At 36.4% G+C, this 72,089-nt stretch overlaps 1 protein-coding gene and 1 long non-coding RNA gene across 2 annotated transcripts in view; both read right to left on the reverse strand.

Moving 5' to 3' along the window:
• Positions 1-2,495, reverse strand: part of LOC135214120 (uncharacterized) — a 6,380-nt gene extending 3,885 nt beyond the window's left edge. Inside the window, exon 1 of the long non-coding RNA XR_010314274.1 lies at positions 2,398-2,495. This is a non-coding gene — a long non-coding RNA (uncharacterized LOC135214120). The remainder of the gene's footprint in view (positions 1-2,397) is intronic.
• Positions 2,496-29,926: 27,431 nt separating this feature from the next.
• LOC135214121 (uncharacterized) lies at positions 29,927-45,418 on the reverse strand. Its single transcript, XM_064248220.1, has 7 exons — positions 45,230-45,418; positions 43,054-43,273; positions 40,774-40,934; positions 35,157-35,541; positions 34,584-34,933; positions 33,766-34,071; positions 29,927-30,406 (listed from the first exon to the last, which is right to left on the reverse strand). Exons 2-7 carry the CDS (start codon positions 43,160-43,162, stop codon positions 30,329-30,331), a joined length of 1,389 nt encoding a protein of 462 aa, XP_064104290.1. The 5' UTR covers positions 43,163-43,273; positions 45,230-45,418; the 3' UTR covers positions 29,927-30,328.
• Between the last annotated feature and the right edge of the window lie 26,671 nt (positions 45,419-72,089).

Here is a 72,089-nt window from a genome sequence, read left to right on the forward strand (position 1 = left end):
AGCTTTGTATAATATATTATATCTCGATAAACAAGGATATTACTGTGGATCCCTCTATTGATATAAATATATATAAGATATATATATATATATATATATATATATATATATATATAAGTATATATATAAAAAACTTTAGAGAAAGAAGATAACCACTATCGCATTCAACTATTTGTACAGCGGAGATGAGCAATAGAGGCGTCCTCAGCAAAAGGTCCCTCCAGAGGCAGCATCACCATCACCTACTTTGCTTCATTCATCACGCTCTTCATCGTATAGTGGTTAGTGTCGTGGGATGCCACTGACATAGTTGCGGGTTTGCGTCTCCCTGATCAATGAAAAATCACTGGCTCTGTATCATGGTCAGTTACTGCAGCAGTGTGGGGTCTGCGTGGGAGGTGGAAGCCAACATTCTTGGAAGGTTGAATTTGCAATTTCAATGGCGCAGTGTGCTTGTTCCGTGGAGCAGGTTTCATCTACTGAGATGATGATAATTATAACAATGATAATGGTCTGTTTATTCAGGCCTCCTCTTGTAGTCACTGTAAGAACTTTTAAATGATTTATTTAAATCACCATAAGTCGACCGAACACAGTCCTCTACATGTACGTGTACGATCCTTTCCGAAGCCAGAGCCATCTTCTCACACGCAGCAATGGCAAATTGATCTCATCTCTGTTCGGAATCTAACTCTAAATATAATGCAGAGGGAATTCATATTATTATTTTCCTCTGGTTGCTATTCACATTATGCAGCTTTACTTTACTTTTCTATAGAAGGCTAGGTCTTCTTCTTCCTATATATATATATATTATATATATATATATATATATATATATATATATATATATATATATATATATATATACATATATATATATATATGAATAACTTCATCACGAAGTATATAAAACGTGATGCTATGTATAAACAAAGGTTTTTTGCCACGAAGGAAAAAATGAAAATCGAGATAGACAAGTACTGCGATCCTGTTCGGACCCTTTACTGAGGTCCGAACAGGACCGAAAGTACCTGCTATCTCCGCTTTTCATTTTTTCCTTCGTGGCAAAAAACCTTTATATATATATATATATACATATATATATATATATATATATATATATATATATATAAAATGTGTTGTACGTGTACGTGTGTGCAATTACATTGAATTCTATGGCCTTTTGATTGTTCAACTTCTTATTTAGTCTGACAGTATTTCCTGAATCTTCTACATTCTTCCAAATTTAGCTGCTGGACAAAAAAAACCGAAGATTACCTCTTTGTCAGTCGTCGTGACTTCTTCAGAATGTATCATTGTCTAGACATAGCATCCTGTTGTTTAATTATAGTGTGCGGTTGGATGTGTTTTGGACGCTACATATCCGTCACAAACACTGTAAGAGAACAACAGGACGGTATATTCAGATAAACTTAGGGCCGGGCTGGTCTAGTATGAACAAGAGCCCGTGCTGGCATAAGGCCAGCTTCATCAAAAACAACAACAGATAACGCACTTTGAAGAGGTGACGACGAGTGACGAAACAACTGTGGTGTTGTTCTGGTAAATAAAACAGGGAGAGTTTAATCTTCTTTTTTTTCATGAACTAAATCGGGAAGAACCCAAAAGATTCAGAAAAAATCTGTCAGACTAATAAGAAGTGTGTGTATAATATATATATATATATATATATATAATATATATATATATATATATATATATATGTATGTATATATATACATATATATATATATATATATATATATATATATATATATATATATATATATATATATATATGTATATATACATACATATATATATATATATATATATATATATATATATATATATATACGTATATATATTCATCAGTATACTATGACAGGAAATAATAAGTAAAAACCCACAGATATGCATATGAGTTAAAACTGCTATTTCTCAAGACTCGAAAATAATTAAAATGGAAGCTTTCGACCGTTTGCACGCCGGTCTTCTTTAGCTTCCTGAAGAGGCCCGTTTCGATCATTATATATAGGAACGAAAAAGCTTTGCTCTTTACAAAGCGATGAATCTATATGCGGACACACGTATGTAGTATGTACATAGTATGATATATATACATATATATGTATATATATACTCATATATATATACACACATATACGTATATTCATAATCATACATACATGCGTGTGTGTGTGCAATGTAGATTCATCGCTTTTAAAGAGCAAAGCTTTTTCGTTTCTCTAGAACCATAAGGCTATTAAAAAGTTACCCCACAAGGACCATGAAAGTGTCACACTAGTCCCTTCAGTGGTCGGGACATGTACAAGGACCACTGTTGAGATGCCAACATAATTCATTTATGGAATTGAAACATATCATACTTACTTTGCCGCCTACCGTTTCCCCTTCGGACAGATGTCCAAGAAGAACCGCAAAGATCAGAAACACTACCAGAAAAGAGACGCATTTCGCCGGATCATGAGGAAAGGTGAAGGTTGGTTAGTCTGTCTCTATCTTTTATTGATTTTTTTGCCATAATATTATCCCATTTTCAGTCTTCCGGTTTTCCCAGTAAGCCTTTTGAGATGTAACTAAAACCAGGCTCTTTTCTGTGACCTCAGCAGACGCCGGGGTTTGTCTTTTTTTTTTTTTTCAGTTTTGTGTTTGTGCGAGTTTATACAAATTTGTTTTAACTCCATCTTACAATGATGAAATAATTCTTCAATCTTACTTGAGTATTTGTTGAATAACCCAGATAACATCCAATTCAAGTCGATTGAATTCTTTTTAATTAAGGGAATGATTAAAATGCCAACATTCTAGAAGCCAAGAGGTTGAATGTGGCCGATCTCATCAATATGAAACACTCACTCTAACTCTAGGGGCTCTGCCATTTTTGTGTGAAATACCCATAGCATCATTATATTGCTCCTGGAACTGACTTCTCTCTGTCACTGTCTCATCTGTTGGATCTCCCCTCCCCCGTCCTCCGTATCATGCTAGAACAAGCTTGAACAAATCTCAGATAAAAAAAAAAAATTCAAATCAGAAATGTTCTTACGCAAGATCCATCAATCTTTGCTCCTGCAATAACCTCCTGAATTTTTTTTCCTAAAAGAATCCGAGGCTGAATTATGGTGTTGCAATGGTCATAATGTAACAATAATGCTAAACAGCGAGCGAGGTCCATGTCTCCCCGAATATACGCAAACAGAAGATGATTAGCCCAGGCATGAAGTAAACGTAAAAAAACAAAGAACGAGAATGCTAAGGAAGTAAGAGTGGTTTGGCCCAAAAACCAATCAGTAAAACCCACTCACTTACCGAACACATGATTAGACTTGTCGGGATGAAATAATTATTGACTATTCGTAAAACGAGACCAAACAGCATAAAAAAACAATCTTTTTGGACGTTCCATGCAAAAGGCTTTTTACAAAAAGCCTGCCTGTGCCGCCTCTAACAATAGGAGCGACAAATAGAGTCCTCGTATAAAATATGGTAAGATGTTTGGATCAAGGGTGGAACTCTGAACTCTGAAAAACAAACTTAGGCCGCAGGTAACGTCAATGCAAGTCAGTGTAATAACATTGTTCGTACGGCAAAACATATACCACCTGATGAATACTATCTTTTCTATTTCGTCAGCTACTGTATGGATTGCCGATTACCATTTTCTATCGATTATTTAATTTATCTAGATTGTGTAAATTATATCTACTTCGTATATTCCTTGTATATGGCCTTGAGCTGAAGTAAAATTTTATATCATTGTTATTATTTATTTAACACTGAAACTTTCATGACCATGATATACCGAAGCCATCACGTTTTCAGACTTACCACAAGCACACTAAACTTTGACAAGAAACAGTATATAGCTGAGAGGCACGGATCAACTCTGAGGACTCACTTAAGGAATGCCCTGCCTGCAAGCCTATTTATGCGAGAGCATCCACGCCCCCAAGAGCAACAGACCAATGGCAGACGAGCTCTCTGTTGACTCATCAGCATTGTCTTTCAAACAGTTATGGAATTTGTTCGTTATGGAATTTGTTCGTTATGGAATTTGTTTTTTAATCTCTTTATTTTGTTCAAACTGTATTAGTGCTTTTTCTGACTGTTCGGGGCTTTCAAAAAAAGTTAGTTTGAATTCAGAGGCTCTTGATTGCTTTGCCATTCAGGGTTTTGCAAAATATGTCATGAATGATGCCTCTCGTGAATTCTGGCTGTCTTAAAAAAGCAACTAAACATTGAGGCGCAATAGTGAGTTTATCCACAAAAAACTTGTTTTCGATTCTTCTTGGAATGTTGGGATGTTTATCATTTCAGATATATTTTCCAAGCACCTTGCGCTCTATCCCGATTAGCTTGCAACTTATCTTAGATCGAAGAATGGCAAGGATATATTACCCCTCATTAAGAGAGACAGTCAAAGATCTTTATGTAATATACAGCCTAATTTTGTGATATGTAAATAGTTACCTGTAATATACTGTGCTACTCTCGATTTACCTCTCCTCCGCGTTCATTCCATTCGCTGAGTGATCAGCGTTCGATCCCAGAACTGGCAAGGAAAGATTAACATTGGTATGTTCCCAAGAAATCTAATTTGACTTTGTTGCCCTAAAACGATAAAGCATGTATAAATCTGTCGTTTCGACGGGAGTAGAGAGAGAGAGAGAGAGACGATGGAGAGAGACGAGAGAGGAGAGAGAGAGAGAGAATGCATAGACGTTAATGATCAGTAGTCTTGTGAAGTTATGAACCGCTATAAAAACTAACTTCAAACGGGAGGAAGAGGAGAATGAATCCTCACCCCACCAGATAAAACCGTTCATAAAATATATTCTCTCGCTCTCTCTCTCTCTCTCTCTCTCTCTCTCTCTCTCTCTCTCTCTTACCTATATCTTTTAAAACTCTCTCTTACCTGTATCTTTTAAAAAAACCTGAAGTTGGTTAAATTATGTTTATATCTGGTGAAAACATTTGTATTTTTAACTATTTTTAGAAACTGGTACCGAAAACGACAACCCACCATTCCCGGGTGAGTTATTTCATATAAATTTCTTTATCACAGTGAATGACCGCTTCCAATATATGTAAGCAGATTACGAACATATAAATGAGTAAATTTTGTGCCAAAAATCCATCGTAACCTTCTTGTATCCCGCAAAATGAACACCTTAGATGACCCTGTCAAAATCATTTTATAAATGACAGAGCAATAAAAACCCGCTTTAGACAGTAGGATGAAACCTCATAAGCAGTGCATCGTTCCTCTTGACACGTATTGTATCAGTAACGTTTGTCTCAGTACATTCTCCCTTTTCCTGGAATTAAGACCCTTTCGTCCCACTGCCTCTACTCATCTATCGATTCGCTAATTGCTACATCTGCTTTTCTCCACTTTTCACGTAAACTTTTTGAACTAGGAAACCCTTCCGGTGGGGTCTAATGCCTCCCATTCCCTCTACATTACCAAACCATCCAAAACAGCGTTCCATCCTAGTTTCCCTACACTGCTGTATCACCCAAAACCGATTCATCGCTACATTCCCCGCTCTCTCAGGTTCCATTAAAACACGGCTTTCTGTCCTCACACTTTTCACTTCGTTTTTATATCATTCACTTTAAAACAGAAAACTGCTTCCGTGCAAGAGAGAGAGAGAGAGAGAGAGAGAGAGAGAGAGAGAGAGAGAGAGAGAGAGAATTTTGCATGAGACTTCCCTCGTGTATTCCAAACACTCATGTAAACAAACATTTTATTTTCTGAACTTTTCAGGCCTCCTCCTATACTGCTGATTCTTGCCTCTCTCTTCTCAGTTGACCATCTTTTCCTTCTAAATACTTTTCATCAGCCAACCGTTTGCAGTCTTCTATCTATACCATTCTGGCATCCTGGGTTCGATTCGCAGTCCATATCATCAAAGCTTCTGTCAGGAGCTTTGATGATATAGCAGAGATTTAATGCTTTAAAATCTCTACTACAAAATTGTCATCCCACCATCACTATATCGTATAGTATAGTATAGTATACACTCTCTAACTAACGAGAACTGCATGATTGAGTAGCTTAACCATGCAGATACAGTTAAAAAAAAATTTTTTAGAACTGAGTCTGTTCATCGATCAGCCACAAAAACTTGGCTAAAAATTTGCTTTTAAAAAAAGCCCCTGTTGTATACTTTTGATAATCCCATCTTCCTCGGTAGCTTCTCCTCACCAGGAAAATCAGTATCATCCAATAGCTGAAGCCATCTTATATGTCCAGGAAATTGCTATTCCTCTGTCTTGCAAACTCCCACCAGTGGTCCATTTTCTGTCCCCAACTAAAATGAATTTCCTAATATATGCAGCCACGTAGAAATGAAACAAACCACTTTTGAGACTTATAACAGAAAAGATTCAGTTACACATGCCAAAACAGATTCAACTTTCACTTTCCTCTTACATGACATTTTAACGGATCCTAAGCGTCCATCATAACTATTTCCTAACTATTTGCTAAACTACTCTCATCAGATCCAGAACTTAGACTCACTCTGTACTCCACCCCAGGTGAACTTAAGAATATTTTGCTCTGAAAATTCTGTATTCACCTCTATCCAGTTTCCCGTTATCCAAGTGAGGGTTTCTCTCTCTCTCTTTTCATACGTAGTTAGTTTTTTTTTTGTTTTTTTTTTTTTTTTTTACCAGAGCATCGACACACCCTACTTAACATGTTGAGTTCATCGTAAATGAAAATCTTTTGCATTCACTCGAAATTCCAGATGATAATTTAATTTGCTTCTCTCCTCAGCTCTCTCTCCCTCTCCCGAGCCACTTCCGTCGTACAACTGTTGTCAGATCCACAACCACCTATGACTCACATATTTGCCAAATACGTCTCCTTCGCATCATCTACATTTAAGAACCCATAGAAATAATGGATCTTTCCTCGGTAGTGACTAGTGACCCACAAGGGTTTGTAGGGGTCGGTATTTAGGCCTATTATTTCTGGGGTCTTTGCTTTTATTATATTACAGTCTTTTGTATATATCTTTACTGCAATCCCCAACGGACTTTTATATAAACATTCCGCTGAATTACAATCAAGGAAAGATCAGAAATAATTAATGATTTCTCTATAAGCATCACCTTTTAAAAATCAGGATGTAACTTTGCTATGGCAAAGTGGCAGTAATAATTAAATTACGATAAGTATTATCGCTCATCAGTCAGGACAATACATATCGAACTGCATCAAAAATTGCCTCCTCTTCTACGCCTGCTTTCCTCTCCGTCCTCCGAGTCTCAGACGACCAGTTAGAACTAGCTGTCAAATGGGAAATTCCAACTTACGTCATCGAAGATTGTGATGCGCCTTGAAACTCTTGGCCAATAGAAAACGAGTTTCCCGACGACCAATCACAACCGGGTTTCAAACTAGGAAAACGAATGTTTTGTCTACGAGTTTCCCGACGACCAATTACAACCGGGTTTCAAACTAGGAAAACGAATGTTTTGTCTCCCAGAATACGAGTTTACCTCGCGGTCTCAGAATCCGCGAATATGTGTTTATTATTAGTAAAATTGGGACTTTTAAAAGATTAAATGTTTAGTTTATTTTCACATGATATAAATTAAAAGTAACAGACGACATTTAGTCTTGCTGTTGCTAAGTTCTTCAAAGATTTTCGTGTTTTCAAGAATTTGAGACAAGCTAATAAAAGAAAGAGATTTGAAAAGTGAGGCACCTTAAATAACTCCACCACTCTTCTGAGACATAATAAAAAAAACCGGTTTGTAGAGACATTCAAGTGGACTCTCTCTCTCTCTCTCTCTCTCTCTCTCTCTCTCTCTCTCGATCTACTTGAATGTTTCTACAATACGGTTTTCTGATTACTTCTCAGAAGAGCGGTACAGACATGGATAGATTTTCATTTATCCCTCCAATCTCCCATTTATAAGACTTTTAATGTAGACTTATTTCTATATTTCTCATCATTTTCTAGTGAAGGACCGTTGTGTCGAAAGGCATAGCAACCACTACGTTGTTTCACATTCCTTTCGTAGCATTAGCCTTTATTTATATAGTCACCACGTTCAATATCTTCGTGATTCAGTTATGCAAACGAATGATACACGCGTGAAACACGAGCGTACACACACACACACACACACACATATATATATATGTGTGTGTGTGTGTGTGTGTGTGTGTGTGTGTGTACGCTCGTGTTCGCGCGTCTACCATACTATCATATATATATATGTATATATATATATATATATATATATATATATATATGTCATATATTTATGTATACACACACACACACACACACATATATATATATATTGTTACGAAGTGCCCAAGTATCTGGTTACCATGCATCAAATATTACCTCACCAAAAAGCCAGACACCTGAACCCTCATAAAACACATTTAAACGACTGAATACTCTAAAAGGCAACAGTGATCCCTTAACACTTACCAGTATTGCAGAAAATCAGACTAAGTTCATCAAAACAGGTGTGAGGTAATCTTGTAAGTAATTAAATTAATCAAAGGGCATCACTCCATCAACAACTTTCAAAAACTCTAAGTATTTCCTGAATTCAGAAGTCTAAGTACTTCCCTGGTTCTAAGTCACTTCAATTAAATTGAAGGAAAGCAAATCAATTACCACTCTATGTTTCTACCTAACATGAATATAATCATAATTAAATATATTTATACTGGTTGTAAGATAAAGAAAACACTTATAAAAATTTTAAATACAAAAATTTATTATTAAATTCAAAATTATAAGTGAAATTCACAATATCAGGGAAAATTACTGTTACTTGAAAACAAAGTAAAGTTTAATTAATTCTTGAATCAAATTAAGTCAAAATTAAATCAAATTAATTTATCACAAAATTCAAGAAAATTAATTCAATCAAAATCAATTCAAAAGTGTTAGGCAATAATTGAAATTTGAAATTAATTCACAAGTGCTAAACAACAATAAAACTTGAAAAGAATTCTAAGTTAAATGCAAATCAATTCACAAGTGTTTAAATTTAATTAAATGTGCAATGATAAGCAATGAAAATAACTAAGTCAATTAAATTGTGAATGCAAATGAAAATATAAAACAAAAAGGAACACTTCAATAAGAAAATGAATAAGTGCACAAACACAAAAAATATCAGCAATGTGTAAAAGTGTAAATCTTTTTCATAACACTGTAACCAACAGTTTTTTTACCAAACCTTCGTACAGACAACAGTTCCTATCAATTATTAGTTAAACACAATTCCTATCCGTTATTAGTTAAACACCCTCCCTATCCATTATTAGTTATTCACTGTTCCTAACAATTATTAGTTGCAAACTAATAAAAATATACAACACTTTACCTTGGTATACCAGTTTCTTTCTCTTTTGCTGCAGCTTGTATATTACACTTTCACAAAAAACAAGGCGCCGTTACGAAATGTTTGTTCAGATTCCACAAAAGAAACTAAATAACACTAAATAAATTCTAAGAAATATCAAATATAGAATTCTCAAGTTATGAGTGACCAAATTTTACGTTAATATAATCTCGATGTCGAGTGAGAGAGAGAGAGAGAGCGAGAGAGAGAGAGGGAGATCTAACTGCCTCGAGGTCTTAAGATCGAATGAAAATCTCTTCCTTTATGGAAATGACAGAGCAGATGTCTCAAAAACGTTCTAGGCACGAAAGCTTCTCGAAAGTTCTGAAATCTGACGCAATCTTACACACAATAATGTGCAACATCCACGTGGGACTTGGCAAATACATACACGTACAAGACAAGACTGCTCAAACAGATACGTACCTGATTGAAACGGAGGGTAAACGATAATTAAGATTGACATGTTTTTTATGACAACGAGCTCGCTATCAACGCGCTGACAGAGCAGGGAAGCAAAACACGGATCTCGCAGACTCCAATCTTAAAGTGCTGACATAAAAGTTAAACATTTGGAGCTTTGAAAAGACAGGATCTCTCTCTTTACGTTATATATATTCTTTTACAAGACGTTAATGCGAAACCTGAACACACATTTTAAAACATCCTATTCTAAGCTATCTAGGAATCTGAAATGTACACAATCTACAAGACATTTCAAAGAGGGGAAAACATGCATTTTTGAAAGTACATATATAATATACCTCCCCCCAGAAGATTTTTTATCACGGTGTTGAATCCAACGATTCACAACGAGATAAATAATCAGCAACTACATTGTTTTTGCCACTTAATGGTGCTGCAACTCTTAAGTTATTTATACTGTTGCAGGCAGCACAAAGACCCCTGTCAGTCTTTTGATTGTGATTTTCATTTTCTGGATAAATGACAGTGGATTGTGATCAGAACACTAATATTTCTTCATTCTAGGTCTATTCACATACACTTCAAATTTTTTCAATCGGTGATTAAGGCTAAAGTTCCTTCTCGATTGTCGAGTATACTTTCTGATGTTTTTTCAATTTTGTAGACATGAAGCATACAGGATGGTAGATATTATTTTCATCTTCTTGAAGTAGAACAGCTCCAACACCACAGTCTGACGCATCAACTTGTATCACAAATTTCTTGTCGAAGTCTGGAGCTTGAAGTACTGGTCTGAAGTTAAAATGGCTTTTACCTTCTCAAAGGATTCTTGACACTCTGGAGTCCAAATAAACTTAGCTTTGGGACTAGTCAAGTCTGTCAAGGGAGCTACTACAGCTGAGAAATTTGGGCAAAAACGACGATAGAAACCAGCCATGCCTAAAAATCTCTGTAGCTGTTTTCCTGGTAGTAGGTGGGGTAGCCTTACGGATACCTTCTACATTAGCATTTACTGGAGCAAGAAGGCCTTTCCCAACTTCAAACCCAAGATACTGTACAGTTGCCTTTCCAAACTCACTCTTCTCTAGGTTGATTGTTAATCCTGCTTCTTGTATTTCTTGAAAAACTTTCTTCAGAATCTTCAGATGTTCTTCCCACGTTGTAGAGTAAATCACGATGTCATCTAGGTATACACCTACTCCTTCTATTGATCCTAACAGTTGATCCATCACTCGTTGAAATGTTGCGGGTGCATTCATCAGAACCAAACGGCAGAACAGTATACTGATATAGTCCAAAAAGGAGTAATAAAAGCTGACAGCAGCTTCGCATTCTCATCTAAGGGAATTTGATAATATCCTTTCAACAAGTCTATCTTGGAAACAAACTTGGCTTGCCCAATATTATCAAGTAACTGATCTATAAGAGGCAAGGGATAATTATCAGCCACACTGATAGAATTCAGCTTTCTATAATCAGTACACATCCTAAAGGAACCATCTGGTTTCTTCACCAACACACATGGAGAACTGAAGTGACTTGAACTGGGTTCTGCTAATCCATGTTGCAGCAAATATTCAACTTCTTTCTTCAAAACATCTCGATGATACGGTGATAAGCGATAGGCTCTTTGCTTGAAAGGTTTTCCATCTTCTTGAATCTTGATTTCATGCTTGGTCAGATCAGTACGTCTAGGCACATCTGAAAAAATTTCTGGAAAACTTCTAATTACGTCACTTGAGTCTTCACCTTGTTCAACACTCAGATGTTTCAGTTTATCCTCCAAATTTTCCAAAATTGAAGAATTATCATCTTGCTTGCAGCTCCCAATTCGTAGCCATCATCGTCTCTGTAGATAAAGTTGTCTGTGTTACTGACACAGTTTCAGTTTTAGTTCTGAGAAATAAGGTTTCAAGAGGTTCACATGTATCTTCCTTTGCTTCTTCTTCTTTCTGGTGTATCAATCATAAGTTCTATCACTTAACTTCTGAATTATCTTGTAAGGACCTTGAAATTTATTAGTGAGGGAAATCTCTTGACAGGTAAGAACACTAACACTTGTTGACCAATACTAAAACTTCTTAGCTTAGTCTTAGCATCAAATCTCCTTTTCATTTTCTCTTGACTCATTTTCAAGTTTTCTAAAGAGAATTTTCTAATCTCTTTCAACCTCTTCCTTAAGTTCTTCACATACTCTGCTTGGCTTTCCTCTTGATTTTCTTCCCAATTTTCTGCAAGAATCTTCAACGGTCCTCTCACTTCTCTTCCAAAAATCATCTCATTAGGTGAACATCCCATACTTTCTTGATAAGCACTCCTAACTTCAAACAACATTAATGGTAAACCAACATCCCTTCTCTTCCTGACTCAGAACAATACTTTGTCAGCATACTTTTCAATGTCTGGTGGAACCTTTCCAAGGCACCTTGAGTTTTGGATGATAAGCGGTTGATAACTGTTGTTTCACCCTAACAAATTCATCACATCCTGGAATAACTTTGAAGTAAAGTTCGTTCCTCTATCACTTTGTACAATTTCTGGTATACCAAACTTTGAGAAAAACTCCACAAGTTTTTCAGCAACTATCTTGGCAGATATGTTTCTAACAGGGATTGCTTCTGGATACCTTGTCACTGGACACATTAATGTCAACAAATACTCATTTCCTTTCTTTGTCTCGGCAATGGTCCAACCATATCAATAACACTTTGCTAAAGGGTTCTCCTCTAACTTCTATAGGTTGTAGGGGGGCTTTCTTGATGGTTTCATTCGGTTTTCCAGCTATCTGGCAGGTATGACACTCACGACAAAACCTGCTAACATCTCTGTGAAGTCCAGGCCAGAAAAAATATTTCATGAGCTTCTCCACAGTCTTCCTGATTCCCATATGTCCAGACTCATGAGCTACTGCAACCACTTGCTTTCTCAACGGATATGGAATCAAAATTTGATGATATTCGCCCCATACAGCATCTCCTGGTATATCTGTAGGTCTATACTTCCTCATCAGTAAACCTTCCTTCAGATAGTAACAGGTAGGAGTTTGTTGCATCTCTCGATCAACAACTCTGAAGAACAAATCAATTACGATGCATCCTTCTTCTGCAAGTCCATCAGCTTCTCTCTTGTCACTTGACCAACTTCAAGGGTTGAATTCTCAATTATCTGCTAAACTCAGCTACTGTTAGTTTCACTACTGTCTTCAGCAACACTTTGACTACTCGGAGTCTCTTCAGGAACATCAGGTTCTTCTTCTTCGTCGTCGTCGCTGCGTTCATCTTCATCTTCTTGGGAAATCTCTTCTTCTTGGTCAGCACTATGGGAAACTTCACTTCCCTGGAATAATCTTCTAAGCACAAAGATCCTTCACTTGATCCTTCTTGAGTGTGTAAATCCTCAGTTTCTTCACTTACAGTCGTAGTCCTCTTCATACTTCTGGTAGTTACACAACTAGGAAACATGTGGGTGTTATTCTTCTCCAACTCTTCTGTAGGACTAATCCTCAATGGTTTGTCTGTCACTACAGGACAAGGAATAACAAACACACCACCAACTCATTCCCCAACAGAACATGTATACCTTCCACAGCTAGTGAGTCCTTTACAGCAAAATCAACATTCCTCCCGGTCACCAATTCACATGACAGGTGTAAGAATGGCATATAGGAGTTTACTTCCTCTCCTCCTATACCCTTCAAAATAACTGAATCTCCTGTGAGACTCTTCTCCAAACTGAGGGTGAGAACCACGCACTACCACACTATGGTTACTCCCTGTATCACGTAATATCTTGACTGGTACCTGCATACTTCCTTCTTGAGTTGACAGCATACCCTCATAGATATATGGCTTAAAAGCTCCACACTGCTTAACCACTCACTGCTTGAGGTAACATTTCCACTGGTTGCCTAAACATTCAGCTTGTTTAGTTTCATTCTTACTCTTGGAGTCTGATTCTTTCCCACACTGCTCTTCGTAGTTTGTTTTCACAACTTGACTAACTGGTTTTGACTGCTGTTGATTCCGGTTAACACTCTTGACTGTAGTGTCCCTACTCTTCCACACTTGAAACAGACAACATTACGTTTCTGTAACTGTCTTGTAAAAATTGGACTGGATGGAGGATTTCACATTAATTTGCTGAGCTGTATTACCTTGTGTACTCTTAGTAGTATCACTTGAAGGTTTCCCATTAAATTTGTTCCTGTTATTTGGATAAGACTTAAAACCTGGGCGTTGTTGACTCTGGTACCTTGACAACTTGAAATTACGTTTGCTACTGATTATATTGTAATCTTCACTAAGTGTAGCGGCTTGTCAAGTTTCTTCACTTCTCTCTCTCTTAAATAGGCTCTTATATGTTCAGGAATTCCCTTAAGATACTGTTCAAGAACAAGTAACTCTTCTAACTCATCAAAAGTTTTAACTTTAGCAGCTTCTACCCAACGTTTGAAACACCTTCTCACTTTGTAAGCATAATCTAAGAAGGTTCCCTTCTCATCTTTTCTTAAATTTCTGAATCTCTCATTGTATACTCTGGGGTGGGGTCATCTGGTAAACTTGTAGCACACTGTGTTTAAGTACCTTGTAGTCTTTACACTGATCAGCTGTTAAGGCTAGATAAGCACTTCTCGCCCTTTACCAATCAAGACACTTTTTTGTAAGCAAAACTGACCATTTATCCTCTGGCCATCCCATACCTGAAGCCACTTTCTCAAGTGATCAAAAAACTCATCTGGAGCTTCTTCAGTAAACTTAGGGATTAACTTCTGTACTCTCACTACATCAAATACAGGGTCTTGATTACCTTGTTAGGGTTAGACGGTGTTACAGGTAATGTGGATCTAGCTCTTATTAATTCCATTTCCCTTTCATGTCTTGCGATTTCTCTTTCCTCTTTTATTCTTTCTCTTTCCTCTTCTGCTGTTTTTTTATGAGATCACAGTGCTACATTCAACAACTCTTGAGCCAATTCTAACTCATCTTCATCAGTTATTCTACCAGAGTTTATCAATGATTCCATAGCAATACATCTTATTTGTGCCTTTACCATACTAGTAGACACATAACCACCACATGCCTCTGCTAAAGCGCTCCACTGTGCTCTAGACAGAGTGGTTTCAGACAAAACTTGGACGGAAGGAGCTGCTAAAAATTCCTGAACATTGAACTGAGCCATTCCTCTAAGTTATCAGCTTACAATTCAATACAATAAATGCAAAACAAAATTATATGGTCACTCTCCTAACAAAAATATATTCCTAACACACCAGTATATTCTAGAGTGATAATGAAATCTGCTTTCCCGGGTCTGTGGGCACCATTAAACAACTAGGTACTAAGTGCCAAGTATCTGGTTACCATGCATCAAATATTACCTCACCAAAAAGCCAGACACCTGAAACAACCCTCATAACACATTTAAACGACTGAATACTCTAAAGGCAACAGTGATCCCTTAAACACTTACCAGTATTGCAGAAAATCAGACTAAGTTCATCAAAACAGGTGTGAGGTAATCTTGTAAGTAATTAAATTAATCAAAGGGCATCACTCCATCAACAACTTTCAAAACTCTAAGTATTTCCCTGAATTCAGAAGTCTAAGTACTTCCTGGTTCTAAGTCACTTCAATTAAATTGAAGGAAAGCAAATCAATTACCACTCTATGTTTCTACCTAACATGAATATAATCATAATTAAATATATTTATACTGGTGTAAGATAAAGAAAACACTTATAAAAATTTTAAATACAAAAATTTATTATTAAATTCAAAATTTATAAGTGAAATTCACAATATCAGGGAAAATTACTGTTACTTGAAAACAAAGTAAAGTTTAATTAATTCTTGAATCAAATTAAGTAAAATTAAATCAAAATTAATTTATCACAAAATTCAAGAAAATTAATTCAATCAAAATTCAAAAGTGTTAGGCAATAATTGAAAATTTGAAATTAATTCACAAGTACTAACAACAATAAAACTTGAAAAGAATTCTAAGTAAAATGCAAATCAATTCACAAGTGTTAAATTTAATTAAATGTGCAATGTTAAAAGCAATGAAATAACGAAGTCAAATTAAAATTGGTGAATGCAAATGAAAATATAAAACAAAAAGACACACTTCAATAAGAAAATGAATAAGTGCACAAACAATGGAACAGACACAAACACAAAAAATATCAGCAATGTGTAAAAGTGTAAATCTTTTTCATAACACTGTAACCAACAGTTTTTACCAAACCTTCGTAACAGACAACAGTTCCTATCAATTATTAGTTAAACACAATTCCTATCCGTTATTAGTTAAACACTCCCTATCCATTATTAGTTATTCACTGTTCCTAACAATTATTAGTTGCAACTAATAAAAATATACAACACTTTACCTTGGTATACCAGTTTCTTTCTCTTTTGCTGCAGCTTGTATATTACACTTTCACAAAAACAAGGCGCCGTTACGAAATGTTTGTTCAGATTCCACAAAAGAAACTAAATAACACCCTAAATAAATTCTAAGAAATATCAAATATAGAATTCTCACAAGTTATGAGTGACAAATTTTACGTTAATATAATCTCGATGTCGAGTGAGAGAGAGAGAGAGCGAGAGAGAGAGGGAGATCTAACTGCCTCGAGGTCTTAAGATCGAATGAAAATCTCTTCCTTTATGGAAATGACAGAGCAGATGTCTCAAAAACGTTCTAGGCACGAAAGCTTCTGAAAGTTCTGAAATCTTGACGCAATCTTACACACATAATGTGCAACATCCACGTGGGACTTGGCAAATACATACACGTACAAGACAAGACTGCTCAACAGATACGTACCCGATTGAAACGGAGGGTAAACGATAATTAAGATTGACATGTTTTTTATGACAACGAGCTCGCTATCAAATTGCGCTGAACAGAGCAGGGAAGCAAAACGGATCTCGCAGACTCCAATCTTAAAGTGCTGACATAAAAGTTAAACATTTGGAGCTTTGAAAAGACAAGGATCTCTCTCTTTACGGTTATATATATATTCTTTTACAAGACGTTAATGCGAAACCTGAACACACATTTTAAAACATCCTATTCTAAGCTATCTAGGAATCCTGAAAAAATGTTACACAATCTACAAGACATTTCAAAGAGGGGAAAACATGCATTTTGAAAGTAGCAATATATAATATACCTCCCCCAGAAGATTTTTATCACGGTGTTGAATCCAACGATTCACAACGAGATAAATAATCAGCAACTACATTGTTTTTGCCACTAATGTGCTGCACTCTTAAGTTATACTGTTGCAGGCACAAAGACCACCTGGTCAGTCTTTGATTGTGATTTTTCATTTTCTGGATAAAATGACAGTGGATTGTGATCAGATAACACTAATATTTCTTCATTCCCCTAGGTCTATTCACATACACTTCAAATTTTTTCAATGCGGTGATTAAGGCTAAAGTTTCCTTCTCGATTGTCGAGTATACTTTCTGATGTTTTTTCAATTTTGTAGACATGAAGCATACAGGATGGTAGATATTATTTTCATCTTCTTGAAGTAGAACAGCTCCAACACCACAGTCTGACGCATCAACTTGTATCACAAATTTCTTGTCGAAGTCTGGAGCTTGAAGTACTGGTCTTGAAGTGAAAATGGCTTTTACCTTTCTCAAAGGATTCTTGACACTCTGGAGTCCAAATAAACTTAGCTTTGGGACTAGTCAAGTCTGTCAAGGGAGCTACTACAGCTGAGAAATTTGGGCAAAAACGAACGATAGAAACCAGCCATGCCTAAAAATCTCTGTAGCTGTTTCCTGGAGGTAGTAGGTGGGGTAGCCTTACGGATACCTTCTACATTAGCATTTACTGGAGCAAGAAGGCCTTTCCCAACTTCAAACCAAGATACTGTACAGTTGCCTTTCCAAACTCACTCTTCTCTAGGTTGATTGTTAATCCTGCTTCTTGTAGTTTCTTGAAAACTTTCTTCAGAATCTTCAGATGTTCTTCCCACGTTGTAGAGTAAATCACGATGTCATCTAGGTTTATAACACCTACTCCTTCTATTGATCCTAACAGTTGATCCATCACTCGTTGAAATGTTGCGGGTGCATTCATCAGACCAAACGGCAGAACAGTATACTGATATAGTCCAAAAGGAGTAATAAAAGCTGACAGCAGCTTCGCATTCTCATCTAAGGGAATTTGATAATATCCTCCTTCAACAAGTCTATCTTGGAAACAAACTTGGCTTGCCCAATATTATCAAGTAACTGATCTATAAGAGGCAAAGGATAATTATCAGCCACACTGATTTAGAATTGCCAGCTTTTCTATTAATCAGTACACATCCTAAAGGAACCATCTGGTTTCTTCACCAACACATGGAGAACTGAAGTGACTTGAACTGGGTTTCTGCTAATCCATGTTGCAGCAAATATTCAACTTCTTTCTTCAAAACATCTTGATGATACGGTGATAAGCGATAGGCTCTTTGCTTAAAAGGTTTTCCATCTTCTTGAATCTTGATTTCATGCTTGGTCAGATCAGTACGTCTAGGACATCTGAAAAAATTTCTGGAAAACTTCTAATTACGTCACTTAAGTCTTCACCTTGTTCAACACTCAGATGTTTCAGTTTATCCTCCAAATTTTTCAAAATTGAAGAATTATTCATCTTGCTTGCAGCTCCCAATTCGTAGCCATCATCGTCTTCTGTAGATAAAGTTGTCTGTGTTACTGACACAGTTTCAGTTTTAGTTTCTGAGAAATAAGGTTTTCAAGAGGTTCACATGTATCTTCCTTTGTCTTCTTCTTCTTTCTGGTGTATCAATCACATAAGTTCTATCACTTAACTTCTGAATTATCTTGGTAAGGTACCTTGAAAATTTATTAGTGAGGGGAAATCTCTTGACAGGTAAGAACACTAACACTTGTTGACCAATACTAAAACTTCTTAGCTTAGTCCTTAGCATCAAATCTCCTTTTTCATTTTCTCTTGACTCATTTTCAAGTTTTCTAAAGAGAATTTTCTAATCTCTTTCAACCTCTTCCTTAAGTTCTTCACATACTCTGCTTGGCTTTCCTCTTGATTTTCTTCCCATTTTCTGCAAGAAATCTTCAACGGTCCTCTCACTTCTCTTCCAAAAATCATCTCATTAGGTGAACATCCCATACTTTCTTGATAAGCACTCCTAACTTCAAACAACATTAATGGTAAACCAACATCCCATTCTCTTCCTGACTCAGAACAATACTTTGTCAGCATACTTTTCAATGTCTGGTGGAACCTTTCCAAGGCACCTTGAGTTTCTGGATGATAAGCGGTTGATAACTGTTGTTTCACCCCTAACAAATTCATCACATCCTGGAATAACTTTGAAGTAAAGTTGGTTCCTCTATCACTTTGTACAATTTCTGGTATACCAAACTTTGAGAAAAACTCCACAAGTTTTTCAGCAACTATCTTGGCAGATATGTTTCTAACAGGGATTGCTTCTGGATACCTTGTCACTGGACACATTAATGTCAACAAATATTCATTTCCGTTTCTTTGTCCTTCGGCAATGGTCCAACCATATCAATAATCACTTTGCTAAAGGGTTCTCCTCTAACTTCTATAGGTTGTAGGGGGCTTTGGGGCTTGATGGTTTCATTCGGTTTTCCAGCTATCTGGCAGGAATGACACTCACGACAAAACCTGCTAACATCTCTGTGAAGTCCAGGCCAGAAAAAATATGTCATGATCTTCTCCACAGTTTTCCTGATTCCCATATGTCCAGACTCATGAGCTACTGCAACCACTTGCTTTCTCAACGGATATGGAATCAAAATTTTGATGATATTCGCCCCATACAGCATCTCCTGGGTATCTGTAGGTCTATACTTCCTCATCAGTAAACCTTCCTTCAGATAGTAACAGGTAGGAGTTTGTTGCATCTCTTCTCGATCAACAACTCTGAAGAACAAATCAATTAACGATGCATCCTTCTTCTGCAAGTCCATCAGCTTCTCTCTTGTCACTTGACCAACTTCAAGGGTTGAATTCTCAATATCTGCTAACTCAGCTACTGTAGTTTCACTACTGTCTTCAGCAACACTTTGACTACTCGGAGTCTCTTCAGGAACATCAGGTTCTTCTTCTTCGTCGTCGTCGTCTTTATCTTCATCTTCTTGGAAATCTCTCTTGGTCAGCACTATGGGAAACTTCACTTCCCTGGAATAATTCTTCTAAGCACAACGATCCATCACTTGATCCTTCTTGAGTGTGTAAATCCTCAGTTTCTTCACTTGCAGCCGTAGTCGTCCTCTTCATACTTCTGGTAGTTACACAACTAGGAAACAGGTGGGGGTTATTCTTCTCCACTCTCTGTAGGACTAATCCTCAATGGTTTGTCTGTCACTACAGGACAAGGAATAAATGGTACACCACCAACTTCATTCCCAACAGAACATGTATACCTTCCACAGCTAGTGAGTCCTTTACAGCAAAATCAACATTCCCTGTCACCAATTCACATGACAGGTGTAAGTGGCATATAGGAGTTACTTCCTCTCCTCCTATACCCTTCAAAATAACTGAATCTCCTGTGAGACTCTTCTCCAACTGAGGGTGAGAACCACGAACTACCACACTATGGTTACTCCCTGTATCACGTAATATCTTGACTGGTACCTGCATACTTCCTTCTTGAGTTGACAGCATACCCTCATAGATATATGGCTTAAAAGCCTCCACAACTGCTTAACCACTCACTGCTTGAGGTAACATTTCCACTGGTTGCTAAACATTCAGCTTGTTTAGTTTTCATTCTTCTCTGGAGTCTGATTCTTTTCCCACACTGCTCTTTGTAGTTGTTTCACAACTTGACTAACTGGTTTTGACTGCTGTTGATTCCGGTAACACTCTTGACTGTAGTGTCCTACTCTTCCACACTTGAAACAGACACATTACGTTTCTGTAACTGTCTTGAAAAACTGGATGAGGATTTCACATTAATTTGCTGAGCTGTATTACCTTGTGTACTCTTAGTAGTATCACTTGAAGGTTTCCCATTAAATTTGTTCCTGTTATTTGGATAAGACTTAAAACCTGGGCGTTGTTGACTCTGGTACTTGACATTGTAATTACGTTTGCTACTGATTATATTGTAATCTTCACTAAGTGCAGCGGCTTTGTCAAGTTTCTTCACTTTTCTCTCTCTTAAATAGGCTCTTATATTGTTCAGGAATTCCCTTAAGATACTGTTCAAGAACAGTAACTCTTCTAACTCATCAAAAGTTTTAACTATAGCAGCTTCTACCCAACGTTTGAAACACTTCTCACTTTGTAAGCATAATCTAAGAAGGTTCCCTTCTCATCTTTTCTTAAATTTCTGAATCTCTCATTGTCAGTACTCTGGGGTCATTCGGTAAACTTGTAGCACACTGTGTTTAAGTACCTTGTAGTCTTTTACACTGATCAGCTGTTAAGGCTAGATAAGCACTTTTCTCCCTTTACCAATCAAGACACTTTGTAGCAAAACTGACCATTTATCCTCTGGCCATCCCATACCTGAAGCCACTTTCTCAAAGTGATCAAAAAACTCATCTGGAGCTTCTTCAGTAAACTTAGGGATTAAACTTCTGTACTCTCACTACATCAAATACAGGGTCTTGATTACCTTGGTTAGGGTTAGACGGTGTTACAGGTAATGATCTAGCTCTTATTAATTCCATTTCCCTTTCATGTCTTGCGATTTCTCTTTCCTCTTTTATTCTTTCTCTTTCCTCTTCTGCTGTTTTTTATGAGATCAGCATGTGCTACATTCAACAACTCTTGAGCCAATTCTAACTCATCTTCATCAGTTAGTTATACCAGAGTTTATCAATGATTCCATAGCAATACATCTTATTTGTGCCTTTACCATACTAGTAGACACATAACCACCACCACATCCTCTGCTAAAGCGCTCCACTGTGCTCTAGACAGAGTGGTTTCAGACAAAACTTGGACGGAAGAGCTGCTAAAAATTCCTGAACATTGAACTGAGCCATTTTCCTCTAAGTTATCAGCTTACAATTCAATACAATAAATGCAAAACAAAATTATATGGTCACTCTCCTAACAAAATATATTCCTAACACCACCAGTATATTCTAGAGTGATAATGAAATCTGCTTTCCCGGGTCTGTGGGGCACCATTAAACAATAGGTACTAAGTGCCAAGTATCTGGTTACCATGCATCAAATATTACCTCACCAAAAGCCAGACACCTGAACCCTCATAACACATTTTTAAACGACTGAATACTCTAAAGGCAACAGTGATCCCTTAACACTTACCAGTATTGCAGAAAATCAGACTAAGTTCATCAAAACAGGTGTGAGGTAATCTTGTAAGTAATTAAATTAATCAAAGGGCATCACTCCATCAACAACTTTCAAAACTCTAAGTATTTCCATGATTTCAGAAGTCTAAGTACTTCCCTGGTTCTAAGTCACTTCAATTAAATTGAAGGAAAGCAAATCAATTACCACTCTATGTTTCTACCTAACATGAATATAATCATAATTAAATATATTATACTGGTGTAAGATAAAGAAAACACTTATAAAAATTTTAAATACAAAAATTTATTATTAAATTCAAATTTATAAGTGAAATTCACAATATCAGGGAAAATTACTGTTACTTGAAAACAAAGTAAAGTTTAATTAATTCTTGAATCAAATTAAGTAAAATTAAATCAAAATTAATTTATCACAAAATTCAAGAAAATTAATTCAATCAAAATTCAAAAGTGTTAGGCCAATAATTGAAAATTTGAAATAATTCACAAGTGCTAAACAACAATAAAACTTGAAAAGAATTCTAAGTAAATGCAAATCAATTCACAAGTGTTAATTTAATTAAATGTGCAATGATAAAGCAATGAAAATAACTAAGTCAATTAAATTGTGAATGCAAATGAAAATATAAAACAAAAAAAGACACAAACTTCAATAAGAAAATGAATAAGTGCACAAACAATGGAACAGACACAAACACAAAAAATATCAGCAATGTGTAAAAGTGTAAATCTTTTTCATAACATTGTAACCAACAGTTTTTACCAAACCTTCGTAAACAGACAAACAGTTCCTATCAATTATTAGTTAAACACAATTCCTATCCGTTATTAGTTAAACACACTCCCTATCCATTATTAGTTATTCACTGTTCCTAACAATTATTAGTTGCAACTAATAAAAATATACAACACTTTACTTGGTATACCAGTTTCTTTCTCTTTTTGCTGCCAGCTTTGTATATTACACTTTCACAAAAACAAGGCGCCGGTTACGAAATGTTTGTTCAGATTCCACAAAAGAAAACTAAATAACACTAAATAAATTCTAAGAAATATCAAATATAGAATTCTCACAAGTTATGAGTGACCAAATTTTACGTTAATATAATCTCGATGGTCGAGTGAGAGAGAGAGAGATGAGAGCGAGAGAGAGAGAGGGAGAATCTAACTGCCTCGAGGTCTTAAGATCGAAATGAAAATAAAATCTTCCTTTATGGAAATGACAGAGCAGATGTCTCAAAACGTTCTAGGACACGAAAGCTTCTCGAAAGTTCTGAAATCTGACGCAATCTTACACACATAATGTGCAACATCCACGTGGGACTTGGCAAATACATACACGTACAAGACAAGACTGCTCAAACAGATACGTACCCGATTGAAACGGAGGGAGGGTAAACGAGAATTAAGATTGACATGTTTTTTATGACAACGAGCTCGCTATCAAACGCGCTGACAGAGCAGGGAAGCAAACGGATCTCGCAGACTCCAATCTTAAAATGCTGACATAAAAGTTAAACATTTGGAGCTTTGAAAAGACAAGGATCTCTCTCTTTACGTTATATATATATTCTTTTACAAGACGTTAATGCGAAACCTGAACACACATTTTAAAACATCCTATTCTAAGCTACTAGGAATCTGAAAAAATGTTACACAATCTACAAGACATTTCAAAGAGGGGAAAACATGCATTTTGAAAGTAGCAATATATAATATACCTCCCCCCAGAAGATTTTTTATCACGGTGTTGAATCCAACGATTCAATATATAATATATATATAATAATATATATATATATATTTATGTGTGTGTGTATACATAAGTATATGACATATATATATATATATATATATATATATATATATATATATATATATATATATATATATATATATATATATATATATATGTATATGCTTAAAAAATCACAGTAGATGCACGTGACTTCGTTAGATAAGCGAAATACCACAGGAAAATGATAGGCAGAAATCCAAGCGGCGGTTTCGTCTTTCAAAGACATTGAGCCTGATGAATAAAAATCAGGCATTTTGCTTAAAGCAAAAGCTTGTAAGAAAAAGCAAAAGCTTGAGTAGCAAAAGGTTTAGCAGAAGCTTAGCAAAAAAGTAATTGCTTAAAGTCGTATGAATAAAAATGATCAGCATTTGCTACCTTTTGCTAAATGGATTCCAAGCTTTTGCTTAGAGACGCAGCCACGTGGTACTCATTTGTTTAAGACATTCCTAACCTGTATACGGATAAACGCAGAAGCTCATTTTAATTTCTGGTAAATTTGGCTTTGATTACCAGTCGTTTCAGGCAGAATGAGTTTAATTTGAATGAAATATGGAGCAAGACCATTATAAATAATTCTTGAAATAAATGTTAGCTTTTCCTGCTTCGTTACATACTACTAGTGGATGTGAATTCTTACTATACGTAATTTTAAAACAGATGCGCCGACTAATTATGTGATACCAAAAGTTCTAATATTATTGTGCAATTATTATATCGGCAATAGGAAATGGTAGGAGTGTTTGTGGTACTTGTAGTAGTAGTTAAGGACTGTTGCAGTTGCAGTTCTTTTATCTTCTGCTTAGGTAGAGTGTCTTATTAACATAGATAAAGTGTTTTATATATATATATATATATATAATATAAATATATCTATATATATAATATATATAATATATATATATATATATATTATAATAGATAAATACAAACATATATGTGTGTGTGTTTGTGTATGCAATGTACTTAATATATATAGTGTATATGTATATTATACATTTATATATATAAACAGTATAGCAATATATATATATACATATATACATACATATACATATATACTATAGTGTGAATATATATAAATGCATGTATTATATAGGTATACATAAAGACATATATATTATATTACACAATATATATATATATATATATATATATATATATATATATATATATATATATATGTATATATATGTTTACATACAATACAAACAAACAACACTTATAATCAACCATACAGCAATTTTTGTATGAGTTTTTCCTTCAACAAATTTAAAGAAAATCTGCCATCATGTGAGGTTTTAGAAGCATAAGCAATTGCTAGGTTTTATTCATAGGAAATGAAGCAATTGCTGATCATTTCTAAGCATTTGCTTGAACTTAAGTATTAGCTGTAAGCATTTGCTACTAGCAAAAGCATTTGCTTTGTTTTATTCATCGGAAGTGAAGCAAATGCTGTACAATCCAAGCAAAAGCATTTGTTCAACGTTTTATTCATCAGGGCCATTGTCAAGGAACGAATGCAATACAGTTGGAAAGAAGTTATCAGTGAACAACAAGATCAAGAATACCAGATGGTTAATTGTCAAAAGAGTAAAGATCAAAGAGATAATCCAGGATTATCGGATACCACACGGTCACAAAACCCAAACATAGATTTAACCCTAACAAAAACTACATGTATCCATTTAGTCGAAAAACATGTAAAAACACGGAATATATATATTATATATGTGTATTGTGACGTTTATAGATCGTTCGTCTACCCCGCAATTAATAAATAATTTGATTTGGAAAACGGCAGCCATTTCTTTAGAATATCAGCTGATTTTAGTAACCGCGGAAACCCAAAACCCGCCAGCTAGAGATAGGAAGTTCCCCAGTTGGGGGAAAAGAGTCTTTTATCAGTTGTAGGGACGTATCTCAAAAGGGAAGGGTGTAGGGCAGATTGGTACTTCTTAGACCTATACCTTAAGCTCTCTTTCCTGTGACCCCTCTGCTGGCTGTATGCTTGTTTTCCAGGATTTGCCTTGATCGTGGGGGGGTTAAGCTGACCTCCAACCCCCAAGCAACCCAACTGAATTCTGTCTCAGTCGGCTGCGAGACGTGATCTCGGACAGAGGTCAAATTACCTGCCTTCCTGTTAGGCCTACCCAGGGTGTGGAGTGGCGCGCCGATGACCCAGGCCTCAGACAAAGGGGCCGCCATGCTTTTCTACGAAGAGCCACACTTTCTGCAAAGGTCCACACTGAACACGACATCCAGGTACGTCTTGTGGAACAGCATATTGCCAGTCTCTCCCAACAAATTATTAAATTGATCCTCATTCTCCCAATTCAATTTCCAGCAACAAAAGGAATTCATCCCTTTGTTCCCTCTCACATGCTCATGGCCGCATGCTTCCCCTTGTGTGATCGTCCTAGACCAATGGAGTCATTGCATACTTCAGTGAACCCTTAAAAGTTCTTCTCCCCAGTATTAGAGAATTAATTAATCAAGCAAGAAGAAGTAATTTTTTCTTTTATCTCGTTTAATCTGGGATCTTTTCCAGATTCCATGAGTCACGTGCCGTCTCTGCCCGCAAGTGTGCATTAACCCAAGTGAATGAAAATCAGCTTGAATTGAATGAGACTATAATCCCCAACGTGGGGGCCAATATCATTTAACTTTTCTCCAGGCCAGCACGGGCCTTTTTGTAAATAAATAGTTTTAAAGTAACGAGCTGAGTTTTCTGGCGACCTTCCCTCTAAAGACAAAGAAATTAATAACTATCAGTTTACGGTAAGTTCAAGCAATTCCCTCTTGAAATCCCTCAATTATTTCCGTTTACGTATCTAGCTTCTCTCAAGGCCCTATATACGTAACGTATATATATATATATATATTATAATATATATATATATATATAATATATAGATATATATATATATAAATATGGTGTTGCTTATGTTTACCTACAACTTTTTTTATAATGAAGGTATCAAGTTTAAATAAACCAAGACTTATATTTGGCTATTTCCATTATTTGACTTGATGAAACAAGATTCAATGCTATTCCTTTTAACTGTGTCTTTACAAGGGATTAAGGCTCTTGCTTGACTCCAGTAATAGGATGATCTAAATCTCTCATATGTACGAATAATGCATTCGATATTTGCCCAGTTCTCACAGAATATTATTGCTATTTGAGACGTTGTGAAAGAGTTTTTACCGGTTTTGTCCGTAATAGACTTTATCACACTTTTGCAAGGAATTTCATTATGCAGCCTGGAAGATCGTTAGGAGAATTTTTTATTACTAAACTTTTGACATTAATATGACTGAAAACATTTATCTTGAAAAGCTTTAAAATTCTAGAAATTTCTAAAATTCTTTCATCATAGGGTAATTTTAGAATGTTATGCTTACTAAATTCAAGTTTGTCATTAGTTAAATAGATGTTTTTCTAGCTCTTTTCCATACCACATCTACAAAAGTCCTTTGGTATTTAAGTTTCAAGGCAGTATCATCAATAGTTTTAATCTCAGCGTATTTCGGAAATCAACTAACATTGTCTTCAGTAGCATTGTGGTTATGATTGATTTTTCTATTTATTGTTTTAATAGCCAACAATTCTTTATAATCTTTGGAGGGGGTTAGAAAAGACATTCAATTGTGCCCCTTATACAGATGCATATAGCTAATAAACCAAAAGGAGTTGACTGTTATCCTTTATGCAGTAGGATATTCAGAACAAAATACAATGTGAGTTGTGAATAAACTGAAATAAACTTAAGACATAAGACAAATCTATGTGTAATTGGTCACCATCATCGTGTTGATAATCGTGTCATTTACCTGATGCTGATTGATAAATGGTTTAGCTCCATGAATCATCTAGTCTTCGCCGTGAATGAGGTTGTTATTGTAAACTTCTTGCCTACTCAAGGTAGGTAAACAGCAAAGTGACTGCGTTGTGGGATGGGGTCAGAATCAGATTTGTTGTTGCCAGTTTTGGGCTGGAGTAAAATTACACTGATGAAGACTGAGTTTCAGGAAGAATAACACCTAAAGGAAGCTCTAGTGGCAGTTATCAAAAGTGCTGTCTGTGATATATGTGATAAGGCTTTGATGGATAGCAGTAGTATAATGTCCTTTTTTTTACCTTCAAAATGCACCCTTTTTAACATGGAACAACAACCTCTTCCACATATGATTTGTGAGAGGCCAACTATGTCAGTTATGTTAACAGCATCATTTTCAAGGCAAGTACAAAGCCAAAATCAATAAAAGCTGAGGCAGTCGTGAAAAATTTCGTGCCCTGTCTTGAGCATCCTCTAATCAGCAGTTGAAGGCAAATCCAGTTGACACATGAAATGTATTTTATCCAGGCTAGTTATAGAGTTAGGGCGCCATGGGACAGCAGTTAGAACAGCGATCTGTAAGTCGGAAGGTTCGCGGTTCGAACCCTGGTGAAGGAATGTAAATTAATTTCCTCACTCGACCCAGGTGTACAAGTGGGTGAGTACCAGCTCTGTGGCCGGGGATAACAAACCGGCGACCGACTGGCATCCTGTCATGGGGTTGAATTATAACTCGTTCGTAGCGCCATGGAAACCGGTAATTAGCACCAGATCTTTGGATCCCTGGGCCTAGAAGGAACTTACTAATTAGAGTTATATTAGAATGAATCGCAAGGCTGACCTTGCATGAGACAAAGGGACATGGAGTGTCTGGTGTAAGCAGCGATGAGACACAGAAATCCGAGAGCTAAGTTTTTAGTTTAAAAAAATAATAAGTTTTGTAAGATTTGCTGAAATCAACAAGTAGGTCGGTTATTCCTAGGTTTTAGGCCGCAATGTACTTTATAAATTTGAATAAGGATTATTATTAGCGTTTATTATTTCTTTCAAAACTTAAAGCCTTCAAACTTTGCAATGAAGGTACACGCGTTCATTCATATCAACCACAAACTGCTTCACTGATTATATTACCTACATAGTATTGAGTGACACTTGGGTATCTGCATCCATATGAGGATTCACTTCAAAAGTTAATCAGTCTTCTTTGGGTCACAGCTGCCCCTTCCCGAAATTCTAATTAATGAAGCTCATCGGTATTTCATTAATGACTTTATAATTTTTTCTGTTAGGAACCATGTATTGCTAATGTCATTTTCACTTCTCTAAAATATCTTTGGGGACTATTTTGCAACTTGTTAATCTCGTGCTCTGTATACTGGTGATAGAAGAGGAAGATTGGATTACATAAGAAATGAATCTCAGCTTCACATGATTTCATGTTTCTTTTTCCTAGTTTACATGATCTAATTGCGAAAGAGTAGCGCGTTCAACACGAAATAGAATTTTACTTTTGAAACAAAAGGACGCATCACCATTATTCACTGACCCAGTACTCATTCATTTCCAAATCTGACAGGCATTCACTTTCTGCTCCGACTGACCCAGTGACACCCACTGTTTCTTTGGACTGTAAACATCTTTTCATTTAGAAAGCCGTTTGGTGTGATGTAACTCGCTGAATACTCGTTGACTCACTGACCTAAAGTCCCTTATTAACCGACTTATCGATTGTTAGGATGACTGCCCTATCTTGAATATCCGAGAAGCTTACTCGCTCAAACGTACAACTGAGTCCAGGTTTATCCATTATCTCAAGTGAACTGCTACCTTGTATGCTTCCTCAGTCAATCAGTAAATCAAAGTCTTTGCCTAGTCTGACTAGCTTGTGATTTCACAGGTTCTCTCAGGGTCTCTTGATTGACATAAAATCATAAATTATCCAAGAACGAAGCCTTAGAATTATCCTTCTGTCCCCTTTACTAGACGAGTCTCGTAATCTAATAATTATTCGTATTGCTTAATCATAAGATACAAACTTTATTTGAATCTTGCCGTGAATATTCAAGCATATGATATACGTATATACAGCAGATTGATAATACATTTACATATATATTCTTAATACATACCGTATATGCCTACTTACAATGGTGATTATCTAAACGTGCTAATATACATTTCACTCATATATGATATTTCTATATTCATATCATACTAACTAAAAGTTGTATGTAATTATTGCAAAAAAGAGGTAAAGATGTTGACAATCTGTTATGAAGGTCAATGCACAGTACTCATTGCTGGAAAATCTATATTAATACAAGAAAACATTACTATACATCTCTAGGTAATATACTCGTAAACATACATGCATATTAGGTATCTCTCCTTTTGTTCTACCGAAATACGGAGATCTAAATGGTCTTCAGTAATTAAACGAATACATTATTTATATAAAAAAATAATCTAATTCACTGCCTTCTGCAGAAGAGGCAGAATGATACAAACCTACGTATACTTTTTATTCATTTGAATCTCTCACGATGTTCTTTGATAATCAACTGCTCGACCTGCATGATAATTTTGGGTTTCTGGGACTCTCCCTGAAAAAAAAAAAATTGTAAATTTTATGGATTATAAACACAGAAAGTAGACATCTACGGTTAATAGCCAATTGGAAGACTTGCCGAGTACTGTGAATCTTAACAATGTTCTGACAAAGTAACGTGCAAACAAATATGTTCTTCGGTAACACAGCCTTCATCACGAGATATAATGTTGCCATAAGCTAATTTTTTTACACACATTCATTAGTGTCACAAGCACACACACTGATATATATATATATATATATATATATATATATATATATATATATATATATTATATATATATATATATATATTCTCAGGTGAAAAACATGAAGAAGGGTGTAGGTCCTGACCGGTTTCGACTTTATTTCCAAGCTAGACGAAGGACTGCAGGACTGAAGAATTTTGGTGTTAAAGTCGCTTTTAAAAACGATTATTACATGAAATATGTACTGTTATCAAGAATTCCCCTGATAATACCAAAGGATGTGTATATAAAATTCCATGTAAGTCTTGGGACAACTTTTACATTGGTTAAACGCCTAAGGCACTGGAAAAGAGAATAGAACAACATAAAAAATGTGTGAGATATGCACAGGGAAATAAGTGGTATTTTTGTACATGTTAGTGAGGACAATCATGCTATTAACTGGGAAAGGGCAAAAAAGATTGTGTATTCTAATAATGCAATGGAAAGGAATGTCATTGAATCTGTCTTTATAAAAGAAAGTTACAACAATAATATGAACATCAGTCAAGGAATGTATAAACTTGATCCTTTAATATCTAAATAAATTTGTAAATTGTTTAAATTTTAAGGTAGGAAGTAGAGATGTATGGAAATAGGATTACTATATGTGTAAAAATAGTGAGGGGGCAGTAGTGGTAATGAGATTTCCAACCCCGCTTCCCTGACACCTGCCAGGTGTGGAATTGTTGACTCCTACGATGAGTACGTTTTAATCGGTAGTGTCCCCCCTTGAGAATTTAGTGTAAGTTTTAGTCAAATGATTTTTGAAAGCCACTCCTACCTTGACACCTGCCTGTGGGTGGATCTGCAGTCTCAAATGGTTGTGTGTATGTTTGTCAGTACTGTCTCTGTAGTATATATATTTGTGACTTCTAATACTATGTATCAGTCCTTTGTCAATGGCTTGGAAATAAAGTCAAAACTGTCAGGACCTACACACCGCCTCTCATTTGTCACCTGTGGATATGTGTGATAAATGAATCACGTGCTAAAGTTATTATATTATATATATATATATATATATATATATATAGATATATATATATATATATATATATATATGTGTGTGTGTGTGTGTGCGTGTGTGTGTGTGTGTATTCGTGTGTGCGCATCTGTGTTTGAGATAAGTAACCATAATAGATTCACATCAGCCGTGCATCACTTTACAATGCTCCTGATTGGGTGTTGATAAGCCAATCATAGGGCTGTATACTCCCTGCCTCTCTCAAGAGTTCACATACGCAGGATGTATGTTCCGACCTCTCTTTCAAAAATTGTAACTTTCATTACAGTTCAGTTTTACCTGCAGAAAAGGAGTGTTTCTGAATTTCATAATTAAATATCTTCAAGCCAAATGATTTAATGATTATAACAATAGACGAATTATGAAAAAAATCGTAATATGTAATAAAAAGGAATAATGAGAGGGAAATAGGAGGACTGATTGTAAGAAAGAAAAATAAATGCGACAATTGAATTAATTTTCCTCCAAAAGGTATCAATATGTAAGTAAAAATTTTTTCATTTAGAGATTTCCATAATAGGATATGAAAGGGTGATGGCGATAACGATAGTGACGATAATGAAGTCTTAATATTCTTTTCTCCCCATAAGACTTCTTCTATTAAGGTCTCGTGATTCTTGATGATGAGAGAGAGAGATTAGTATTCTTAATCTTTTACTTGTTATTTTGATATTGATAGCCCAACCTATAATTTTTTGGCATTACATTTAAGCTTTGAAATTGTATGAAACAAAAGATGATAAATGATGAATGCATCTCACATAAGGAATGAAAGGATATATTTTATATTAAGAATTTCATGTTTATTTCACTATAAATATTTTAGCATTAAGTTAACTGAAGTGCATAATTCTTATATCATAATCCTTAAATCATTGGCTTGAAGACGTTTAGTGATGAAATTCGTGAACACTCTTCTCTGCAGGTAAAACTGAGGTGTAATGAAAGTTATAATTTTTGAAAGAGAGGTCGGAAAACCAAATAGATCCTGCCTATGTAAACTCTCAAGCGAGACTGGAGAACTTTCAGCCCTGTGATTGGCTTATCAACAGCCAATCAGGAGCATCGTAAGGGACAGGCCTAGAAATTTATATATATGTGTGTGTGTGCGTGTGCGTGTGTGTGTGGATGTGTGCACAAAACCTGCTGATAACTAATCTCAAACAGATGTATATTCTGAATGGCTCTCGTTACCTGAAGCAGTTCGAGTTCGAATCATGCATAGTTTGGTGGTAGATTTTCGTTTTGTTTACTGGTCGAATTAAGGCTTGGGCGATGATATAGAGAAGCCCAAAGGTCACTACAGCGATTGAGTCAAGGGTTTACGACTGAACTGCCTTAGCAGAAATGACTAAGACAATGGCAGCTTCAAAACACAGCTGGCTCATCAGCAGTACTTCAAATTCCAAAACTTAGCTATACACCAATCTTTTGCAAAAAACTCTTGATCCTGGATATTAAGGTCCTTGGAGTCCGATAGGTCTTCCAGTCTTTCTAGGAAGCTCTTTTTGTACCCTACTCCCTTCTCCTAATTTTCTACTAACTTCACCTCCTTGTCACAAGATATTATTATGACCCAGCCTAAAATGGTCATGCAGACAATGCACCACCCTGTCTCTATTTATTTTTCTAATCAAGCTAATGAATCTCTCATATATATATTGTATATATATATATATATATATATATATATATATATATATATATATATATTTTATATGTACATCTAATTTTTTTTAAGCATATGTATATATATCCTATAACTCATTGCTTTCATAAAACTTTCATTCACTTTCAAAAAGTTGCCCCTCTGTGCCACACATCTCCACTACCTTACTCATTGCATCTACATCAATTCTAACATGAGCAATTCTAGGTTTATGTCACAATGCCAGATACCAGATAATAAAACATTCGTTCATTCACTGTAAGTCCATGTACACCAATTACAGCTTTCCCTCATTTACTGTTAACCTCTTCATAAAATGGTTTCATAGGACGTCACTGTCATTACTTTAGCTTTTACAATTATACACAAAAATCACTATAGTTGCTGTTCATTTGTTTTACGTGAGAATGTCTGTATTCACTTCTAACCTTATCCACAGAACGCCTGTACAGAAGACGATCCTGTGCAGTTGCGAGTCTAGTTACACGATGCCGTATGGCTTCTTTGTGCTCTTCTGTATCCTTTACAGCTACCTGTGACCCATTAACTCGCCCCTGCAAAAGGTTCTGGACTTTTCCCACTTGCATAGTAGAGTCCTCGAGGGCGCCAGATATTTCCGTCTTTTCTTTAGAGGTCATCTTGCCAGCAATGATTCGTAAGACTCTGGAGAAAGCTGACATCCTACAGATCACAGCATCCATGGCATCCTGGAGGGCTGTTCTGCTTTCAAATTCCTGTTGAAGGTGGCAAAAGAGAATTTTAGAGATTCACCCTGCAAAGAAACAATTCTAAATGGGAATTTATCAACAACAATAGTAGCATGCTATGAAAATGAGTAAATTAGGGATACTGCAAAATTATATTTGATTCTACCTAGATAGCAATTTAGTTTTTTACCCTGATGTTGGACAGCAAGAAATCACACAGTAGAGAGAGACAAGCTGTTTAATCGGTTATATATTATTTACCTCTTGCTTGTATAACATCCCTTTCTATATTTTCATAAATCAATCAAATACTCATGTCTTCTGGAACTTAAGGCAGGTTGCTTGTTCCCTAAAACCGAAAGTTCAGTAGAGCACACAGAAATCATGTTTTATTTGGATTGCTATGCCAGTCTGGCTTCTGCTTAAATGCAGGTCCTCCTTCCTCTAAGAAGAGATCTCCAATAATGTCTTTTGCAGTAGCCGAGCTTAATATATATAGCCACACTGCTCTGAGTTTTACAGGAATAAACTTTCCTTACCTGTTCTAGAGTCTTTGCATGACTAACACTGTCATTCAGCAGTGCCCAAAATATTTGCATCAGGGTTCCAGTTTTCGTAACGCCATGGCAATAAGGCCCATGTGTAACAACAATATGACCAATGCTGCTGCTGCTGGAATTTGAAGATGTCACCAATTTTAACAATTCCTCCAGTTCAGTAATAAGCAGATTTGTCAAAGAGAGCGCATCCTTTGCACTCCTAAGGTTTCCCTTCAGATCCACAAGAAGATAGATAGCTGACTGGAGGTCCTGGAACTCTTTAGTGAGCTGGTTTTGAATGTCACTTAAAGTCAGATTACTAAAGCTCAAAATTTCCTGCGTCTTAGCTTCTGGAACAGAGAAGGGTATATTCATGAAAGAATAATCTCGACGAATATAAGTATGTTCATAGCTTTGCACGTGCCTACGTAGTATCAAAACTTAATTCTGCTTTTTACTCCTGAGAAAACCTTCAGAAGATTACATATTGTGAATGCAGATAACTTCGTACAAACTTTAAGAATCACAATTTAAAGGATATGTTATTTCAGAATAATGTATATTCCATCTCACCTGTCCCTCTGCGACTTCTAGAATGCTTTTCAGGGTCTTTAACGGTAACGCTGTAGGTTTCTTTCATATAATTTAGTCTAGTTTTAAGCTCTTCCAGCTTAACGTTGACCGAAGCCTCAGCTGTCTGCAAAACGGTCTGGAAATCTTCGTATTCTTTCTGATCAGTAGCATTTCCACTTTCTCTCCCAGTTACTATCTCTTTCAGGGCATCAGAGTAACACTCCAATTTTTTCACAGTCTCTTCCATGCCTCTAGCGCTGTCGTTTGTGATGATTCTGTCTACTGTACTTGCGAACTGTTGTATGATATGTTTTCCAGTTCGTAATGTACTGCCTTCTAGATGAGGGAGTTGGCATTTCAAGTTGCTGCTGAAGAATAACATCACCTGTAGAAGAGAAACGATTGATTTGTTGCACATATATCAGTTAAACCTATTTGTTTTCAAGATTCAATAAATAGGAGAGGTTGAAATAATCGAATAAATGGGTACATGACCACCAAATGTAAACTAAATGACATATTAATGATAGGATTGACAGCATCAACAGCTTGCCAGTTGAGTAACTCGCTGGTCATTTGATTAATAGCTTTGATGAAAGACCAGCTCATATTGCTACAAACTAACCATTTGGTTGACTACCTGAACAATTATTTCATCAACTTAAACAATTCACAACAACCTATTTAACAGTCTAACCTATTTCCTGAGTTAGAGTCTGGTTGACTGGAAGACTAATTGAGCAACTGAACCCTAATCGGTGTCATCGCCTTACTAATTTGATAGATTAGATCCACAACTCTCTACCATTCTGTTGAATGGTCAAGTAGACTGACTGACTGTTAACAAAATTCAGAAGTGTCAGCATCTCTTAGCTTAGGTTTGTCTGACTAGCGTTGCATCCGAGAAATCTTATTATATTTGCATAGGTTAGTTTTGTTTCATTATATTTTAGCAAATAGATAGATAGATAGATAGATAGATAGATAGATAGATAGATAGATAGATAGATAGGGAAGTGGACAAAAAATAGATAACGAAGTTACCTTTCTCTGTTCCCTTATGGAAGATGTTTTCTCTCTGCCTCTTTCCAAGTAAATAAATGATAAACAGCCATCGCATAGTACAAAAATAAATAAATAAATAAATAAATAAATAAATAAAAACCCTAGAAAACAAATAAACACCGAAATTGTTTGCGTAACTAACTGTTTTGCAACACAAGTCTCTTATTTTATGTGGGAGAGGGACTTTCACTTAGTATACGTCACATACATGAAAGCTATCCAACCTTAACCTACATTGTAATGTTATTAGTCTGTTTCCTGTCAATTAAACGTCGCGTTGCTGTATTGCAAAAAAAAAAAAAAAAAAAATATACAGAATAGAGATTACGATTAAGCGCCAGATCAATGTATTGGTAGAAACAGGCATTATTGTTTTTAGTTATCGCGTGTTGTTCAGTGAAGAGAGAGAGAGAGAGAGAGAGAGAGAGAGAGAGAGAGAGAGAGAGAGAGAGAGAGAGATACGCGTCTCCATAAAAACACTTGTGTAAGCCATCATTTTCCATTATTATGTTTGTGATGATTCATGCCTATCAAGCATTTGTTCTGGTGTTCATCTGTTAAATGATTCTGATACATTTGATCTATTTATTAACTTTTTTTTTTCAATAAGTGGGTTCTCTTTTTTATGTATTTCCCTGTACCTCCTCTTACTTCTTCCTAATGAGCATCATATTGTTTGGAAGTTTAAATTTGAAGTCGATTGCCCCTATGGGTTTGTTCCATTATGATAGGCTTCATCTTCTGAGTAATAATAATAATAATAATAATAATAATAATAATAATAATAATAATAATAATAATAATAATAATAATAATAATAATAATAATAATAATAACGAGAACTGAAGGGATAAAGCTACCAGATGGGAACAACATCAAACACATAGATGAGACAGGATACAAATACCTGGGAATAATGGAAGGAGGAGATATAAAACACCAAGAGATGAAGGACACGATCAGGAAAGAATATATGCAGAGACTCAAGGCGATACTCAAGTCAAAACTCAAAACGCCGGAAATATGATAAAAGCCATAAACACATGGGCAGTGCCAGTAATCAGATACAGCGCAGGAATAGTCGAATGGACGAAGGCAGAACTCCGCAGCATAGATCAGAAAACCAGGAAACATATGACAATACACAAAGCACTACACCCAAGAGCAAATACGGACAGACTATACATAACACGAAAGGAAGGAGGGAGAGGACTACTAAGTATAGAGGACTGCGTCAACATCGAAAACAGAGCACTGGGGCAATATCTGAAAACCAGTGAAGACGAGTGGCTAAAAGAGTGCATGGGAAGAAGGACTAATAAAAGCAGACGAAAGACCCAGAAATATACAGAGACAGGAGAAAGAAACAGAAAGAACGAGGATGGCACAACAAACCAATGCATGGACAATACATGAGACAGACTAAAGAACTAGCCAGCGATGACAATTGGCAATGGCTACAGAGGGGAGAGCTAAAGAAGGAAACTGAAGGAATGATAACAGCGGCACAAGATCAGGCCCTAAGAACCAGATATGTTCAAAGTACGATAGACGGAAATAACATCTCTCCCATATGTAGGAAGTGCAATACGAAAAGTGAAACCATAAACCACATAGCAAGTGAATGCCCGGCACTTGCACAGAACCAGTACAAAAAGAGGCATGATTCAGTAGCAAAGCCCTCCACTGGAGCCTGTGCAAGAAACATCAGCTACCTTGCAGTAATAAGTGTACGAGCACCAACCTGAAGGAGTGATAGAAAACGATCAGGCAAAGATCCTCTGGGACTATGGTATCAGAACGGATAGGGTGATACGTGCAAACAGACCAGACGTGACGTTGATTGACAAGGTCAAGAAGAAAGTATCACTCATTGATGTCGCAATACCATGGGACACCAGAGTTGAAGAGAAAGAGAGGGAAAAATTGGATAAGTATCAAGATCTGAAAATAGAAATAAGAAGGATATGGGATATGCCAGTGGAAATCGTACCCATAATCATAGGAGCACTAGGCACGATCCCAAAATCCTGAAAAGGAATCTAGAAAAACTAGAGCTGAAGTAGCTCCAGGACTCATGCAGAAGAGTGTGATCCTAGAAACGGCACACATAGTAAGAAGAGTGATGGACTCCTAAGGAGGCAGGATGCAACCCGGAACCCCACACTATAAATACCACCCAGTCGAATTGGAGGACTGTGATAAAGCAAAAAAAAAAAAAAAAAAAAAAAAAAAAAAAAAAAAAAAAACAAAAAAAAAAAATAATAATAATAATAATAATGTTTTTTTATTTGTAGTTTCTCATGATACGTACCAACAAGAATTCCTAACTTCGTCACGAAATTCTTTTAAATATTAAAAGAATAAGGATAAGGAAGTCTTCTCTGTGTGGAAAAGGTTTGGAGAAATCAAGCATTGTCCGTCTCGCGTAACGAATTGTCTGTGAAGACAACAAGCGTTACAACAATTGAATTCGACAAATTATCAAATCACATTTTAGAGATGATTATAAAGTTGTTCTTTTTTTTCATCCTCCTCCTCCTCCTCCTCCTCCTCCTATTATTATTATTATTATTATTATTATTATTATTATTATTATTATTATTATTATTATTATTAATATATAAGTGATACGGTTGTTGGCCTGGAAAACGAAATTGTTCAGTTTGCCGATGAACACCATCCTTCCCCTTCAAGTAGATGGAATCGCTAAATAAGTCTGAAGCTTCAACTAGAAACTTTTGAATCCCATCTATTACGTTTAAGAAACATTAATGAATGAAAGTGTTAGCAAATGCAGCTCGGAGGTTAGGTATTGTATTTAAACCCTCATGAAATCAGTGCAATCTGTTTTAGGTCATTTGTCCTTCCATTTTGTAGAACACTGATCTCTAATGAGGATTCTGCTTCTGTATTGCATTGCAGCCCTACAATAATTCTTCTTGTATTTCAATCATTTACTTACTACATTTTTATCTGTTTATTTAGCAATTTGTTAATTTATTTGTTATTAACTGCTGTCTTCTTTTTCTATTTCCTATCACCTGCTGCTACTTCTTTCAAATGAGCACCATATTCTTTGAAAGCTCGAATTTCAAGTCAGTGGCGACGTACGTGGGTTTATGCCGTATGTAGAACAAGAATAATAATAATTATTCTCTTTTCCCTTTTGAAGGCGTGATTCCAAAAGGAAGGTACCCCTCAACGAGCACTGTAGGAGGAGGTTGTCAGTTAGCCTCATGCGCCTTTTCTCTAAGCCTGGTTGGGACCAACACTTTCCTCTAGCATTATTATTACTCTTATTCATCGTGAATATATTTATGTGGAACAAGTCAATAAGGCCTCTAACTTCCTAATGGCTGCGGATGAAAGCAAATGGAAAAACATAGTCATAAGTAGATTAATGTATAGGTCAAAATGAATATGAACAATTCAATAAAAAAAAAGACTTTCATACGCAACTGAGAGGACTGAAAAAGAAGTCATGAGAAAGTCGCAAGTCTTTCAAGTACAATTACAGGTTCTCGTAGATTCATGAGCAGCTCTTGGAATTTGAGTATCCGAGGAGCTAATTGTAGTTGGTGGTGCACATTTCAAATGTCGCATCTGATTGCCTTTATGTATTAAGATGGTTTCCAGTTTCCCCAAACCTCGGCTGTGCACTTTGGACTTCCACAACTCTGGCTGAGGCGCTTTTCTTGAAGATACAATCGAGGTATTGCTCATGTATATTTCATGCTTGCATAAAATCTTGCATTATTCATCAATTTCATGCTTTCAGTTAACCTCTTCTATTATCTTTGTTTTCTTAGTTCTTGTTTCCTGAAGTCATCATTCTATTTTGTGATGGTGTATGATGATGAGTTGTACACTCAAAATTTCCTATCATATTGCAAAAGTTAGTCAGTATTTTGACATTGCTAATAATTACGTACTAACAGTTCCCAGTAACTAGGTGTATGCAGATGTTTACAGTAATTAACCGTAATTAATGAAAATGGATTAGCAAACATAAATATGATACTAAATTAAATGCAAGTCTAAATAAAATCATGAATAATATTTTAGATTAATTAAGAAAAGCACGCGTTCTAACTTAGAAGGTTTAGGTATAACTACATAACGCTTACACAGAACACTCCGTGTTACTGTAAAGTATAGTTGAGGTGATTATCATCCCGTGCCCCCAGATAATGTGACACCGAATGTAAAGGAGTTTTAAATTAAAACTTATTCTCGTTTAAATAGCACTATAATCTTAACCACTGTTCCAATAAATTACAATTTTCATCAATGATCAGACCTATATAAACCTATTGTATACTTAATAGCTAACGATACACTAATGCAAGTCCTTATAAAACACAAGACTGAAGTCGAATCACTTAGTAAAGCAACCTTGAAGTACCCACTGAAACTCCTGGGAGGGTTTTCAGTTGTAAATCCTTCATATGGTGCTACATATATATATTTCTGTAAAATGACCAGTTTTAGAGAAGTAATAAAAAAAACGAACTTTCTCCAGTGAAAAGAATACAAGGAAGTCTCATACCGATCTTGATTCAAGGATGCGAGCAGACTCATTGCGAATTGCATTCATGACGTCGAGCAGCTCCTGACTTGCTGAGCTCAGTCGATGGAGGTCATCAGCCACTTCTCTCTCTCGCGGCGTCCGAACCCCTGGTCGAAATTGCGGGTCACTGACCGTTACCCCTGAATTTGAAATAATGTGGCATTGATGTTTGTTGATCTCTCTCTCTCTCTCTCTCTCTCTCTCTCTCTCTCTCTCTCTCTCCATTGGGTTAGAAAAAGAAAAGGGATTATATTTATATATATAATATTCGTGTGTGTGTGGGTGTGTGAGCGAATACCACAGAAAAATGATTGGCAGAAATCCGTACCAAGTGCTTTCGTCTTTAATGAGACATTGACGAGGCACAAAGAAGTTAGAAAGAAGGTTACAAAGTAAACAAAAAGATCAAGAATACCAGATGGTTAATTGTCAAAATGGTAAAAATCAAGGAGATAATCCAGGATACTCCGAAATCACACCTTCCCAAACTGAAACATAGATTTAACCACAACTGGAGTCAGGCAAGATCATTAATGCGTTTTTTGTCAGCGACACAGTTTTAAAAGGAATCTCATTGATGTTGTTTCAATCAAATCAAATAATGAAAGTATTCTGAATTTAAGTCTTGGTTTGTTTGAACTCGATGCCTTCATAATCACGAAAGTAGTAGTAAAATACGCCCACCCACAACAAAATTAATATATTAAGTTTATATATATTTATGGGCTGTATGGCTAAGCTTCTGTTTCTCTTATGGTTAAATATATGTTTTATTTTGTGACCGTGTGATCTGGGATTATCCTGGATTATCTCTTCGATTTTTGCCCTTTTGACAATTAACCATCTGGTATTCTTGAGCTTTTTGTTTATCTTGTAACTTTCTTTTTAAATGTATCTCATTTGTGCCTAGACAATGTCTCATCAAAGACAGAAGTGCTCGGTACGAATTTCTGCCTGTCATCTTTTCTGTGGTATTTGCTTATATAATGAAGTCACGTGTATCTACTGTGGTTTTTTAAAGTATATATATATACATACATACATATATACATATATATATATATATATGTGTGTGTGTGTGTGTGTGTGTGTGTGTATGTATGTATGGGTGTATGTGTGTGTATACAGATAGACAGGCTTCGAGGAGGCAATCCTTGATCCTTTCCTAAATGAGACCATTATCTCTCTCTCTCTCTCTCTCTCTCTCTCTCTCTCTCTCTCTCTCTCTCTCTTTCACCATATACTGTTGATGCGCTCAAGCATTCGTACATACCTATGTTCAACAAACATTGTGAAAGAGAGAAAGAGCGTATTACTGCCATTTCCAGTTATACATGATAGTACACATCGGTACGCATCTGTGCTAACAACAGGTGCCAAAGACATCTGTAGCAGTACATCGCACAGAACCTTGACCTTCTTAAGGTCAGGTTTTTACAGCAACGAATTTCCAAGTAGTTCATAAAATATCTGAATCAATGTTGGAAGACTCGAGTGTACGATAATCATGGCAGTATCGGAAGAGTAACAATGACATCAGTAGCCAAACATTCATCGTAGCCATTGTGGCAGTAGCAGCAGCCTCGATCACATGCTGACAGTACACCTCCTCTAATGTCTTGATCATCGGCACCACCATAATTATCATCCCTCACAGGTGCTCCACCTCGAGTCTTCTCCACAGTCTTGCTCTGGCATCCATTCACCTCAGTGCGAATGAAGGCTCCTCCGTCGCTTTGCTGCTGTTATGAAGGCCTCCCTGGTCCTTCGAAGCATTGATATGACCTCTGCTGGATCTCTGCTAAACTCTGCTTTACTCGTCTTTAATCTCCTTCTGACAGAAATTGTGGAAAATCCACATCATAACCCGAGTTATAATTTCCTGTACCTGGATCAACAACTGTTCCCCGGAATATGATTTCAATCTCTTTTGTTAAAGACAACATCCTGACTGCGCTTTTCTTCTACTGGAGAGATACTCTCAGCCAATCATTTTATATCGTTGTCAGAGGCTAGGTGTTCATCGTCTCTTATTTACCCATTTATGTAGTGATAACGGCTTCTTTTAAAACACAATTTTCGACTAACTCTTGAATGTCACTCGGTTTCAGCGAAACTTTCTTTCAGAATTCTATGCACTAGTAGTTCTGAGAAGTACACCACTGGAGTAATATAAAGCTCTCTCTCTCTCTCTCTCTCTCTCTCTCTCTCTCTCTCTCTCTCTCTGCTTTATGAAAATGCAAATTGTAGCTAACTCACCTGGAAAGCAACCGGCAAATCTCTCAGTCGATGAATATATGACCAGAAACCAGAGAATCGGCCGTAGAAAACCACTGCCAAGCCTTGGCCTATAGGACTCGACCAGCATCTTTGTTGGTCCGATAACTTCTTTCCAGTGCTAATAGATGCTCTGTCTCTATTTAACGATCGGATTTCTGTGTTGAAGTTAAAGTTTGTTGCCTGCATTCATTCTCTCGACCTGAAATTGAAATTCTTCATAAATTGCTTGATTAGCGCAAAGTTGTGTAAGTTTTCCGCACAGGAGAATCTTCTGCGATTCAGAAGCTACGTTATGGATGTACAGTGATCTAGATATATTTTATATCTAGAGCCGCCATTTGTTGGGGGAAACAGGTGATGTTGAAGTTCATATTCATATTAGAGGAAGACAACTCGGCATAGAACATCAGCAATTTGAAACACACTCTAACCTTTAAAGGTGAAAGACTGAAAATAATTACCCGGAATGTGACCAAGGTTTATATGAAATTAAGAATATATAAGAATATCAGTGTCATTAATATCGTCGACGAGTTGGCCAGAAAGAAGACTTGTACTTGCAAACCTAGATTTAGATGAAGACATACATATCCATCTAAGCTTTTTAGCCTGGAGGAAATTTTGTCTCCCATTACAAGTAGATCTTTTATTATCTTGCTCACATCATTCTTGTACTGACGGATGATTTACAGTGCCTATGCACCTCATTCATGGGTTTCAATGGCACTCAATGACCTTGCAGAAAAAAGGATTCTTCGGAGACGATGGACCACATTAATATATAGGGAGGCTGTGAAGAGGGCTTAGTTTGACTCTGTGTTTTAGGATATAAGTAGTAATGGCTCCGTCGGATAGGCCTGCTGAAAGAATGGGTGTAAAAAAAAAATGGGAACGGAAAAGCCGACTTGTTAAGCACGATCTGTCCCAGAGCAAAATGAAAGACCTTCTAAGACTCGAGATCAATCTTGCGTGACCCAAGATCGATTACGGGAGACCAGCAATCGATCCTGCGAGACCAAAGATCGATCCTGAGAGTCCGAAGGTCGATTTGGCAAGATTGATCGTGAAAGACCCAAGATCGATCCCGCCCCACACTGTCGCAATCCTGTGATGCAAAAGCTCAGTGGTGTGACATCCTCAACCGATCCTGTATGAGACCCAAGATCAGTCTTGTGAGAACCAAATTCGTTCCTGTTATGCCTAGGATCGTTATTACGAGAACAAAGAACAATCCTGCCGGACAAACGAGCCACTCTGACACACCAGAGACTGTCCAATGAATCGAGGCAGTTCTCAGAAAGGCCGAGACAGATGAAAGGGATCGTTATTCGTGACATGGGACTAATTAATGCCCAGGAGCGCTCTATCGAGATGAGTTCGTCGGGCAACGCATCTCAGTTGATCACCTGACGAAGAGTGGGACTGAATCTTCAGCGAAGGAAGACAGTGGCAGTAGTGATGTAGGATGGAACCGCTGTCATTTTTTCATCCTTATTCATTCATGTATTTGAATCTATTTTTCGTGAAGTGGCCGTTGAAAGGCGTGTTATCACCTTCGCAGATGATAACAGACCAACCTCGTAAACTCGCCTGATTAAATGAATCGGAAAACAACAGGAAGGCAAAGAAATTCCAAATTATAACTGTGAATGAATGACATGAAGGACTGACCTATGGAAGGAACCTATAGAAATTATAGATATTCTCAAGCAATGTATGTTTCACTATTTCCACATCTAAAGATAATAACCACCTAAACCATGTTTATGCTCTGTTTTTTTTTTTTTTTTTTTTCTTTTAAGAAATTTTATCGTATTTTACAGGTCAAAGAACAGCTGCTTATATTATTACCAATATTATAATTAGTTTGATAATCCACAAAACAGAATACCCATGTGTGAAAAGAAGAAAAACTATAGACCAAAAGAGATGTAAAATAAAAGTAGAGGAAAGCAAATTCATAAAGTTACAAAATCTACAAACAAATTGATATTAACACACGTAAACTTAACTCGAATTTAGCATGAAAGCACAGGTAACGGTGGACGCAGTTTTTAACATAGCAATAGTTGATTTAGTTACAGAAATGCTAATAGCTTTTCTCTTCCACTCCTCTTTTCTTCTGAATTATCTTGTTGCTTTATCCCTTACTCACTCCAATCGGCCGACAAAATCTTGCACTCCTTTGGACACAGTATGTCCTTTATCATAACACGCACCCAACCAAGACCTTGATATTGAAAATGTAAAGAAACACTGTACAGATTTGTCAAGAAGAATACAAACTAACTGTCGCACCGAATTTAATAGCAAGTGACACTACAGCACTACAAACACGGACTGGAGTGCCACTGAACGGAGTGGAAAGTGCACACTGGTACACCTGCCGCGGAAGGCCACACACGCAGGTATTGTGTCTGAATACGAAACAATACTAAAGGTAAAGGAGGAAAGATAGCGTTATATATAACATTCCATTCGGCTATACTCAAACCATTAATTGCTGCTGCGGCAAGTTGAAAGAATATCATATATTGCCACGTTTTCTCTGTCCACTAGATATCTTGAAAAGTAAACAGAGTTACTTGGTGTGGAGGCATAGGATCCAGGCCAGGCGAGATTGGATTAGGTCATGAGATGGCTTAGTGCCTATTCTTAATCATATTGGAAAGTAACATTGATTTGATTGGCATTCTGTTGAGTAGTGGTGTATGGAGAGAGACTTACTTGATTCTCCTTAGCTGAACTGAAACTGTAGACCTACTTCGTGCCCGGGTTTAGCTTGCGGCTGTATAGCTTAGGCCCTATCTGCTGGTTTCCCAAACATCTGGGCTCAAACGAATTTTCAGTATGAATATTTTAAAATAAGAAAACTAAAAGTCTCATAACGGAAATGACAGGAGCAGGAGATCTAGCTTACTCGCACTATTTTACGGCCTTTTTTTATATCTATCTAACACCTCAACATTCGTTTACAAATGAGGATACATAATTAATTTCTTCAGATCAAAGATATATGCATTCATGTTACTGGTATTTGTTACATATATTCAAATCAATTTAGTTGTTCTATAATCATATAATTTCAATTGAGAGTGTTCTAGCCTTTGGAAACTTGCCATTGAAGTTCGTGAACAATTCTGTTTGCTGATAATGAAGATTTATGTAAAGAAACAACATAATATGAAGATTCTAAATACCCTTAGAATATATTCAGTCAGATCATCAGCTTCCTTGTTACTGTTAAAATGAACCAGTGGGAGGCTAATGCTTCTGAGAAAAGGAAAAGGTTTCTCTCCCCCTTCAGCCTGGCCCCACCCCTATGGAGAGGTGCTGCTTGCGGCCTGCTACAAACAACACACTGCCGAGAGAGTACAAAAGATTCTTTGCAGTGCTCCATCTGCCTTTCTTTCTCTCTCTTACTTTCCACGTAACTGATCAATTTGATTAACTTTCTACTCGTCGGACAGCCTCAAATCACTTTATCAGACTTTCCACCTAATCTACAGACCAGACTCTAAAATAGACTGAATGCAAGTTACGAATCAGTATATATACAAAAGAATTATTAGTGTACTTAATCATTCGTTTGAAATGTTATAATTTTATCATTTAATCCATCATCAGTATCATAAACATTCTCTCTGTCTGTCTGTCAGAGAGAGAGAGAGAGAGTTTGAGATCGGGCCTCTGTTACTTAACCTTTAATATAGAGTTTTGAAAACACGGATGTAATTTAAGAATAACAAAATTAGGTTGTAACTTTCTTCAGGGTACATTTACCCATGGAAGTAGTTCTCAATAATATCACGTAATGTCCTTGACATCAAAAATACGTTAAGAACCTGTTGTAGGCATATGAAATATGACGGCTTTTACACACACACACACTCAAACACAAACACACAGACACACACATATATATAAATCCTTGATATCCTGGAAGCGTGAGAGCACATGTTAACTAGAAATGGCCATTATTGTGCAGAGGGGCTCTGACACACTGCAGATGACCATTTTGAATAGATATCATCGTGAAGCAATCCATGTTGTGGAAGTTTTCTGCACAAGCGGTTTATCCTTGATTCAGCAGTTGTTTTGTATGTATATGGAGTCTCCCTTATAGAAAGACTGCTCTTGAAGTTGAAGCGATTTTACCTTCCTCTAAAGTCTAGCAGTGTGCAGATATTGCTATCCCGTGACAAAACAGCCTAACTTTCCCCAGCTGGTCAAACAGTTGTTATTATTAGATGTTGGACTATTTCCCAAGTAGTCTATTATAAAGTCACCACCAGAATCCTGCAACACATGGAGCAATCATCCTGCTGATAAATGCCGCGTACTTGATTTTGTTTGTTTGGGAGGTGGAGAACAGTGACTTTCTCTTTGTTTATTCAGTATCATTCCTTTTAATGTGCTATTTTTAGGTATATGAGTCTGGGTAAACTAGTTGCCTTTAAACAAATCAAATGTGCGATATATATATATATATATATATATATATATATATATATATTATATATATATATATAATTTACATATGCACATATGTATTGTATGTACTGAATTACAAGGAGTTACAAGGATTAGATGTCTCAAAGACAGTCCATCTGAGGAGCATCAGGTTTTACAATTGATTCACAGTGTTCTAATGATTTTGTCTAACTTTCTTTGAACTATTGTACACTGCTGCTGTTCACAACTTCTGCTGGCAGTTTATTTCTTGTATGTGAAAAAGTTCCCACAATGCAATGTGCTGTATCCCTTCAGTTCTAGTTTCCGTCACTATTTCTTGTCTGGTTATCGTTTTATGTGATGAGGTTACTGTCGACTTTTGTTATACCTTTCATTATTTTAAATGTTTCTGTTAATTGTCCTCGGAATTATCATGTTTCTAGGTCATACATGTTCAGGCTCTCTAGTCGCCTTTGGTAACTTATTTGCCTGATGGATGGAATTAACTTTGTGGCACTTGCTTGTACCCCATTCTAGCATATTTTAGTCCTTTCTTAGTGTTAGTGGACAAAACTGTACTGCATATTCAAGAAATTGTGTATCTATTGATGTGTAGAGCTGCAGTGCCGTTTCCTTATTTCTGCATCTGAACTGCCGCTTTTGTATCCCACTAGTTTTATGCCTTCTTTTCAACTTTTATGCATTGTTTTGTGAATTTTAAGTCCTTGATGATAATTCCAAGCTCCTCTTCTTCTTCTATACTATTTATGTCATTCCCAAGCAGGATGGATGTAGTTGGCATGAGGATTGTTTGTTCCTCTTCGTAATACTTTACATTGATCCAGGTTAAAAGGCACTTGTCCTATTTTTTACCACTTTCCTATTTCCCTTAGATAACTTCTTAAACTTTCCACTGTATCTGGGTCTGTTGCATTTACACCTAGTTTGGTGTCATCTGTAGATTTGGCTATCCTGCTAGTTATGCCTACATCAGTGCCATTAATAGAAATAAAAACAAGAGGGGGCCAGAACCCTGAGAAACTCCGCTTGTCACATCTGGCCATTCTGATTCTTCACCATTTATTACGATTCTCTGTTTTCTATTAAAAAAAAAAAAACGAATTTATCAACTTCTGAAACTGCTTAGATTTAACATTTAAAATGCAAAATTGAGTGTAAACGAGATTAGCAAAAAAATAAAAGTTGATGGCAATGATATTTGGACTCAACGAGACTTTGCTGAAGCAAAATTATCAATAACATCATCAGAGTTAATGAGTTCTTCCTCTTCACGCTCAATACCAAGAAATGCTAGGGCGGTAAGTCTATCCTGTCCCACTGAGGCTCCGAGATAAGCCATAATCAATTTCAATTGCAAGCTGTGAACGAACGCAGCAGTTGCATGGCTACTCTTAAGTGGGGAAAACATTTTCATCACCATATTGTGTAGTGAATTGGATGAGCTTCTCTGGAGTGGAAATCTGAACATCCGTTTACTTGCCATAAAATTGTTAGAGAAGTAAAGTGACTTACCATGATATATTGAGTGAAGTGTATAAATGAATAAATATATAAATAATCAAATAAATATAATATGGATTGATAAATACTGCCTACTGCCTGAATGCTAAACAAAATAACAACAACAAGTTACCAAAAAAAAAAAAAAAAAAAAATTAACAGACTGTATTCTCTGGCTCTGCTGCTTAGGAAAGTTGGGTGTAAACTATAATTTCTCATGAAGTCCTCGAACCACGAATGCACAAACTAAGATTCATCATTTTGCTAGAAGAGCACGCTGCAATTATGAGGCATACTCTCGAAAACTGTACAAATGGTATAGTATATGAACAGTAAAAGTAGAGGAGAAACTAGTTACCAAAAGAACTACCTGACTGCAGTCGCTCGACCAAGAAAATGAGTTTGGTTCGGCCGGTTAACTGACACCCATCCTTCAAAATTCATGGTTCCACATTACGTTGTTTTAAGGACAATGATTCTCTCTCTCATTTTAGTTATTTCAATATGCTAATATTTTCTATTTTCGCACTTTATATCACTCCAATAAATATATACACACACACGTATATATATATATATATATATATATAATATATATATATATATATATATATATACACACACACGCAAATGTGTTTGTGTGTGAAGAATACAAATACTAGCAACTCTTTATGATATATATATATATATATATATATATATATATATATATATATATATATATATATATATATAAGATAGTAATACAAAATACTTTTTTCTCTCTCACATCTCCCTGTAAGCCGTATAAATTGTTCCCCAGGCTCATTTTGGCGGCCTCCTGGGGTCGGCACACAGGGCACGTGCCCCCCCTTGTCCCCCTATAGTTACACCTCTGCAGTTATGTCATTAGTTTCTTGTTTTGAACTTTGTCAAAGGCCTTTTGGAAATCTAAGTAGAGTATATCTATTGCTCTACCACTTTCGTAAATACCAAGCATGTTATGAAAAAACTCCAAGAGGTCTGATAGGCAGGATCTGTTTTGTCTGAAATGGTGTTGGCTGCTTAACAAGTTGTTTCTATCAGAGAGAGAGAGAGAGAGAGAGAGAGAGAGAGAGAGAAGAGAGAGAGAGAGAGATTATAATTCTGAAGATTGCTACATTGTTTCCAACACCTGTAGCTTACAAAGAAGAAGCAGGTGAAGTTTCTTTAGCAAATATCACCATTACATATAGGCATAGAATAACAAATTATATAATTTTTCTTGTACTGTTTCTATCAAAATTTTGCCTGAGTGCAGTGGTTACACATTATCAAGTTTTAGTTATAGCTTTAAGATTTGCACATTAATCTATCCATGGAGGGGTGGGAGCACGTGACCAGATGGCTCCTATCCATAAATCCGCCGCTGGACTACTTTCTTGTAGAGCTGGAAAAATTTCGGTAAAGGAGAGAAAGTGGCGAGTTGCGAGGAAAGTAAAATTTACCTTTGTCCCCCACAAATAGTCACGTAACGTTTTCTTCAAAACAGGAATTTTTATTTTTAAAGAAAATAAAATGAATGACTAACTAAAACATCCTTCATCATGCTAGAGAATTGACTGTATTAATGCGTCGTCAATAACAGCGATATGTCCTTGATTTTATGAGCCCAGCCTATACAGTTAATGGTACCACAGCAGTAAATATATTGTAAAGCAAAGCAACTGCCAAAAACTAGAATACTTATGAGAAAACTAGGATAAAAGTGAGAAGAAAACGGATAAATAGAGAAAGGTCGACCAAATATAGTGAAAGTTAGCGTTGCTTTGTTTCATTTTTCCTCTCTGCCTAAAGTAGCCTACTGGGAGGAATGTTCTGTAAGTTTCCACAACAGCCCACCACAGATGCCCTTGGGGACCCAACCCTCTGCGACAGTAATTGATCGCGAATCCTCGACGTACGATTCATGTGCCAAGATGTCAACCACTACCCCAGAACCCATTAATGCAATAATGCAGTTTTACAATATTTCGTAGCGCAATTCTATTTTTTCTTTTTTCATCAAGCTTTCATCAGCAATAATTAAAATTTCTACCCTTCAGCCTTCTATGAAATGCCACGTTTTCTGTCATTTCCTTGACCACCATACGGCTCATGCTAACAAATTCAATAAAAAAAAAAAAAAAAAAAAAAAAAAATTAGAAAAAAAAAACATAGGGCTGTAATGGAAATAACAAAATATGCACCAGATCATTAACATCATGATCTCTCTCTCTCTTTAGTGTAGATGCCCCACATCATTTTGACTCCTTTTGGGAATAAAAGGCAATCAAGAACTTTTTTTAGCAGATTGGTGGTTCCGTTTCATTGTAAAATCGTAAAACCTCGCAAAAAAAATACCATAGGTCAACGAAGCAACAAAGCTGATAATTTCTTGTAATTTCAAGGGAGATGTCATCAAATTATAGTTTATAAGATTAAAATACTGACGAATTATATATGTATATGTGTATATATATATATATATATATATATATAGATATATATATATATATATATATACATATACACATATATGTATATGTATATATATATATGTATATATATATATATATATATATATATATATATATATATATATATATATATATATAAAAGAGAACCCATCAAAATACCAAAAGGGTAGAATTTATGTTATATTTTTCTGAGACGACTGTCTTCCTTAACAGACTGGTAATCGCTTAAGAATAGAGAACAGTACTATCTATACAGCTGAAGGAATGTTCCAGAAGTCAGCCGATGTGTCACGGCTGTTCACTGCTTATTCTTAACCTTCTTAAATGCTGGTTGGAGGAAGATTTTATCGCTCAGATCTGAATCCCAGGCTCCTTTTGAGAGGTTCGTCATAATTCTTTAATTAATCAGTAATGATTCTACCATCTGGCAATTGAACCGATAATTTCTACTATAAATTGTATGGACATATTCTTATTTATATGATGATTATGATCTTTTGTGTGGTCAGTAATAGCAGAGCTCTGTTAGCCATATCTTACTGAACGTTTGTATTGTGTTTGGGTTTAGGAGAGTGAATCCGTAAATCTGTTGTAGGATTGGTAACAATTAGGGCAAGGGATTTCGTATAGAACTCCTCCTGTGGAGACTGGCTATTGTCCAACATTACTTAGGGATTTGGGTATGTAAACACAAATGGGTTAGAATTTCCAAGTGTCTGTGTCAACGTCTTCATGCTGTTCAGGTGTGGGATTTTGATTTTACTGTTGGGCGTCTCTCAGGTCCTATTTTGAGGGGGTCAGTAGATAATGATGTTTGCTTCATAGATAGGTTTCTCAGTTATATGATTGGGGTACTTTAAAGTAATTTAATGCTCTTTTTGTCTTTTTTAATTAATCTTACTTTTTGGAAAATGTTGCTAAAACCTTTTGGACGGAATTTCTTATTAATTTGTCATATGTGTTTGTATCACTTATGAGTTGGTTGATTTTGTTAAGGTAAAAGACTTTGTTCATATTCACGATATTAGATGGAATTCTGTTTTAACTGAAAATATATATATTATTATATATATATATATATATATTATAGCTATATATATATTTATAAGTATTTATATTATACATATAATTACTAACAGGACCTCATTGAGACTGGATGGTATCTAGTGGAGTCCTCATGGTCAGGAATCCGTGGAATGGCCGTTCTTGGTGTTTTAGAATATACTGGTCTTATGCCCTCCGATCCTTCCAGGTGTTCATAATCCGTGTGGTTTCTTGTGTTTCTTTTCTATTGTAAAGTGTATGAGTTTACTTGATAAGCTATCTTCAAATCCGTTTCCTGCGTTGCCTGCCATTGCATTGTTTGCGCATATTGTGAATACATTCTCTACAATCAGTCTGGCCGTGTTTCTGTACAAAAAAATTAATATTTTCGAAATCTATATTATGGTTTTTTTCCTTACAGTACTTGATGTCTGTCGACGTCTGATTTTAATGTCTTGCGTTTTGTGTTGTTTGCTTTGTTCTTTGCATGATTTGCCACTTTCTCCGAAGTAACACTCTCCACTGTCTTGACAAGCTGTCATATGTACACACCCCACTCCTACCTCTTCCACCCACATTTTTGTCTCTAACTATTTTATTCCTAGTGGTGTTTTTGTAACTACCTATCAGTTTGAAATGATCTAGCTCTCTTTTGATGGGTCTAATGTTTTTGTCCGGGGCTATTATTCTTTTCTTCCCTTTCAGATGTTACTGCTCAATCCTTTCCCTCCACCCAAAATAGTTTTTTCTTCCCTTAATGTATGGCCCCTCTTACCAGTACTTAGGGTATCCTAATCCCCTAAAACTCTCCGTCAGGTATTCCAGCTCTTAATCCAAGAATTCGGGACTACAAATCCTATGTTCTCCTATGACTAGAGAACATATGTACGTATGGATTAGTGTGTGTGTCTTCTTCCTGTATACCTTAAATTTCAAATTTTCCCCTTCCCTTTTTACCAGTATTAGGCCCAAGAACGGGATTTCTTCCTTCTTCTCTTGTTCTGTTGTGAACTTGATTTGTTCTTTTAGTTTATCTATGTTTTCGAAGGACTTAAGTAGTTCTTCCCATTCTCCCTTATAATTGATCAAGATGTCATCCACGTATCTTGCTCATTTGATGATGTTTAAGTTCCCTTCATTTAATTAACCCACTTCCCCCGTTTCAAACCATTCCATTAAAATGTTAGCCAAGATCGGGGAAGTGCTCGAACCTACAGCCACTGGCTACAGTCTTTTCAAAACGTCGTCATCTAAGTCACATGAGTAAAACCCCTTCCTCCATATTCTTGTCTATTACTTCCATCGTCTTCTTGGTAAACAAGGGAGTTACATCTACTTATAAATTTACAGTTGGGGAAAAGACTATAAAATAGATTGGGAAAATATGAATTCTTTTATACAGAAACAAACAAAACTTCGACTGATCGTAGAGAATGCCTTCGTAATATGCGCAAATAACGTAATGACAACCAACACAGGAAATGGATTTGAAGATAGCTTATCAAGGAAAATCATACACTTTACAATAGACAAGAAACAATAGAGCACAAGAAACGACACGCATCATGAACACCTGGAAGGATCGGCGGGCACAGAGAGGACAAGGTCATGAAGGGCCGCGGGTCCAAACAGCAGAAGGAGGGTAATGATAATAAAAAGGACTTTTATTCTCTCCCTCACACACACATATAAATAAATACAGCTGGACTACTGTCCGGCGACTCCAGTCATTTCATGTATACTTAACAATGAAGACTGTTGGCCCAGGAAACCCTGTAACTTTGTTTGAATGATTAGTTCCCGCTAGATACCATCCAGTTTCAATGAGGTCCTGTTAGTAATTATATTAATGCACAGATAAATTATGTAAGTGATATATATATATATATATATATATATATATATATATATATATATATATATATATATATAAGTAAAACACATAAAAACAACCATTCACACTTAAAAACCCTAGAATAGTTAAAACTGTAATATATATATATATATATATATATATATATATATATATATATATATATATATATATATATATTGTCACAACTTCTGCTTTCCACTTGACTATTCATCAATTCTCAGTAATGAAGGCAACACTTCATGTAGGTATAGTAGATATGTTAGGTGAATGATCAAACTAAAGTTGAAATGAAACAAAGACTTTCCTTATTTGAATCACGTCTGAATATATAATAACAAAATAATAACAAATAACCACTTAATAACTACTAGAAACAAGTGAATCGTAAGCCACCGGATAACGAACTCAAAAGTATTAAACTTGACAGAGCTTGGAAGTAAAAATTTCCAAGGATTACATACATTTAAAACCAAAAGGTAAAAATTCATCCATAAACTGTCCGCTAGTCAGCAATAAATAAGATGGCGCTAACATCATACACAATAATAGGTGTGTAATTAGAATTGCTACATAATGATAGGAGGGTTATTATAGTTCCCCCCTGTTAGGAATGAAATTACTATGACAATTGACAAATTTAGTGAATTAAAGTGGTTTTCTGTCTAAGACGTGATAATGCGTCGGCGATGGTGTTGTTTGATCCTCGAATGCTGTGGATCTCAATGTTGTAGGAAGACAAGATGTATGACCATCGAAGAAGTTTCTTGTTGTTAAGCTTGGCCCTTTCGAGGAAGGTAAGGGGTTTGTGGTCGGTGTAAATGATGACGTGTGCAGCACCTTCCAGATATGGACGAAAATGAAGGACTGTTGCTACAAGACTATATAATTCTTTCTCGATGGTAGGCCATCCTAGTTGAGTGCCTTTGAATGCTCCCGAGTAATAAGATACTGGCCGCAGGTGTTCCAACAAGGAGGAAAGTACTGGTCCCATTGATTTCTTGCAGTAGGACACCACCAAATCCAGTATTACAAGCATCGACCTGTATAAAAAAAGGTTTAGCAAGATTAGGAGCTTGCAACAAAGGAGATGAAGTCATGAATTACTTTAGCTGCTTGAGGGCCTTGTCATGATCATGTGTCCAGTGAAACCTTACTTTGCTAGATGTCAAGGCATGTAGAGGAGAAGTTATGATGGCAAAATTAGGACAAAACTTTGAATAATATGACACCATACGTAAGAAAGTTTTGAGTTCTTTGTTATCACTAGGAGTGGGAAATGAAGTTATAGCCTTTACATTAGTATCCTTGGGTAATATGGAGCCACTGCCAATGACATGTCCTAGGTATGTAACTTTTGCCTTACCAAATGAACTCTTGACTAAATTAATAACTAGGTTAGCTTTCAGGAGTCTTTTGAAGAGTTCTTTTAAGATCCTGGTGTGTTCATCCCAGGAGTTACTAGCAACTACGATGTCATCCAAATAGACATACACCCCCTCCAAACCACGTGTAACTTCATGGACCATCCTTTGGAATGTAGCTGGAGCATTAGTCATCCCAAATGGCAAAACTTTGTATTCAAAGAGACCAAAAGGTGTTATAAAGGCTGATATCTCTTTTGCCCTATCTGTTAATTTAATTTGATAATAACCCTTCAAGAGATCAATCTGGGTAAGGTATTTAGAATTACTCACAGAGTCAATAATATCTGCAATTCTAGGTAATGGATAAGCATCCTTGACTGTTACAGAATTAGCCTTTCTATAATCCGTACACATACAATAGGAATTGTTAGGCTTTTTGACTAAAATACAAGGCGATGCCCAGGGAGACTTACTTGGTGCAGCCAAATCTAGTTTTAGTAAATACTCAACCTCAGCCTTCAAGGCTGGTAATAAACGATGGGATACCCGATAAAAAGGTTGACGAACGGGATTGGTGTTTGGTTCTAGCACAACATCATGTTTCACCAAGGTACAGAAACCAGGAGTGTCTGAACATATTGCAGGATAAGACTTCAGAACAGCCTCTAATTCTTCCCTTTCCACCTTAGGAAGATGACCAATATACTGTGAAAGTAAAGAAAGAATCTGTGAATTACTAGCATCTTTCCATGACAAAATATGATTATGAGCCAAAGTTTCTTCTTCGTCTGGTTCAAGAGGAGCTAAAAGTTTATCATTATTAACTGCCTCGGGTACTAGGTTTTTCGGGGTAGGAGAAGTCTCGATGGGAGTAGTTATCCTTGAGTTGTGAATGGAGTGATCAGTCTCTCTACTTATCAGGTGAACTACCTGTGGAGAAATCTTTGCAGATTGGTATGGTTTTATTAGGTTAACCCTTAAACGCCGGAGCGGTAAATAAAAAAATGACTCCCGTATGCCGGAGGGGTTTGAGAGTGAGCGCGTAAGCGGAAAAAATATTTTTTTCAAAATATCACAGAGCGCTTAGTTTACAAGATTAAGAGTTCATTTTTGGCTCCTTTTTTTCTCATTGCTTGAAGTTTAGTATGCAACCATCAGAAATGAAAAAAATTATCATTATCATATATAAATAATGCGATATATGATAGCGCAAAAACGAAATTTCATATATAATTGTATTCAAATCGCGCTGTGCGCCAAACGGTTAGAGGTAACAAGTTACTTTTTTTTTTCGTTGTAATGTGCACTAAATTGCAATCATTTTGATATATAACACATTGTAAAACGATAAAAGCAACACGAGACAAAATATTATCACAAAATGATGCATGAATTCGTAGCGCGCGGATGTAAAAAAATAATTTTTAAAAAATTCACATAAATCGAAATATTGTTATAGAGACTTGCAATTTGTTTCAAAATGAAGGAAAATGATTGAATATTACGATACTGTAAGAGTTTTAGCTTACAAATGCAGTTTTTTACCATTTCGAACGAGTTAAAGTTGACCGAATGTCGAATTTTTTGTTAAAAGTTTTTTTTTATATGCAAATATAAAAAAAATGAGAAATGCACAACCTTCCAATAATTTTTGTTATATTGTGCATGTTTTTTTGCGCACATTTTCATATATAAACTTTAAAAAAAAGCGTAATATGAAAAGGCTCAAATATTAGGAGAATGTGACCTACGTGTTTCCGAGATTTTCGGCCGAGAATCGGCGCGCGGAAGGGAAAAAAATATTTTTTTCAAATATTCACCATAAATCGAGATATTGTTCTATAGACTTGCAATATGTTTTAAAATGAAGATAAATGATTGAATATTACTAGACTGTAAGATTTTTATGTTATAAATGCGTTTTTTGACCTTTTCGGTTGAGTCAAAGTTGACCGATCGTAGTTTTTTCGTACTTATCGTACTTTATATGCAAATATTTCAAAAATGATAAATGCTACAACCTTCCAATAATTTTTGTTATATTGTGCATGTTTTTGCGCACATTTTCATATATAAAACTTTAAAAAAGGCGTAATATGAAAAGGCACAAATATTAGGAGAATGTGACCTACGCGTTTCCGAGATTTTCGGCCGAGAATCGGCGCGCGGACGGAATAAAAATATTTTTTTCAAATATTCACCATAAATCGAGATATTGTTCTAGAGACTTGCAATATGTTTTAAAATAAAGATAAATGATTGAATATTACGAGACTGTAATATTTTTATGTTATATATGCGTTTTTTGACCTTTTTCGGTTGAGTCAAAGTTGGACCGATCTTAGTTTTTTTCGTACTTATCGTACTTTTATATGCAAACTATTCAAAATGATAAATGCTAACAAGCCTTCCAATATTTTTTGTTATTGTGCATGTTTTTTTGCGCACATTTCCATATATAACCTTTAAAAAAAATCGTAATATGAACAAAAGGCTCAAATATTAAGAGAATGTGACCTACGCGTTTCCGAGATTTTCGGCCGAAAATCGTCGCGCGGAGGGGAAAAAATATTTTTTTCAAAAATTCACCATAAATCGAGATATTGTTCTAGAGACTTGCAATATGTTTTAAATAAGATAAATGATTGAATATTACTAGACTGTAAAAGATGTTTTTATCAAATGCGTTTTTTTTACCTTTTCGGTTGAGTCAAAGTTGACCGATCGTAGTTTTTTTTCGTACCTTATCGTACTTTATATGCAAACTATTTCAAAAATGATAAATGCTAACAACCTTCCAATAATTTTTGTTATATTGTGCATGTTTTTGCGCCACATTTCCATATATAAACCTTTAAAAAAAGCGTAATATGAAAAGGCACAAATATTTAGGGAGAATGTAACCTACGCGTTTCCGAGATTTTCGGGCCGAGAACGGCGCGCGGACGGAATAAAAATATTTTTTTCAAATATTCACCATAAATCGAGATATTGTTCTAGAGACTTGCAATATGTTTTAAAATGAAGATAAATGATTGAATATTACTAGACTGTAAGTAATTTGCTTACCCCCCCAAAAAAAAATTTATAATATATATATATATATATATATATATATATATATATATATATATATATATATATATATATATATATATATATATATATATATATTATAAATATATATATATATATTATCAAATATATATATATATATATATAATTTTTTTTATACGTAAAATATATATATTACATTCTTCGATTCTGGTACCAATACATAAATAAAAGGAATGCAGGTGACACTTCTCTTTTCGCATACAATGAAATGTCTTATTATTATTTTATCATGCACACATTCAGATATATAAAAAAATTGTAATAAATATACAAACTAAATATAAAATAAATGCAGAATACTCACTCGTAATCCTGACTCTTCGTTCTATTCTTGTTTTCTCCCTCCTCCATTGAAGAGTCTTGCATTTTTTTTCCACTCGACATGACGAGGTACAGGTGGAGGAGGGAGATGCGCGCCCTTAACTGCTGATGGACCCGGCGGCCCCGTTGGCGCCCTCCGCTGTCGGTTTAGGGGCGCGCTCCAATACATGACCTTAGTGTGATACTTTCGGTCACACTCCCCTATCCTGCAAAGAGCAACTTTGCAGAGACGACAGAAGAACCGGGTGTCTTCCTTCTGCCATTCATATGGCACACCCGGCACCGTTTCTGCCTTCGCCCTTCTAAGGCCTCCAGTATGTGTTCCCCTGGCTGCAGCCGACACGCAGGGTCCACTACCCGACGAGAAGCGGTGATGGCGGGGCCGGCAGCAAGAGGGGCGTCGTCAGCAGGGGCGTCGTCAGCAGGGGCGGCGGCAGCAGGGGCGGCGGCAGCAGGGGCGTCGTCAGCAGGGGCGGCGGCAGCAGGGGCAGCGGCAGCAGGGGCGACGTCAGCAGGGGCGTCGTCAGCAGGGGCGTCGTCAGCAGGGGCGTCGTCAGCAGGGACGGCGGCAGCAGGGGCGGCGGCAGGTCGAGCGAAGTTGGCCCTCCTATCTGCCCTTTCCTCTAGGGGGCAGATCTGCAGCTCGGGGCAGGGGTCAGTTATGGAAGGCCACTCATCGGGATCGAAGTTGATGAGGGCATTCCCGGCTACCTTCTAGGAACTGTACGTGGGTCAACCTCGGAAGATTGTCACCGCGGTACCCACAGTACAGTATGTAGGCATTTTGGAGGGCCAACTGAAGGATGTATTTGAGGAGCTTCTGTGTCCACCTTCTGGTTCTCCTGGCGAAGGGATAGTACTGGATGAGCTGATCAAAGAGATCAACTCCTCCCATGTGCCTGTTGTAGTGCCCAATGACAGTAGGCCGCTCGGTACGAAATCCTCAAACACAACTCGGCCCTGTCGACGTGTCTTCTTCCGCTGTACGATCTCTTCTTGGATGGGTTCATGACTCGTCGTAATCATGGGGACGAGTCGGACACCCTTCCAACAGATGACGAAGACAGCGCCCTTCCGCCGCCACTCTGTCTCTCCTCTTGCCAGGTGTTGCGGATGACTAGCGAACCTCTTGAGGACATTCGGGGCCCCACGCACCAACCGAAGGGTACCACTGATCGTGAAACACCTGCTTCATACAGTTCCTGGGCCAGGGATACCGAGTTATAATAATTATCCATAAACAGGTGATATCCCTGGTTACGGAAACGTCCCACAAGGTTGAATACAGTGTCACGCAGCGTGGAGAATACCCCGGTATACACTGAAAAGTCCACAACGTATCCAGTGTTGGCCTCGGTAATGAGAAAGAATTTCACACCATATTTCTTTGGCTTCTTGGGGTTATACACTTTTATACTAAGACGTCCTTTGTAAGGCATCATCCCCTCATCCAAAGACAGGTTCTTTCCAGGAATCACGAGATTACTACACCGCTCACGGATATAACCAACACTGTACGCACTAAAATGAGGCGATCACTGTTATTCCAGGGTATGGCCCTTCGTTGAAGGCGTTGAAGTACCTGTCCATCGCCAGGAAATTATCACGGGACATAACGCCAGGCACATTCGGCATACATAAAAATAACTTCTCTTCCATTGCCTGACGTCGATAGCAGGTGTCAAACCAAAATAAATGTGGAGCCCCAAAAAATGTGCCATGTCAATGAGGTTTGCACCCCGCCAGTAATACGACAAGGTCGTCTCAGCTCATACCGGCAGTACCGAGCGTAGTCCACCGTCTCGTGTACCAGGTATTCCAGCAATTCCCGTGTCAGGAAAAGCTGGATGAATCCCAAAACAGTCAGGGGTACTGGTACGGTCATCCCAGGGGTTGCCGTGAAGGGGTGCATGTTAGGAGGGGTGGGGTCCTCCGGTCCACCCCTCGTCACTCTCCGACGACGACCTTCACCTTGGCTGGCGCGACGAGCCGACCTTCTACGTGCCCGTGCACGCGCACGGGTGCGGGCACGATGCACACTACCCCCCCCCCGTTGGCCCATCACCCTCACTTAGGCCCTCACTTTCTGTATCGTCCTCTGCGATAAAACTTGAGCCCGTATCCCCACCCTCCCCCTCCCCCCCCCCCTCAGATTCCCCCTCGTATGCACTGAATTCGAGCTCACTTTCGGGATGTGAGCCTCGAACGGACATTGGGGGCAAATATTCATCCTCACTTTCATCGGGACTGATGTCCTCATCACTCGATGACCATCCGCCATCAAAATGAGACTTGCGACATGTTCCCGATCAAGCTCCGAAAGATATTCGTCTATGTCCCTTGGTTGGAGGCCTCCCAAATGCCTACGAATGCCCCTAAGGACGCCCACATGCTTCCTAGGGGTAACCAAAGGCAAACGATGTGTTCCCGAAACACTTTCAGCCACACGTGGCCGCACAGAACGGCCTTGAGGCGCGGGGTCATGCTGGGTGCTTGGCTTGGCCCCGCCAGCATCCATGTCCAAAACTCACCTTACAAACGAATCCCTTCCTGACAGGGTTAAAACGCGCCTTTCACGGTTCACACGTCGTTGAGACATATCTAGGAATGTCTTGTAGCAATACAAATGCTCAAAGTCTCGCACAAGTCCAGAAAAACACGCTTTTCACGAAAGATCGCTCTCGGATGGTGCGCTACTGATGCTGGCTGGAGCGAGAAGAAGGGATATCGCGCATGCGCACCTGGGTCACGCTTCAAAACAAAACAAGGCCTTGATCCGTGGACTCCCAGCATTCCCCAAGGCGCGTGATTCAAAAGTTTTAGGCTGGTAGGCCTATAAGTATTTTTCCGCGAATTTAAAAAAAAACTTTTGTATGTCGACGTAAAATACGTCCAGTCGGCACCCGACAGACAATTTATCTCGACGTAAAATACGTCCAGTCGGCGTTTAAGGGTTAATGTGCACTAACTGGCTAGGTTTCCTTTTATCTGGAGTTTCAATTGCATAAGTTGTTTTAGAGACCCTTTAGTGATTTTATACGGACCCATAAATTTTTCTCTCAATGGAGCTCCTGGAACTGGTCGATATACAATTACATCATCTCCTACTTTGAAAGTTCTAATTTTTGCCTTTTTATCGTAATGGTTTTTCATACGAATCTGACTGTTAGTTAAATTCAGATTGGCAAATTCATAAATATGGTCAAATTTAACCTTAAGACTTTGAAGGTATTGTGGAATACTTACTTGCTGGTCTTTGTAAGTACCTCTTAGGATGTTTTCTTTCACCATACTAAGGTTTGTCCTAGGTCTACGGCCAAACATCATCTCGAAGGAAGAAATTCCAGTCGACTCATTAGGTGTACTCCTAAGTACATACATAAGCAGATCCAGGTCTTCATCCCAGTCTCGTCCAGTTTCACAAATGTACTTGCGCAGGAGGCTTTTAATGGTCTGGTGTACCCGTTCGAGGGCTCCATTAGTCTGAGGGTGATAAGCTGAAGCAAAAATATGGGAGATGTTTAACTGCTTTAAAGTTTGCTTAAACAAATCACTAGTGAAGTTTGTCCCCTGATCACACTGAAGCTTTTTTGGAAAACCAAAAATGGTGAATATTTTAAGAAAATTAACAATAATTGTTCTAGTAGATATGTTTTTTATAGGTATGGCCAAAGGAAATCTAGTAGTTGGACACAACACAGTTAAAACGTACTCATTTTGTTTTTTAGTTTTGGGAAGTGGACCAACACAATCTACAATTACCTTTTCAAAAGGAGAATTAGGTACTGTAATAGGAACTAATGGTGCTGGAGGTATTTTCTGATTTGGTTTACCAGTTACCTGGCAGGGATGGCAAGAGTCTATGTGGTGCTTTACATCAGCTTTCATACCAGGCCAGTAGTGATCATCCAGCAAACGCTTATAGGTTTTGGAAATGCCTAGATGAGACTCTGCTGAATGAGCAAGATCCAATAAGGCTGCACGAAGATTAGAAGGAACTACTAGCTGGTAACTATCATGCCAGGAATTTTGTCCTGCAATCTTCAAAGGCCTATAACGTCTCATAAGGATGTTATTATCAAGATAGAAATATGGTAACTTACTTTCATCAACATCATCTTTTACTTTATCAAAGTATTCTTTCAAACTATCATCAGACCTTTGATACTCTACTAATTCATCTGAGGGAATATCAACAAGATCACCAAGGACTTTTTCACCTAAGTTACTTTGATCTACCTTACCTGTGTGTTCAGTGTCTCTAGAAGTTGAGGTTGTAGACCTGGTGACTACTTGGCAGGGAAGCTCTACCACAGGAGAAAACTCTTTGCAAGCTTTTTCGATCACTACTTCAGGCTGAGTAATGATAAGACTAGGAGTACTGTTAGTTTGAGCCAAGTCATTACCAAGTATCATGTCTATGTTCTTGCAAAGGCAGGTCAGAATCCAACAAGGCGACATTAGTTGAACCTTTAAAATAAGGACAATCAAGAGAAATCTGTACAATAGGTAAAACCTTTTGACAAGTCAAATCTGACACAGTTACATATTGATCTGTTGGTTTAGCTAAATCTTTTAACTTTGAGCTAATGATAGTTTGAGATGACCCTGTATCTCTCAAAATTTGCACTGGAATATCATTTACTTTACCAGGATATGTAAATGCTTTAAAGTCTGATAAAGGTTGAGAACAGTGAAGTGTCGTTTTATTTGCAGTATTCCCTGATTTGGGTCCTTGTGAAAAAGGATTAGGAGAAGCCTTACCATGAGATGCTTTGCATTTGGGGCTAGGACAGTCTTTAATATGATGACCTTCTTTCTTACAAAAAGTACAAACCTGGGGGGCAGATGAAGGAGAGGACGAATGTGGTTTAAGTTTATGAATGAGATGGTAATCATCAGCTAATAGGGCAGCCCTTTTTCCATCTTTTTCTTGTTTTTCTCTGATAAACATTGACACATTAGCTGGAATACGCCTCAGGAATTCTTCTAAAACTATTAAATTCTTTAATTGTTCTAAAGTAGTTACTTGTTCCTTATCTATCCATTTATTAAACTGCTTCAACTTAAGTGTGAAAAACTCTAGATACGTTTGAGCTTGGTTCGTCAAAGTTTGTCTGAAGATTTGTCTATACCCTTCTGCTGTAACACTATAAGCGTCCAATATGGCAATTTTAAAGACTTCATAGTCCCTTTCTTGGACAAGCTGTGCTGCCACATATGCAGCTTTTCCTTTGAAGGAGTTTCTGATTAAGAGAACATATTGGTCTCTAGGCCAGTTGAGAGACGTTGCAGTGTTTTCAAAAGTAATGAAAAATACATCAGGATCTTTTTCATCGAAGACAGGCAGGAGTTTGCGTGCTTTACTAAGGTCAAAAGCATCAGGTAGCTGTTTTTCTGCCAACCTTTCTTCTATTCTTATGGCTGATATTTCCTTTTCCAACAGAACTCTTTCTTTTCGTTCTAGTTCAAGTCTTCTTTGCTCAGCTTCTACCTTCCTTTATTCAGCGGCTGCTGCAGCATTTGCAGCTTCGACCTTTCTTTGTTCAGCTGCTGCTGCAGCATTTGCAGCTTCAAGCCTTTTTTGTTCAGCTTCTACTGTTCGCTGCTGCAGTTCAAGTTGGAGTTTCAATTTCACTATCTCTGGGTCTTCAGTTGTAGTAACTGTACGAGCAGCACCTCGTTCAAGTGTTAAAGGCCTTAAGGGAAGAGCCTCTTCTTCAGTTATGTTACCACTATTTATCAGGAAATCTAAAATCTTTCCCAATAGTTCAGCTTTTACCACAGCATGACCTACAGATATTCTTGCCCTTACAGCTATTTGGCGAAGCTGGTCCTTCTTAGCTTCATGTAGTGTATTCAGGTGCTCCCTGGGTGCACCTAAAAATTTCTCAAGATCAAAAGGCATCTCTCAATACTGATTAAATGGAAAATATCACTGGAAATTATATTACCATACACAAGCTATACAACTTAAAAACGTTAAGTCATTCATGGATTTATGGTGCGAAGGCAGCCACAAACCACAGGAATTTCCTTAATCCTTAAGTCCTACAATGTTCAGAAATTCACTTAAATGAACGAGCCTTTAATAATACATGCCAATCAGAAAACTTAGTTCACCAATAATGCACAACCACTAACAATCTTGAATGAAATATTCTTAATGAAGTAAATAATTGGAATTACCAACAGTTACCTGAACAAGGAATAAACCTTTAAGTATCCATCGAGGTAGAACGAAGTTCTTGACAACGTGATCGCAACAATATGAAGCCGAAATCCTTTAAAGAGCGAAGGTCATACCCTGAGTAAGAGGAACAGAGGTTCCTAAGGAAGGAATCTTTCAATCCCTATTGATGAGGTTTTGAATGCCTCGAAGCACCTCGAGAAGTTGGGGCGACTATGAAGATATCGCTAAGCGATGGTAGTCAACAGAGTCGAGGGTTAAAAGAATGACGAATTCTAGGCTGCCATTACCCTGCCTGCAAGTCCTCCAAAATCTCGATGTATGGTTAAGATGACGTGTTGCAACACGACATTCTCTAAGTGAAAGTGTGAGCGCGCTGGAGAACACTATCCGGTGGTGGTCTGTGTTATAAACTAGCAAAATATCACTAATACACTACACTCATGTTGTCCATCATCACAGAGAAACAACAAAATGAATTCCACAATCGGTCAAGATCGAGCGTAAGCGCAACGCATATGTAAGTAGATCCCGGTCAGGCCCCCAATTTGTCACAACTTCTGCTTTCCACTTGACTATTCATCAATTCTCAGTAATGAGGGCAACACTTCATGTAGGTATAGTAGATATGTTAGGTGAATGATCAAACTAAAGTTGAAATGAAACAAAGACTTTCCTTATTTTAAATCACATCTGAATATATAATAACAAAATAATAACAAATAACCACTTAATAACTACTAGAAACAAGTGAATCGTAAGCCACCGGATAACGAACTCAAAAGTATTAACTTGACAGAGCTTGGAAGTAAACATTTCAAAGGATTACATACATTAAAAGCAAGAGGTAATTTCATCCTTGCTGTCCGCTACGATCAGCAATCAATAGATGGCGCTAACATCATACACAATAATAGGTGTGTAATTAGAATTGCTACATAATGATAGGAGGGTTATTATAATATATATATATATATATATATATATATATATACACATATATCTATATATATAATATATATATATATATATAGATAATATATATATATACATATATATATATAATATATATATATATATATATATATATATATATATATATATATATATATCGTATATATCTAGATATAGATATATATATATATATATATATATAGATATATGTGTATATATATATATATATATATATATATATATATATATATATATATATATATATAGTGTGTGTTTGTGTGTGTCGGGACATAACAGCTGAATGACTATGTAAGGAAGGCAGAGCCTAGAAGAAAACATGCTCACGCCAAACACAAGGGTACAGAAGTTTTTTTTTTTAATTAAAATTTTATTACAAATATCAATACATTATATACAAATTTTTCATAATTATATCAACAATATAACATACTAAGTACATTAATTATATGAATTCAAATTTGATTCACATACTTACTTGTGAAATGTTTTTCAAGTTCATATGCATTTGATAATACTCATTTTGTGCACTTTATTTTACATTTTAATATTGAAATTATTTGACATGATAACACCTCTTTTCTGCTATATCACAAACCATTTACATTCAATAATAAGTATACTTAATGTATTTTTCTTCTTTTTTTCTTTATAAACGTAATCCAACATCAATACTTTTATTGGATACTGAACATTTATATGACATACCTCTTCAATCAAATTATGGAACCACTTCAAAAATTTTTTTAACATATTTACAAAAATAAACAACATGCAGATGATTTTCATTTTCCATACATTTATTGCAAAAATTATTATCAGCATTATTCAATATCTTCAGTCTTTCCTTAATAGCCAAAGATTTATACAAAAATCTATACATGATACTTCTTTCATAGGAGTCAACGAATTTGCATAAAAGGTTACTCCATTACCCCAGTTATGCAACGGGTGTCTCTCAATTACAATGGGCTTATGGGTTGGCATCAAATACTGATAAATATTCTTACTTTTGACGTATGGAAAATTAGGCATTCTTAATCATTTCCTTACATTACCAATAATTATATTATAAAAGGGAGTAGCAACATAAGACATATTAGGGCAATCTTCTACAACCCACAACAAATTTATTCTAATACATGTGTAATATAAGGCTAATTCTCGTCCATAACTATCAAATAACATAAAATTCAAGAATGTACTTGTTAAAATAGCTGCTGCTTTATAAAACACATTAATAACCCCAATACCACATCCTGTTTTTGGCAAATACAAGGAATCCCTTTAATTTGTTGGTAAGTTCCACACCACAAATACCGGAAAACAGATTGTTCTATCACTTTTGCTTTCTCTTTCCCTGATGGAAATACTTGACACATGTACCAGACTTTACTTAAAATAAGAGAATTTACAAGAATAGCCTTTTGATATAAAGACAAGTATCGAGTCGAAAGCATATTTATTTTTACCTTAACTTTATTGATTAAAGCATCCCAGTTTTCATCTACCATTTCGTTATAATCATTGGTTATCAATATGCCTAAAACCATAAATTTATTTTTCTGTTGTATCCAATCAAGTGGCCATAGATTTTTGTCCTTCCAATTACCTAAACCCATGACACAAGTCTTATCTCTATTTAGTTCTGCACCAGTAACTAGCTCAAATTGCTTTATAATACTAAATACTACTTTAATACTTCTTTCTTTACTAACAAAAACTGAGCTGTCATCAGCAAAACCTACAACAGAACTTTGGAACCCATTAGGGAGGTTCACTGACACGATTCCATTGCTTTGTTTAATTGTTCTGTATAGAGATTCTTGAAACAATATATATGCTATCATTGACATAAGACATCCTTGCCTTATGGATGTCTCAGTGGGAAAAAAGCCGCTAACAATCCCATTTACACAAACTGCACTTAGGCATCTAGTATATAAAATTTTAATTTTCATGATAAACAATTCACTAAACCCCATCCGTGAGAGTGTTTTAAACATGAACCTCAAATTAACTCTGTCAAAAGCCTTACTCCAATCAAGGTTAACTAGAGCACAATCCAAATTATTTTCATTTGCATAATAAGTTACATCCCTAATTAGGGTATTACATTTCACTAGTGATCTTCCCTTAAGGATAGGTTAGCTGGGTCGAGCACGAGCCGAGGGGTGTTTCAAAAAACATGTTTTTTTCCCATAAATCATCGTCTATCTCAAATCTGGGTGTGATCGATCTGCAAGAGGATAGCAGAACACACACTACAAACATGTCAAAACTTGCGTTTGCCTTGCCATTATTTTTTCCCTTTTTCTGAGTAATAGTTTGTTTTGAACATGTGTGGGATACAAAGGCAAAGTTATCAATTAGTGATTTCCTGTCTAACACTGTTGACTCTGGGATAGTTTGATATTGTTGGAAACTCTAGGTACGTGGTGTGTGTACATTATGCATGCCATTGGTTGTGGCTGAGAAGACTTATATTACCATTTATTCCATTTTCTTTTGAATGCCAATTTCTCAGTTTTTGAATTTTTTTGCATTTTTCATCAACAATGGCCAGCAGGCAGTATTCTCTGGGGATGGATGTCATCAACTTACTTCTAATGGAATTATAAAGTGATTTTAATGATAATTTAGAGGTTGCTGACAACTCTATATGGCAAGAAGCAAAGTTTGTGTAACAAGAGTTGAAATGATTAAACACAAGAGGGGGAGAGAAGGGGTGGGCCTCTGTCTTTTCTGGTGACAGATTACATGAGCTTATGTCAATAAATCATGACAGACTGTAGAGAGAGAGAGAGAGAGAGAGAGAGAGAGAAGAGAAAGAGAGAGAGAAAGCGAATAACATTTCTGATATGAGAGTAAATTACATCTTAGTGCAGATCTTTTTACATAATTCCATTCTAGGATAATATGAGTTTATTCTATAAAAAAAAAAAAAAAAATTAGCCTTTTCCTATTTCATTTAGGTACCAAAATAATTTGTGAAATTTCGACAATTTTTTTGGCCAAAAAAACATAACTTTTTTTTTTTTTACCTCTACGGGTCCGACACCTTTTCTGCCAGTCACATATTATAAATAATAGTTTTAGGAAGGATTCCCTCAATTTTTGTGTGTATATAGCGTATTTTGTATTTTTTGTAAATATTTTCGTAAATTATTGTTTGAGCCAGAGAGAGAGAGAGAATAACATTTCTGATATAACTGTAAATTACATCTTAGTGCAGATCTTTTTACATAATTCTGTTCTAGGATAATATGAGTTTTTTCTATAAAAAAAATTAGCCACTTCCTATTTTATTTAAGTACCAAAAATTTTTTTTTTTTTTTTTCGTTTCAGATTTTGACCTTTATGGGTCCGACACCTTTTCTGGCAGTCTCATATTGTAAATAATAGCTTTAGGAAGGATTCCCTCAATTTTTGTGTGTATATAGCGTGTTTTGTATTTTCTGTAAATATTTTCATAAATTATTTTTTTATATACTTATTTTTTAAATATATTTATAATGGTTCTAGGACAGTTTGATACTGGACATTTGGATACCGGACATTTTGATACCGGACATTTTGTTACCGGACATTTTGTGACTAGGCTTTTTCACTACCGGATATTTCGATACCATTATATAAAGTATAAATCCAAATTATGTATCAAAAGTAAGGAGTTAAAAGTACAAATAAAAAAAATTATAAAATTTTTTATTAATTTGTAAAACACAGTACAAGTATGATTAAAGAAAGAGCAACAATATTATCTAGTTACAAATGTTTAATGTTATGAGCAATGCCACGAAGATGATTTTATTTTTATTTGACGGGTCATACCGTTCCAGCAATTTTTTTATACGCTGATCGGCGTCTCTGTATTTTTTCTTTGAGGTTGCACTGTCTCCACGATTGAGATGGGCAATTCTTGTTGCACTGAGAGCCTCTTCATGTTTTAAAGCAGTTATAAGGGACCAAATGTTAGGATGCACATTTGTCACTGACGTTCTTAGAGCATTTGAAATCCTTCAACATAGTTATTGGTGCGTGGCATACCATTTTCAATGCGTTCATGAACATTCCATAAATGAATAGGGAAGGCTGGCTCGACTCTTCGCCTTCGTTGGCCACGACCCCTCACTCCTCCAATATAATTGCTTTCGAAATATGCAACAAGCTCTTGCGGAAAATCGTCGTCATCAGTTAATTCTTCGAAGCCGTCAATAACATCGTCAATAGGAAGGAAAGCAAGTGCGGGTAAACATCTCACTTTTAAACTAAAATTATCATCTTGGTGATATTGATGTTTGAAACCTAATGTTACAACTTGTTTGTAAACATTTTGTGACAGGTGAAATAGGCAACAAGGAACATCTGAATTAGGGAAAATATCTAATAAACTATTGATGGCTGCTTTTTCAAAATCCATCATCACATAATGCAAGAGTTCTTTTATAGTAGTAAATAGTCTAGCATAAGTATCTTGTATCTTATTTGGCAACAAGGCGAACATTCTCGGAACACTAATGCCGTTGTCTTGAATATGTAAAGTGTACAGTTGACAATAAATAATTGGGCTACACTTAAAAGTTCCATCTACGGCCCAATTTTTGGCTCTTTTGATGTCACTAATTCCCGAGTCAGTAGCAAATATTAAAATTCTTTCAGTATCATGTTCTCCACTGTCAAACTGTAGCCACTTCAAGCCATTTTCAAGGTAACAATACTGATCAGGAATCAAATAACCATGCCGTACCTGAGGTATAGGCGATACATTTTCTTCTATTTGTCTCTAACGCCTGATACTACGACTCAACGAAGATACTGAAGCTAATTCTGAAATAGCACATACATTCAGATTTTGGGTTTCTTTACATATTATAGTACGAGGAGCATCTTGTGTTGAACCAGACATTATTTTCATTTGATGATGTGCTAATTTTGATTCCACTCTTGCTGCTGTAGCACTGTGATTATGCTCACCTACAATCTTAACGATTTTGTTGTCACTATCACCAACATAGGTGTGTACGCGGGCTTTATACATCCTATTTTCGCACTGCCAATACTGCTTTGAACCATCCTTATTAGTTTTGTGTTTATCATATATATAGTTTAGATCATCCACTAATTTTTTTCCATTTTTTTTGTTGAAGCAATTAGACGAGCCATGGGTGATACAATAAGAATATCTATATTTATCGTTGATAGCTGAGCGTTAGTAGTTGACCCTTTGGTAGTAGACTGAGAGTGATAAAAAAACATAATATTTAGGTTCCGACCAATGTTTACTATAAATAGCAGGTGTTTGAAAAAAAAATTAAAACAACCAATTACAAGAAAAGTGTGGCAATTATATAAACAACCAATTATAAGAAACTCTTATCTTCGCGCACACACATAGTGGTATCGAAATGTCCGGTAGTAAAAAATCCTAGTCACAAAATGTCCGGTAACGAAATGTCCGGTATCAAAATGTCCGGTATCAATATGTCCAGTATCAAACTGTCCGGTCACCATTTATAATAGGTATTTAATTTGTAGATGGGTATAATTTATCTTCTCAGTAGTGTTCGGCAATGGTGAAATTGATTTTAGAAATTAAATGTACAGCACAGCTACAGTTTTTGAATTTTCACAAATTTTTCTGGGCGCTTGGGTCGAGCTCGACCCCACAAACCTTT

This window comes from Macrobrachium nipponense, chromosome 45 (genome assembly GCF_015104395.2).
Source record: "Macrobrachium nipponense isolate FS-2020 chromosome 45, ASM1510439v2, whole genome shotgun sequence".
Taxonomy (NCBI): domain Eukaryota; kingdom Metazoa; phylum Arthropoda; class Malacostraca; order Decapoda; family Palaemonidae; genus Macrobrachium; species Macrobrachium nipponense.

Excerpts from the sequence above, each read along its gene's own strand:
- LOC135214121 (XM_064248220.1), bottom strand. The coding sequence starts at position 43,162 with ATGCTGGTCGAGTCCTATAGGCCAAGGCTTGGCAGTGGTTTTCTACGG. Across the intron at positions 34,072-34,583 it reads ATGCAAAGACTCTAGAACAG|GAATTTGAAAGCAGAACAGC; the intron begins GTAAGGAAAGTT and ends CACCTTCAACAG. Across the intron at positions 30,407-33,765 it reads ACAGGCGTTCTGTGGATAAG|GGAGAGTCCCAGAAACCCAA; the intron begins GTTAGAAGTGAA and ends TTTTTTTTTCAG.